This window comes from Xenopus laevis, chromosome 5S, assembly GCF_017654675.1.
Source record: "Xenopus laevis strain J_2021 chromosome 5S, Xenopus_laevis_v10.1, whole genome shotgun sequence".
NCBI lineage: Eukaryota > Metazoa > Chordata > Amphibia > Anura > Pipidae > Xenopus > Xenopus laevis.
The window spans coordinates 53859346-53931434 of NC_054380.1; the positions used below are offsets into that span (position 1 = coordinate 53859346).

Here is a 72089-nt window from a genome sequence, read left to right on the forward strand (position 1 = left end):
ACTGCCATTCCAGAATGGAAGGTTCCAGCTAACCTCCTCATAAAAGGCAATTCAATTATTCTGGCAAGGTCTGTTAAATGCCATGTTGGCACAAATTCATAGTATTGTGATTTGCAATTAATTTTAGTATCTTAATACATAATACTCCTCAAAAAGTTTTCCTACCACTGACATCAAACTAACTGGCCTATAGTTTTGAATCTGAGAATGGGATCCCTTTTTGAACAGCAGCACCCATCATCAATTTGCCAGTCTCTCTGCACCATGCCAGACCTCAATGAATCGTGAAAAATTAAACAAAGAGTTTTATCAATTTTAAGCTAAGCTCTTTAGAATCCTGGAATGCATACCATCTGGTCCTGGACCTTTGTTTATGTTTAGATGTTCTAGTCTCTTTTGAATTTCCTCTTGTGTGAACCATGGATCAGTAGTTGTATTACTAGAATTGGGAAGAAAACCTTCATTAGTTGGTTCCTCAGTTGTGTCGACAGATATTAGTTCAGAATCTATGCTTTTTCTCTGTTCTCATTGACCAACTGACACCCCTATGATATTAAGGGTCCCAGCACTTCCTTCATTTTTTTTACTATTAACATATTTAAAACATAATTTTGGATTCTTTTACTTCTCACTGCAATATCATTTTCCATCTCAATTTTAGCTTGTGTGATCGCTTTTTTTTTTTTTTTGCATGATTTATTGGCGCCTTATACCTGGTAAACATTTAAGCTGTCCCAGCTAACTTGAATTGATTAAAAGAATGTCTTTTACACAAAGGTTTTTGCTTTGTGACAACGTTCCTTGCTTACAATAAGAATATAATGACGTGTATCTATTAAGCAGCATTTAAAGGTATCCCATTTTTCTTCTGTGTTTAACCCTGTGAAAATCCTTTCCCAGTTAATATTGCTCAGAGATGCTTGGACTTATACTGGCAGACTTTGCATATCTAAAATATAGAGTTTTAGTTGCTTCTTTATAGTTGCCTCTGTAACATAATCTCAAACCATGTTAAGATGACGATTTCCCACACCCACCCAAATGCTAGAGATGAGTTTGGGATTATTAGTTATTACAAGGTCCAAGAGAGTAATTCCTAGTAGGTTCTTGAATGACCTTAAATAAAAAGTTGCCATTAAGCATATTTACAAGCCTGCTATCTATTTCTGACTTGGCAACCCCATTACCCCAGTCAATCTCTGAATAATTGAAGTCACCTCTATTTGTAAAAGTAGCCGTGCTTCATTCTCGTAATTTATATGAGGTGGTTTGTAGTATACATCACTAGAAATATACACCAATGATCATTTTCTTGATCGCCTTTTGCCAAGTTGAAATATCTACCCAAAGGGATTCTAGATCCTCCCCAGTGCCATCCATTATTATTTCTTTAAAGCATGGCTTTAATTGCAGCTTTACATACAGACATAGTCCTCCACCCTTTTTAATCATTGTGTCCCTCCTAAAAAGGGTGTAACCATTTAAGTGCACAGCCGAATCACAGGTTTCACCTCACCAGGTATCATTTATACCAATTACATCATAATGTTTGCTCATGCAATTAATTCTAGCCCATTTTTACCTGACATTCGCCAACATACAGTGAAGGTTACTACTTCTTTCTCTGATATTCACTGTAATTGATTTCTATTAACCCAGACCTCGAGGGTTCAAAATCTGCTTCTAGTTACTCATGTTTTCAGTTCAAGAAAACCCTCCAAAAAAAAAAACAACAACTGTAGTTTATAATTAAAAAAGGAAATAATGCAAAATTTTTAAAAGTGTAGACTAACTACTATGCAGAAATGCATGTAAAAATGTATTTAATTAAGTGCCACTAAAAGAAACCTATATGCTGCCAGCTCCCACTATTTCATCAGTTACTTGATTTGAACCGCTTTCCCCACATTCTTCTGGGATTTTACAGTATCTCTGCGAACTTCAGTGTACATGCGCTGAATGCACTCAGTGATGTCAGTGGAGAATTTTCACATGTTTGTCGAGCAATCAGTGTCTTTAGGCAAACAAATGCACATGTGCAGTCATGTCACTTCCAGCAGGGAGTGGGCAAAATTATATCAATTCCCGAGAAGTCACTGGCTCAAAAGACATATTTTTGTTCCCCCTTGGTCTGCCTCCCTCTTGTCAGGCTCTGCTGGAATTCAAGCCAGGGACCTTTGGGTTTCTGGCTTGGTGCCATGACCATTGGGCCAGATGAGCAGTTGGTAGGCTGGCTCATTATCTATTAAAATAGTAAGTAAGTTGAAAAAAGACACACGTCCATCAAGTTCAACCTTTTAACTTTTTTTAACCTGCCTAAATGCAAGTTGATCCAGAGGAAGGCAAAAAAAACCCATATGATTCCAAAATGGCGAACGGACTAGTCCCTGGATCAACTTGAGCTATCTTCCATGAACCTGTATTCCCTCACTTGCTAAAAACCCATCCCACCCCTTCTTTAAGCTATCTAATGTATCAGCCAGTACAACTGATTCAGGGAGAGAATTCCACATCTTCATAGTTCTCACTGTAAAAAACCCCTTCCGAATATTTAGGTGGAACCTCTTTTCTTCTAAATGGAATGGGTGACCTTGTGTCAGCTGGAAAGACCTACTGGTAAATAAAGCATTTGAGAGATCATTATATGATCCCCTTACATATTTATGCATAGTTATCATATTAAACGACTCTTCTCCAGTGTGAACATCCCCAATTTGGCCAGTCTTTCTTCATAGCTAAGATTTTTCATACCTTTTACCAGCTTAGTTGCCCGTCTCTGCACCCTCTCTAATACAATAATGTCCTGTTTCAGTGCTGGAGACCAAAACTGTATGGCATATTCTAGATGACCTTATTTGCCCTTGATGCTGCTGACTGGCATTGGTTGCTACAGCCAAGTTTATCATCTACAAGCACTCCAAGGTCCTTTTCCATAATGGATTTGCCTAGTGCAGTCCCATTAAGGGTATAAGTGGCTTGGAAATGTTTACATCCCAGGTGCATGACTTTACATTCATCAACATTGAATCTCATTTGCCACTTAGCTGCCCAGATTGCCAGTTTGTCAAGATTCTGTTGCAAGGATGCACATCCTGGATGGAATTTATTGGGCTGGATAGTTTTGTGTCATCTGCAAACAATGATACATTACTTACAATACTTCCCCTAAGTCATTAAAGAACAAGTTAATACCGAGCCCTAAGAGACCCCACTGAGAATCTTACCCAAAATAGAGAACGTACCATTAACAAACACCCTCTGTACCCGAATATTCGGAAGGGTTTTTTTTTTTTGTTGTTGTTTTTTACAGTGAGAGCTGTGAAGATGTGGAATTCTCTTCCAGAATCAGTCGTACAGGCTGAAACTTTAGATAGCTTGGGAATACAGGGTTATGGAAGATAGCCCATAGTACAAGCTGATCCAGGGACTAGTCCGATTGCCGTTTTGGAGTAAGGAAGGAAGGGTTTTTTGCCTTCCTTTGCATCAACTAGCAGTTAAAATAGAGTTAAAAGGTTGATGGACATGTGTCTTTTTTCAACCTAACTTACTATGTTGACACAAAAATATAAACACATTTTTTTGTGGTTCCCATAATTCAGCACCATTAAACATTTTGAAGGCCAAAATTGTCAGAGTTATTAATTGTAAAAACCATGAAAATCTCTAGTGTAACACTTTGCCAAGTAAAAGTTGTCAAGGTCCTATAGAAATCAATAGGAGCTGCCCTGACTGATTTTAATCAATTTGGACTTTGATAGATTTTTTGAAAAAACCTCAAATTTTTAGAGGTTTTCAAAGAATAAGTATTTAAAGCGCAGTGTCAATTATTTGCTGCATCTTCTTAATTTACTGTATTTACTGAGATTTTCGGAATGCTACATATAGGGGCACATTTACTATGGGTCGAATATCGAGGGTTAATTAACCCTCGATATTCGACCATCGAAGTTAAATCCTTCGACTTCAAATATCGCAGTCGAAGGATTTACCGCAATTCGTTCAATCAAATGATTGAAGGAAAAATTGATCGAACAATTTTTTTTCGATCAAAAATTGCTAGGAAAGCCTATGGGGACCTTCCCCATAGGCTAACATTGGTGCTCGGTAGGTTTTAGGTGGCGAAGTAGGTGGTCGAAGTTTTTTTTAAATAGACAGTACTTCTCTTTAAAAAAAACTTCGACTGCGACTATTGAATGGTCGAATAGTCGAACAATTTTTAGTTTGAATCGTTCGAATCGAAGTCGTAGGTCGAAGTAGCCAAAAAAATACTTCGAAATTTGAAGTATTTTTCATTCTAATCCTTCACTCGAGCTAAGTAAATGTGCCCCATAATGTTTTGTTATTATAATGTGTGGAATGTGTTATAATATACCATTATATACAAAAATGTTTGGAATAAGTGAGAAATTAATTACATGACTGTGGACCATTATCAGAAATAAGATTATTGCTTAAACATTCAATATTATGTAAAGAACTTCTGAAACTTCTTTAGGGGCACATTTACTATGGGTCGAATATCGAGGGTTAATTAACTCTCGATATTTGACCATTGAAGTTAAATCGTTCGACTTCGCATATCGAAGTTAAAAGATTCACCGCAATTCGTTCAATCGAACGATTGAAGGAAAAATCGTTCGATCGAATAGAACAATTCGAAGGATTTTAAACCATCGATCGAACGATTTTTCTTCGATCAGAAATTGCTAGGAAAGTCTATGGGGACCTTCCCCATAGGCTAACATTGGTGCTCGGTAGGTTTTAGGTGGCGAAGTAGGTGGTTGAAGTTTTTTTTAAAGAGACAGTACTTCGACTATCGAATGGTTGAACAGTCGAATGATTTTTAGTTCGAATCGAAGTCGAAGTAGCCAAATCGATGGTCGAAGTAGCCAAAAAAATACTTCGAAATACAAAGTGTTTTTCATTCTAATCCTTCACTCGAGCTAAGTAAATGTGCCCCTTAGTCAACATTTAGTGGTGGATTTCTGAAAAGTTTGTTTTAGTATCCTGGTCTTACCCACAGCACTTCCCTCATAAGATTTTTCACTGGAAAGTGTTTGACTAGGTGAAAATCATTCTATTGTATGGGCCAAAAAACTGGCAAGTTGAGGTGAAAAGATGTAGAAATGTGTGAAATGTACAATGTAAAGCTATGGGAAATGCTGCAACTTGAAAAAATAAGCTTTACTTTAGTACATATTGGGACTCATTTATCAACACTTGACAAATTTGCCCATGGGCAGTTACCTAAAGCAACCAATCATTTGTTAGCTTTTTGAAACCAGCTGCAAGTAGAACAATGAATGCAGCAATCTGATTGGTTGCCATTGATTACTGCCCATGGGCAAATTTGCCCAGTGTTGATAAATAACCCCCACTGTCTTGTAAAGGGTTCACAAATAAAACATCTAAAAAATTAACATCATTCACTTAAGAGAGAATGAGTGACAACTTTTTTCACTTGGTGATGATAAAGTGAAACAAATGTTTTTTGTCCCTTAAAGGGCAAGTCAACAGTAAAATTTGCCTAATAAAATAAAACAATGCTGGGGACCTTTCCAATATACTTTTGATAAACATTTTCAGTGCTTTTAAAGTTATTTGTAAAAACAATTGCTATTGAAAGCATTTGCTTAACTCCTGGTTGTTACTTTTTAAACAATGTTGCAAAAGTCTTAGTTCCCCAGCAAAGACAGATCTGTTAATCAGATGCCTTGTCTTACATTGTTTAAACTGTCTGAGCCACAGTTACAGCCGCTGCCTATGACATCTTGGTGGAGCTGGGAGAGGAGGGTAGCTGGCTAGCTTAGTAGTGCGTCTGGGCTAAAATTATGTCACACACATGCAGTTCACAAACAGACTGGCACACTTAGGTCTGGTGCCTTGTTGAGACCAATGGAAAATGTGCACTAGGCCCTAATATGGACACAAATAAGGCAAGTTGCTTTGGATGATAATTTCCTCTCTGTTGGTGATAGAATGGAGTCATCATGTTCTAAAGGCAATAGCATACAGTTTTCTTGATGCACCTCACCAGTGAAACCCTGGAACTGCCACCATGGCCAAGCTAGCAGAAATTCCAGGGTATCCTTGCTTCAATACATGTACTTGTGTAAGTACTTTTGTAAATTGAATAAATGCATATTCAACATCCAACACTGAAAATAATTGACAATATATGTTTATGCATTTAGATTAAGATTAGTATGACCCCCGAGTTCTAGGTGCAAATTCCAAAAAGATAATGTTCAACCTCTCTGTTATGATAGGTATCCCAATCCCAGAACAATCCCCAAGGTCCTGGTCTCCGCTCAGTCTTCTACCTCTAACAACCACCTTTTCCTTCGGGAGGACCCCTCCGCTACTCGGGTGCCACCAGGTCTTATCGTGAGAGGACAAGGGAGAGAATTCTGGGCAGGCAAGGGAACTGCACCTAGTACAGAATGGACGGGGATCAAGGAGCATGGTCAAGGGACAAACTGGGTCAATACCAAACTGATGATACGGTAATAATTCAGGAGCAGAAGCATAGTCGAAGTCACAAGTCAGGTAAAACCAAACAGGAAAGCAGTACACAATCATAATCCGAAGAGTAGTCAAATAACAGGCAAGGATCAAGAACAACGATCAGACGTTATGTAAGTGCACCCGGGAACTATGAAGATAGACCTATATTGGCCAATGATTCAGTGCAGAGTAGGGGTCTTTAAAGGGATCCTGTCACCGGAAAACATGTTTTTTTCAAAACTCATCAGTTAATAGTGCTACTCCAGCAGAATTCTGCACTGAAATCCATTTCTCAAAAGAGCAAACAGATTTTTTTATATTCAATTTTGAAATCTGACATGGCAACTAAATGCAGTTTAAAACAGATGTTATATGTGTGCAGATATGCCCTGTATAAAGCATTGTCTTAAAAGATCCTGGTATGCTTACACTTTTTTAGAACAGAAAATAAAGTATATGCTTGGGTTCTAGCAAGCTGATGACATCATCCTGTGTCTGCAACCAAAAGATCATCCTAGAATAACAATAGAAGTGCAGATTTCACTATGAAAAAAACCCTTTTTACTACATACATACTATATAAAGAGTGGATGTATTTACAGTGTGTTTCTTTAAAACTACTACTACTTAAAATCAACATAAATATGCATGGTGGTATGGAACATACTTGCCTTATAATGTGGCAATAAAGAGCCCTCACAACTAAGGCTATGGCCAGAAGGAGCTGACATCAGCCTGCTGAAGTCCGCAGGCCGATTTCAGCCCCCAATCGCTGGCAGAATATAATTCTCTCTTTGCACCCAAAAGCTCTGGTGCGGTCACACGGATTTTGACTCAAAATGTATCAAGTTAAATAGTTTTTGAAAGTATACAAGTAAATACAAATGCCTCCATATATTCAAAGTCTGTCTGCTGCTATGCCTTCCCTCATATTCAGACTTTGGTGTCAAATATGTCCTGAACCTTCTGCAAAGAGGTGAATTATGTTGTAATGCTGCAACTCCAGACAGTTCAGCTAGCACATTCTGTATTAATTTCCTTGTTCAACATGTAACATTAGGAAGCTGTTTCCACAATATTTGGCTCTGGTGTTGCTGACATTTACAGTTCAAGAATACTCTTGGCAATTCAAGTTTCCAGCCCTGTCCTCTGAAAGACACTGTCTTTTGAAAGTCAAGGACATTATTAAAGTTGGTAAACACTGAATAACAAAGTAGGTGAACGCTGAATGCTCGTGATCCAGAGGTAACATTTGTGATTTGGTTACTATTTTTAGTCTATACCATAGTGTATACACTCTTTCAGGACATATTTATCCAAGGTTTACTGAGACTCCTCAAAAGAACAGCTCCAATGTAGAGTAGTGATTATCTGTTGAAAATAATGTATGGTTAAATGTTGCCAATAACAGTGCTGCTGAAAACATAATTAAATGTTCTATTGTCAGCTACAATTAAAAGAAGGTGCATTTGAATGTAAAGCACCAAATTGAGTGTATTGTATGTGTTTTTTAAACCTCACATTTTAGTGAGGTTAACATGCATTTTTCGTTTAATATAACTGTATAAAAAAACATAATGCAACATGTTGCATTAACAAGATTCAAATCTGAAGGATTATGTTTGAGAATGATATATGTCAAGTTAAAGGTGATGTTCACCTTCCAAGCACTTTTTCAGTTCAGTTGTTTTCAGATTGTTCCCCAGAAATAAAGACTTTTTTTCAATTACTTTCCATTATTTATTTTTAGTTAAGTTTAAAGTTTAATGTCCCGGTCTCTGGTGTTTGAGTCTGGCAGCTCAGTAATTCAGGTGCAGACTCTGAACTGTTACAATTTTGCAAAATGTAGTTAATACATTTCTCAGCAGCATTTCTGGTTGTATCAGTTCTAACAGCTGCCTGTAATGAAACTCAGGGATTCTGCTCAGCAGGGACAAAGATAACAAATGTATCAACTAAATGTATCAATTTAGAACAGTTTACAGGGTCGGCGGCCGCCCCCCTTAAGCTGCTTTAGAACGTGAAAAATGAGACTTTAATTTTAGAAAAACGGTCACACATAGAAAATGGAAAGTAATTGGAAAAGGTCTTTATTTCTGGTGATCTATCTGAAAACAACGAGTTGTTTGAAGGTGAACAACCCCTTTAATGGTGCCTCCTGACTAACATCTAGTATACCTAAGTGTGATGAACCAAGTATACAGAAAATAGTGATCTCATAATTTAGCATGTATGTAAAACAATATAAAGCAATACATAGGGGGTTATTTACGAAAACTAATTTTTTTCTCATATTTTACCAGAGACAAACTTGACTTAACGCCTCCGGTTGCTATATTTGGTTTGTTATAGACGTTGTTCAGTCATGGATATGTTACCCTAGGCTATGCTTTTCAAACAATCTCATACAGTTGTAAAAATGCATTCATTAACTGGGCCTGCCCAAGAAAAAAAAAAGTCTGCCTATGAGTACAAAGTGTACGTGACTAAACATTTAAACTTCCTCTTTTATAAGACATCACATGATGAAAAGCAATTACAATTCCTGCCTTGTGTGTTGCTTTTGCAAATTTCAGACACATTGCCTCACCCTACAGCTTTGCTCATAAAGGCAGCTCAGCAACCTCATTGGAAGTATTCCAATTTCTTCTTGCTGTGACTGTGGTAACACAATAACAAAGGTCCTGTTTGTTACCTTTATATGATTAAATATTGCAAACTAGGCAGGTATGGCAAGCTCTGGTAACTGAAATTAACCAACATGCTATGCTGTTCCAGGGAAGGAACTAGAAGGAAAAAATGAAAAACAGAACTTGCTAAAATGCAAACTTTCCATTTGCCAAACTGCATATACTGTTATACAAATATATTTTATGGTAAACCGTCAAAAGAATTAAGATTTAAGTTAGATCAGTCTGCAGCAAATTCAGGGAGACAAAGAACATTTTTAAGACACTCTCATCTCTTATGGCAAAATGACAGAAAGCAGTAAGGGGCCGTCAGGTGCTCCAGAACATTACTATCTGGAACACAAACTGTACCTTAAGACCATCAATAAACCTTGTCTGTCGGAGTGAGTCACAAAACACAGCATGGCCTTGCTCTGTTTGTATTGGAATGGTTACACTGCACACCTGGAACTTTACTCACTTTTTCTGCTTTAGTGGTGCTGGTTATCCTCCGGCCTGACGAGGCCCTCCAATAGTAGCAATTTCAATTATGGATCCGCACACACCAATTTTCTGCAGTTTTCAACGTTTCGGGGGGTACAACCTCCCTTCGTCAGGATATACATTTAAATGTGAAAAAACACCTTTATAGGCTTAGCTCCGCCTACATTGTTACATGTGATCTAAATTAACATCTTTCTATATTTCCCCATCTGGGTTTCAAAATTTTTAAAAATTCTCGTAGTGTATAAACAGTGATTAATAACTCGTGAGATTTTCTCTTATACAAAAAAGTAAAATATTAAATACTTTATAAGTTGTTGTGATATTCCCCTAGTAAAAACAGCCCTATACTTCCACCCATACCTTTTGTTTTCAAACAGTAAATCCATTTAGTCAGTGAATCATTTTCTACCTTTGTTGTAATATTATTTTCTCTCTATCCCCTGTTTTGCTAGTAGTGTTTCTTTCTTATATTTCTCTTTTTCTTTCCCTTTAACCTCACTTGTTTCTGGTTTAAAATTTCTTATGACACTTTTATGTTCATACATTCTTAGTTTGAAAGATCTAGATGTTTGGCCCACGTATCCTAATCCACAGGGGCATTTTAATAAATATACTACACCTTCCGTATCACATGTGGAAAAAGATTTGAGTTTTATATCATGTCCTGAGCTCGGGTGTTTGCATATATCTCCTTTAATCACCCCGCTACAATGTCCACAGCTATGGCAGGGAAAGGTTCCACTTTTGTTAGAAATGAACAGTCAGGGGATAGAGAGAAAATAATATTACAACAAAGGTAGAAAATGATTCACTGACTAAATGGATTTACTGTTTGAAAACAAAAGGTATGGGTGGAAGTATAGGGCTGTTTTTACTAGAAGTACTTGCTCTGTTTGTCTCAGCTATCACCCAATCTCCATTCACAGAATGAAGGTCAATGAGATTTACATGATCTGGTTCTTGCTGTAAGGAAGGAGCAGCAACAGTAAAGCAATATAGAAATGTTAATATTTAGAAAGCCAAGCATTATGCATAACTCTCTTTCAATAAAAGCATAAATAAATAAATAATTAAATGCTGATATATATTGTACCAACACCTGTAATGAACAAATGCTCATTTTAACAAATCTTGTAAAATACTGTATTCGTGTCAGGGAGGCTTAGTTTGCTGGCAATGTTAAATGCACATTTCTTTACAAGTGGTTTACAAGTGGCATCTCACACCAGTACGCATCACTCCTGAAAAAGACCCAAACTGCAGCAGGAGCAAGTGCAAGACATTTTCACATAAATAGGTGTTGTGCATTCCAAAAGCAGTGCAGATCTGCTGAACTATGGGCATGATTTTATGGATTGCTACTGGTACAGAAATAAAAAGTAGCACTACTAAAGTTAAAGAAATCAGTAGGAGTCCTAAAGCAGAAGATTCTGGATCCCCACCAGAGTGCTCTCTAATTCCTTCTTGGCTAAGTGCACAAAAAATTTATTTTGTGCATACATTTTAAACTTGTATGCATTGTACACATTTATAGAATACTTGTGTACATTTGAAAAAAAATGTGTGCTCAGTGAAGAATAAACACAAATTTTTGTTGTGTGCATCTGCACAGGTTCAGTGAACATTGATCCCCACTACACATGGAAGAAAAAATAGGAGATGCTACTAAACAATGGAACATAATGTTTAATTAAGGCCACGGCATGGAAAAAAAATCCAGTTAAGCATTCTTCCTGATGGCAAGGGGGAACTAAAAACCTAAAATAAGATCTTGTTTCCAGACCTGTGAAAAAGAAAACATTTGAGGTCCTTTTCCAAAATCCTCACAGAACTGTGCTTAAACTGTATTTTAATTTCCAGGCTAGCTGCAAGCATGGGCTGGATTGGTTAAGCATTGGTTAAACATCCACCAGAACTCTGGACGCTGCAATGTGTCAGTACTTGAAACCTGAGCCGAATAAGAGCAGGATATTTACTTAGCTTTTCTGGAAATCCCCAAGGACATATCCAGATGCAATGCTAGTCAGCAAAATGTCTACAGAAAGAACGGCAAATTAAACAAATCGCTTGTGTAACACGAGATATTGTTTTTCATACACAAAAATACCCTTTTCAAACAAGCATTTCATGTCGCTGATAGGTCAGCAGAAACGTCCTGCCTAGGCAGAGCTACCAATCCTGCTATCGCCCCTACAATACAATCGGCTCTTTGTAACACGCATCTTAGTTTTTTTTTCTTTCATTGATCCCAGACATGAGAAACATAACCTGGCACAGGTTCCAACTTCCTTCATATAAATATTGCTTTCTTATATAACAACAATCCACCCACAACATGTTGAAACTTCGGCTCCATTGAAAAGAAATATAGTAACTCTCCGGCGTGAAAAAAAAGCGTAGCACGCCCAAAGTATTCGAAGAGAACAGATGTAAGGCGCATATTCCTGGAATCCGGCGGCTAACCTTTCGCACGCTAGAACAGAAACGAGATTGCGCCAGTGCTGGAAAGCAGCGGTCCAACGGGAATTACTTGGAACTCAACTGTATTATGGTTTTTCCCCATTAACATTTTAGACTACTTTCGATAATGAACACAACAATTGGACAATCAATAACAATAGTGTTTTTAGTTCGTTTGCCACGTGATCCAAAGCAGTCCAGGTTATATAAAGCTCCCAACAGAGTGCATGCTATATTGGGATGGCTCCACACTACAGAAATTATAGCTGGTATTAGCAATGTGAGTGGTGACGCAGCACTGACATTCTCGCTCTCCTTGGAATGGTAGGCTCCCAGTGCCATAGGCACGTAGTCATAGTAGAACTGAGCATGCCCAGACCCAAACCCCAGCAGCACTGGCAATGAGCCAGCCACCTTCGCTAAACCCTGCTCCCCAACCCCATCATCTCTGGCTCGCGTGAACAAGCACTGCGTTATCATGCTGAGCATGGGAGACCTTGAGGGGGCGGGGGAAGCTTCCAGCGATCGATGGAATGTGGATTTAAGATTTTTTCCTGACTTCAGATGGTAGGTACCCGGCGGTAATGCACAGTGTGCGCGTACTGCGCGAATAAGTCTTACTTTAAGCAGAAAAAAAAATATGCTTTACATGCAGCCCATGAATCGTGGAACTGCAATGTTATTTGCACGACCAAGTACCCCGAGATACAATCTGGGTAATGTCCAAGGTGCTTGAAACCCGTTGAACTGTGACTGAAATGAATGAAAGCTGTATCTTGGATACAGGCATCTGAAACTGCGTTTACATCCGGGGTGGGCGAATTGTGCAACTGTAATAAAACCAATCCATATCTGACTGCACCAAGGCCGGTTTTTATATTTGGATCTACAGCACGTCAATGTGAAAGGGCTGCTGAGTAAAGCGAGCTGTTTTTACCATACATGCCAGATTTACTAAGCATCCACCGTCGGTACAACCTCTATCAGAGGGTTTTGATAGAAACTAGGCTGCCTCTACTCGCACTTAAACGCACATACTGGCAAGTACACTAACTAGACGGGGTGCTACAGTGTATTATAGCATACTGTTCTAGGGCGCTGTAATGTTTTCTGTAAGCGGGCATGTATAGATAATTTATGCTCCCTTTCTTTACGCTACTGTGCAAATTCAACTGCATAGGGGTTCAGTCCGCAAGGCCCCGCTTACTCCGGATCTATACTGGGACCCTTGGCGTGACGTTAAACATTTCAGTGACTCCAAGTCGTGTTTTACATTCCTCCATTAGGAGCTTTGAAGTTACGGGAGAGAGGGGGTTAAGAGACTAGCGCTCCCTCCCCCCAGGCCCAGCACACGCTACAATTGCAACGTGTTTTCTAAGCTCTGCTTTGACCTCGCTCTTTTCCTGCTAACTCAAGCACAATTGGTTAAGTGATTCAGCACCCAGGCAGGGGGAGGAAAATTTGATACTTTTTCAGTTTTAATTGCTGAAGCAATGGAAATAACAAAAATACAAAATTGTCTGGATAAAGCGTTTACAAAGCGAACAAGTAATAGTTAAAGAGCATCCTTTGCGAGAGGGTGGGTCTTCACTGAAAACTAACGCATAGAAGAGGGAGGGATAGGAGCAGGATATTTCTGGAAGGACTTTGGTTTCCCTCGACTCAGTCCACACTGGTTAATCATTATTCGCCTGTTTTTCTTTCCATTCACTTTGCGATTACACATGAGGGACAGACAGGGTCGCCCCTTGTCACTATTTGACAAGGGTCTGTTTGAAGAGAAAAGGCATTAAGATGCAATTTGGTTTCTCACCAAGTGTCCCTTTCAGTTGCCCGTGGTCAAACCGCACAATAAAGTGCCAAATACCAACTTTGCACATCAACCCCAACTACTATACCGTGCGGGAGGAAATACGTGTAGCTCTACCCAGTGGAACTCTGCGTTAAGTCCAGATCATAGGTTTCGGGCAAGTTGACAAAATTAATTATAAATCAATTTCTGTGAATTCAATTAAAGCCTACGTTTGCATCACGTGCATCCAAGTCTCTTCCACCTCTCCCTCCCCTCCTACCCTTTGCAACAGGGCATAGTAACTGAGTCAGTGTTTCTCGCCCTGTTGCAGCTCTTGTTGTCTTGACAGCAGTTCAAAGAAGGAGGGGGAAAGGGGTGAAGAAGCGTGGGCGGGCACGTCAGTGACACGCACAGCGCTTGCGCGGAGGGGGTGGTGGTTGGCCGGGGACTATCGAAGAATCAAGTAAACAGAGAACTTGGAATCACAACGGTTGGCTCGACCGTGACGTCACCTACCTTAGCAGAGCTACTAGCAGCAGCAGTAGCCAGTGAGGGAGTCGGGAAACTATACAGCAGTGGGTTCGATGATTGTTCTACTATACGTGAGAAATGTTTCCTATACGTGAGAAATGTTTCCCGTATCGGCAAAATATTTGTTACAGCAGTAGCTAATTGCAGGAAGGGGTTAAAGACCCGAGTTGTTGTGAGCTCTTGGCAGTTCAGATAAGGGGGGGCCGCTCTGGTGACTGAAGCAACAGCCTATCACCGGACCGGCTCCCCTCCCCCTACTCGCCCTCCCCTCCCTTGAGATGTGCAGCTGAGGAAAGCGAGAGAAGCACTTCAGAAAAAAAAATAATAATTGCTCCTCCTGTGGATCTAGTGCTGGGCGTTGTGTGTATGCTGTAAGCCGGAATCGCCAGCAGCAGCCGAGGCGGAGGGCGCCGCCGCCCCGCTCCTCAAGGCTGTACCCGATAATTTTCTTTCTAGCGCAAGGATTAGCATACGGTTTGCAGTAAATGTACTGGAAGGGGAATTGTGTCCGTTTCTAATTCTGGAATATATATTTACTGGACTGAAATACACAAATACTAAACGGTGGATTATACTTTTTTGTTATGTCGTCCGCAACGGTGGCCGCCTCCCGACGGCAGTCGTGTTACCTTTGCGACCTACCACGAATGCCATGGGCTATGATTTGGGACTTTACAGAGCCCGTGTGCCGGGGCTGCGTCAATTATGAAGGGGCCGATCGCATTGAGTTTGTCATCGAGACGGCCCGGCATCTGAAGCGGGCGCACGGGTTCCAGGAGGGCAGGTCCCCTGGGCCTTCACCATCCTCTTCAGTCAAGCCACAGCTGAGTGCAAAGGAGATGGCGCAGATCGGGCACACGATGGGTGGCCCCGAGGGGGTAATGCGGACCTCGCAGCAGCTCCCTCCTCCACAGTGCCTGGACCGGTACTCGCTGGAGAGACAACCACCCCCTCGTCTGGGATCCGAATATGGCGTAGGCAGGCAGGTGAACGGTATTCTCTTACCAAACGGCTTCCCGAAGCCCGAGGAGCCGCCGGAACTAAACCGACAGAGTCCGAACCCGCGCAGGACTAGCACGGCGCCTCAGTCCCTTGGCGCACTTATGAACGGCACCCCCATAAGCAGCGGTCGAGCACAAGTGGGACTCTCTGCGGCCTCTTTGGTGGCAGCTGCCACCACCTCGGCGGACCTGTCTGGAAAGCGGCCGGGTTCTGTGTCCAGCAGTGAACACGATGGCAAGGAGAAACACAGAGCCGACAGCTATTCCGACCTGGGCGAGAACCACAAGAGCAGGGCCGAGGAGTGGATCAGCAAACCCAAGACGGTCAGGGACACACTGATGGCCATGCAGCATAGCCACTCGCCTTTTGACTCCAAGTTCAAGAAAGATCCCGGGCCCGGAAGAGTGTTGAGCTTTGAAGCCAACAACCCCGCTTCCAAATCAGGTATGATTTTTTCCAATGCGTACATGGTTGGCACCTAACCTGTAGCGAGGGAAACATCGTATTTACTATAAAACTAAAAGGGCATTTTATATGGGCAGGGACGCAGGCCTGTCCTGATGCTGAGCGTTATTGCAAAATGGGTGGGATGACGAAGGGAGTGTAGACATTCCTGGGTATTAGCACATGTCTTGAATTATTGCAGAATTGTTGCCATGTGCGGGACATGTCTGCACGGAAAAGACACACCCTCTACGTTCTGTGCCCTGCCCAAAAATCGGACCCGCAGCATACATGCAACGTGTTTATCTGCTGACTTAGCGATTCACAAGGATCCTTGACTCAAAAAGTTTCCCATGTTCCATCAAGACCGGCTCCCTATCCTTAGTCTCCACTTAGTGATCTCTCGTTTAGGTTATACATTGTTTTGTACGACTCTGTGTCTTTTTTTTGGATGTGTCCAGCTTTCTAAACAGTAAAGGTTTAGGACTGAAGTCTCAGCCTCTATGTTTTTGTTTTAGATCTTCAGGCTTGGGACTGTTTTGGACACCATTAGATTCCATGTTATTTATCACATGTTAATTGATTACTTTTCACTTTGATTCATCTTTCTTTTTGGGAAAGCAATTTCAAACTTTTGCAAGGCAAATTCAGTCCTGTAATAATATTTTTTTGCTCAGTATTTGCCCTTCTATTTTTAGGGATTGAATTGCTTAAAGGGGTTGTTCACCTTTGACATGATGTAGAGAGTGATATTCTGAGCTAATGTGCAATGTGTTTTAATTTTTCATTATTGAAGGTTTTTGAGTTATTTATCTTTTTATTCAGCAGCCCTTTGCATCTTAAGCAATCTGGTAACTATGGCCCAAATTGCCCTAGCAACGATGCATTGATTTGAATAAGAGACAGGAATATGAATAGAAGAGGCCTGAATAGAAGGATCAGTAATAAAAAGTAACAATTTATTTGTAGCCTTACAGAGCATTTGTTTTTTTTTTTTATAAGGGGACAGTGACTCCCATTTAAAACCTGCAAAGAAACAGAAGAAAAAGACAAATAACTATAAAAAAATAAATAATGAAAACCATTTGAAAAGTTGTGTAGATACTAAAAGCTACTTTAAAGGTGAACCACCCCTTTAATGATAAATGGCATTCAGAATCAAAGAATATTTTTTTTACATAATAGTGGTTACAAATCAGAATAACAATCACTAGGGATGGGCGAATTTGACCCGTTTAGTTTTGCCAAAAATTCGCCGCTGGAGAATTTTCGCAGACGCCCATTAAAGTCTATGGGCGACAAATATAATTTGTCGCACGCTCGCCACCATACAAGTCTATGGGCGTCATTTTTTTCAGCGAAACAAGGTGAAAAAATTCGGCCATCCCTAACAATCACCTGTTCTTCAGTTTTTGTCAAGCAAGTGGTATTGATTTAGAATAAATGGAAATTTCCACATGTGTGTGTAAGATATTCTTTCATATTTCACCATCTTTCCTTTACTGTAGACCGAATTAGTACCAGCCATCTAGTGAATCTTTGGCATGTATGTATGTATATTTTTATTTGTAAAGCGCTCCTTGAGGGCAAAGCACTGTACAACAAAACAATAAATGAGTAGTAACAAACAAGGGGTCAGAATAAAAAGGAACAATAAGTGCATTATTAGAATACAATTCACATAAATATAAAATATAATTACAATGCAGATTACGTGCTCAGTGTCAAGGAAACAAAAGGCTAGAGGACCTCTACCCCGTAGGGCTTACAGTCTAAATGGGAGGGTAACATACAGACACAATTCAGAGGGGTATTAAGGTGCTGTGGGTTACAGTTTGTTACACTGTTATATAAGTGCCAGTTCAGGTGTTATCCAGGTGCACCCAGAGGTAGTCTTTGAGTTTTGTTTTAAAAACATTGAAGGAGGATTCTCTCCTGAGAGATTCAGGATGGCATTCCAAATATAAGGAGTCCCAAGAGAGAAGGGTTTGATACGGGAAACAGCAGTAGTAGTGGGGGGTACAACCAAGCGCTTGCTCTGAGAGGAGCGGAGGTTTCGGGCAGGAACATATTGAGAGACAAGAAGGGAGATGTAGTTAGGTGCAGAGGAATGAAGGGCATTGAAGGTTATAAGGAGGAGTTTATAAGTTATTCTTTGTTTTATAGGAAGCCATGATAAGGACTTCAGCAGCGGAGGGGCCTGTAACCTTTTGGATGAGAGGAGGATAATTCTTGCAGCAGTGTTTAATACAGACTGTAGAGGGGAGAGATGGGAGTTAGGCAGGCCAGTTAGAAAGTTACAGTAATCTAGTCTGGATAGGATGAGAGCATGCATGAGCGTCTTGGATGTATCGGGTGAAAGGAAGGGACGGATTTTGGCAATATTGCGTAAGAAAAAGTGACAGGTTTTGACAGTGGTGTTAATATGATCAGAGAAGGAGAGAGAGGAGTCAAAGATAACCCCCAGACAGCGAGCTGAGTATATTTCATGGATGGTTTTCTTGTATGGCCCTTGTTGCTGTTAAGAGATTTCAAGTTTGTCCCTTTGTACATACAGACTTACACATCGTACTCAAAGTCTAATTGCGGTGTGTGCATACATTCTGCATGTGATAGGGAATATTTTTTGTAGGGTAAACTTTCTGCAGATCATTGAGAGTCTGGCATTAATGCAAATATGAATGTCTTTTTGAGTTAAAATTTTTATTCAGCCATCTAAGACTAAGTGATTGTTGTGTTGAATTTTTCCCTCATCTTATTTCTATTATTATTATTATACATTCCTGAACTAATCTATATTGTTTATGTAGACTACTGCAAGCATGGCAACCATAGGCGGATGGGTAGGTTGTGGAGGTCAATCAGTGTATTTTTGGTGACATCCACCTGTCTGGTCTGATTTCAGTTGCATTTTTTTGTGGTATAAGTACAGATCATATGTTCCTGACTTTATTTGGGAAGGGGATATCTCTTGTTATGACTTTTGATTTGCAGCCTCTGCATTTTACCATGTGTAAGTACCTTTGCAGGCCTCCACAGTCTGTCATGAATGACTTTTCAGCATCACTCTTGACCTTTAACTGTTCATTTGCAGAATTAATACCAAATGAAATACCAATTTTTACATACTTTTCTTCAAATTGGTATTGTATAGATTTTTCTTTTATATCTCATTTTGTTTTCCAGTCTGCTTGCTAATGCAGTTGCTGAAAATAAAGGAAATCTATTTCTGATTTAAAGCAGAACAAAAGCTTTTAGATTTTTTTTTTTCAAAGTCGAATAATTTGGTGTGATTCGCTGATCATATAGAAGGACTTATTAGTGTTAATAGACTTTAAGATTGTGGACCAATTTTTAGAGTTAAAAAAACAGAACAGACCATAATAGAAAGCATGAGGTGGGGTGGTTTCTGTTAACAGCTGCAAACTGGGAATTTACAGTAAAGTCTTTTGGGGTCTTTGCTCTTTAATTAGAAACGGCAGCTGTAGGTTGCAAGGCACATGTAATAGTGTTTCATCTTGTTCTTGGCTAGTTTTAAGTTTTACTGTTTAAAATATTTTAGCTTTTTCACAGGTATTCTCAAACCGATTGCATTTATATTTGCATCTTTTGCTAAGGTTTATTTTTTGAAAAGGTCATTGTTAAAGGATTTAACTGGACTAGGCAAATACATTCATTGCATTGATATACTAGTTACGCCTGTCACTTTTTTGTCCAGAGCTAAATCCTGATCTTTATATTGTGTATCTGCATTTTAAAGGACCAGTAACATCAAAAAAAATGTAATATACCACAAAAAAAAAACACCAAGACTAATTAAACTTTAAAATTGCATGGCCTTTATTAAAGGACCAGTAACATCAAAAACATTTTTACAAAAAGGTGCGTGGCTGTATGGGAGCGGTCTCTCGGGCTGCTGGTCTCCTAGCCGCGCACACTCCCCCTCACATTGAACTCGGCCGGGCAGCCTTCCCGCAGCTGCCCTGGCTGTTCCCGTCAAATCCCACAGCCCATAGGAAGGGAGTCACTCTACAATGCCAGTGGCTGCCCAGCCATACACCTACAGGACCCAGAGCAGCTGATTATGGCTAAATGGCTGAATAAGTACTTCAACATGGGTAACAAGAGCAAGAGCCCCCCAGACCAGATTTCAAGAAGAATGGGGGGGGCCAAGCGCTCCTTCCACTTGCAGTACCGCAGGTAGCCGCAGCTGTCTATCTTGATAAGCCGGTGCTTGGGGGACACCATCTACTTGTGCTCCGACCCCTCTGTCAGTTGTTGCCTGGCCCCGGCTGGTCTCCTTTCGCTGTTGCTGCGGTACAGGAAGATAGACAGCTGCGGTACTAATGACACAAAAGAGGGGCCCCAGGCATAACTAACAAGGATCGCAGACACCTGTAGCGCAAAGTAATTGGGGCCACTGCCGCCGCTCCCTCTTAGGACCCCGCTTACCGGGAACACAGAGTATTATTAGCAAAGGGGGAGGCGGCCGACATTGATCCGCTGCTCCCTCCGCCGCCTCCACTACCATGGCTTCCTCCAGAAATCGCTGACAAGGGAGAGAGATTTCAATTGAGCGGCCTCGTTCCTCGCAGACTTGCAAGACTCTTCTTCCCGGACTTAGACCCCCTTGACCGATCGCCGGAGTCACACTTCCACTGGCCCAGCGCTGCCTGCTTCTTACCAAGGACCACGGCTCCTTCACATACGGTCAGAATATGGGATAGAGCCAGGGAGGAGAAATCGATCGCTGCAGTACGGATGGTCAACCTTTTGCCGTTTCTGAAGACGACAGGAAGTGGAGTTTCAGTAAGTTATTTCTTAATAAAGGATTTGCGATTTTAAACTTTAATTTGTGGTTTTTTTTTTTTTTTTTTTTTGCTGTATACTAACGATTTTTTTTTAAAAAAAAAAAATTGATGTTACTGGTCCTTTAAGAAATAACTTACTGAAAATCCACTTGTGCTCCTGTTCAGAAAAGGCGATCCGGCAATCCATTGTGCGATGCTCGATTTCTCCTCCCTGCCTTTCTTTTAGGAGATATCCATGCAGGAGTTATCTGGATCATCGCCTTTTCTGAAGAGGAGCGAAAGCGGAATTTCAGTAAGTTATTGCTCAATAAAGGCTGTGTGATTTTAAAGTTTAGTCTTGGTGGTTTTTTTCCGTGGTATACCAACACATTTTTTTTTTTTATTTATTTTTTTTATGTTACTGGTCCTTTAACTTCAGACAGTTGTTCTCTGGTGTCTACACATCCCACTGCTCCTACAGTTTTAGATTCCTTGCTTTCTCTTGACCTTGGCACACTGGACATAGTCATAGTCTGGACATAGTCTCTGTCAGCATTTTTCAGCTTGTGGAAATCCTGCCAATGAGCCCCCTATCATAAACATTTCTGGTCGCAGGAGGTTTCCTTTAGTACTACTGACATGCTCCTTCCCCAGGTTTGTATACCTGAAAATACATCTTATGTGCTATGATCCTTGGTGTTAAAGCACACAATGCATTTTGTTTGCTGGTTTCCTGTAAAATAAGCACCTCCTTAACTGTGAGGCAGGCGCTATTAGGCACATGACCAAAATTATCACCCGGGAACAAGCTGATGTAGTGATGCAAATTAATTTTTCCATTTTCTATGTGTGGTCCCTTACAGAACATGTGACTGCAAAGTAGAGAATGCAGCTTATTATTTTGGGATAATTCAATGGCATATGGTAGAACCATATATTTTCATAAAGGATTTTTGAAAGAGATTTTTAAATTACAGTATTTTTTTTCTCTTAAAGGAATTGTTAAGTGTAAAAATAAAAACTGGGTAAATAGGCTGTGCAAAATAAAAAATGTTTCTAATATAGTTAGTTAGCCAAAAATGTAAAGGCTGGAGTGATTTGACATATAACATGTCAGTCAGGACACTACTTGCTTTTCAGCTCTCTTGGTTTACACTGACTGGTTACCCTGGCTACCAGACAGTAACCAATCAGAGACTTGAGGGGGGGCCACATGGGTCAAATCTGTTGCTTTTGAATCTGAGCTGAATTCTGAGGATCAATTACAAACTCACTGAACAGAAATGTACCATGTGGCTCCCCTTCAAGTCGCTGACTAACTCAGAGTTATAGAGCTGAAAAGCAGGAAGTTGGATTCTGGCTGTTTTATTAGACATCTGTGCACTCCAGCCTTTATATATTACATTTTTGGCTAACTAACTATATTAGAAACATTTTTTATTTTGCACAGCCTATCCATTTACCCAGTTTTTATTTTCACACTGAACTATTCCTTTAAAGTTCAAATTCTCCTATAAGGAACAAGTGAGTGCAGACTGAAAGTAACATCAAACATTCCAGGGGAACCTTAGAGCTAACTTTGTTGCTAACGAGGTACTTGTGCAGAACCTGCCAGATTCTGTCAGATCAGGGAAAATGGCATTTGCCCATGATCACAAAAACGTAGTTCATCTGCCACCAGCCAAACACTAGTTTCATGTATAATTGCTTTAGTAAGTCACTTGTACAGTGGTTCACCATTCAGCCTTAAACTGTGACTACCTGGTATATGACCAAACTGCTCTGTGAATGTAACGTTTACCTTGGGTTTCCTGTAGAGCGGAAACAACCAGCTAGAGTAAATCCTCTTATTGAAGGTCAATTTAGTATATTCTGCTTACAGGGGGTAGTTCACCCCTCTAATTTTTTCTTTTTTCTGCTTAATGTTCAGTTAAGGAGAAAAGTAAGCTCCCCCCAATTTATGACCTAAAGAGGGCCTTTGACCAATGGTTCGGCCTTCAGTGGAGGATAGGACTAAAAGATGGACAGCCATGAAATGTACCGACTAATATATTATTTTAACAGAGCTGCTACTGGGATACAAAGTGGTAAATGAAATGTAATATTAGAAAAATAGTCCAAAATAAAAATTAAAGAAAAGTGCCATTACTACAAATATTAAGTGTACTTGAACTACACTTTTAAGAATTCTTTTTCACCTCCCTCCCCCTATCATTAACTATTACTTGGGTGTATTTTTGCCTGTTACTTATTGCTGGTCTTTTAAGGAACAGTAACACCAAAAAATGTAAGTGTTTTAAAGTAATGAAAATATCATGTAGTGTTTCTCTGCACTGGTAAAACTGATCTGTTTGCTTCAGAAACACTACTATAGTTCATATAAACAAGCTGCTGTGGAGCAATGGCGGAAATTGAAAAACGACTATATGGCACAGGTTAACTTATGGATAACAGATAACACATTTGCTATCTGCTGTGTAACTTGAGCTTTTTCTCCTTTAAATGGCTGCCCCCATTGCTACACAGCAGCTTATTTATATAAACAATAGTAGTGTTTCTTAAGCAAACACACCAGTTTTACCAGTGCAGGGCAACACTGCATTATATTTTCATTACTTTAAAACACTTTTATTTTTTGATGTTACTGTTCCTTTAAAGAGCTCAAGGGAGAAATGTTTATAATAGTCAGTGTCTTATCTGTAAAAAAAGGGCTTACAGGCACACCTCACTGGTAATGTGTGGAGGTTGGATCATAGATCTAAAACAAACTTATTCTTATGTCTGTATTAATTTTGTCCCCCTCTTGCCATATTTCAGGGGCCCGTGGTGGTAGAAAAAGGAAAACATCCCCAGAACCAGAAGGGGAAGGTGGCTCTGTTAAAATAAATGGAGAAGGACAACCATGGTTGCCAGCGGCAGAGAGCCTTAAAATTTCTACTATGCCTAGCCCATCTTTTATATCTCCACCTTCTACTGTTTCTCCTCATTCCAACCGTACAACACCACCAGAAGCTGCACAAAATGGGCAGTCTCCTATGGCTGCTCTGATATTAGTCGCTGATAATGCCGGTGGCAATCATACATCAAAGGATGCTAACCAAGTGCATTCTACAACAAGAAGAAACAGTAGCAGTCCACCATCCCCATCTTCTATGAACCAAAGAAGAATGGCTCCCCGGGATGTGCCAAGCCAAATTCCTAGTGGAGGAACATCATCCCATGGAGGAATGGAACAAGGGCATCCTCAAAGCATTCCAGACTCTTCTATACCAAACAGTATACCATTATGCTGCACTCTTTGCCACGAGCGTCTTGAAGACACACATTTTGTACAGTGCCCTTCTGTACCTTCTCATAAGTTTTGTTTCCCATGCTCAAGGCAAAGTATTAAACAACAAGGCTCATCTGGAGAAGTATATTGTCCAAGTGGTGAAAAATGCCCCTTGGTGGGATCAAATGTACCATGGGCCTTTATGCAGGGAGAAATTGCCACCATTCTTGCTGGGGATGTAAAAGTGAAAAAAGAAAGGGACTCTTGACTTTCTTTAACTTGGTAGGCACCATTATCAAATGTACCATGGGCCTTTATGCAGGGAGAAATTGCCACCATTCTTGTTGGGGATGTAAAAGTGAAAAAAGAAAGGGACTCTTGACTTTCTTTAACTTGGTAGGCACCATTATCTCTAACTAAAACTTCACAACTTAGAATTCTGTGTGTATGTATGCATATATGTATGTGTGTATGTGTGTATGTGTGTATGTGTGTATGTGTGTATGTGTGTATGTATATGTATATGTATATGTATATGTATATATATGTATATATGTATATGTGTGTGTATATATGTGTGTATATGTATATGTGTGTGTGTGTATATATATATATATATATATATATATATATATATATTATATATAATATATATATATATATATATATAATATATATATATATATATGTATATGTGTTGTATATGTATATGTGTGTGTATGTTGTATATATATATATATATAGTATATGGTGGTGTGCTGTGATGTGGTGTGTTTATATATGATATTATATATATATTATATATAATATATATATATACTCGTATGTGATGTGTATATATGTATAATGTGTGTTGTATGTGATATATATAACGTATATATGTGAGCTGGGTAATATACTATATGTATTTATGGTGTGTATGTATATACAGTTTACTACTTTGTCGTGTGCTGTATACTATATAGTACTGTGCTATAATTGTGTGTGTAATATATACTTACATGCGTGTAATTTATAATTAGGCCATCCACTAAAACTATATACACCTAATATAGTCATAACACGTGAGTAGATGTATATTATTGAATGTCGTGTAATGTATGTATGTGATAAGATGCTGCGCATCACGCTGTATGCTGAGCGGTACGTTGTGTAGGATTTATTATTGTAGGGGGTAAGAGTAATGCTACAATATACTAGCTATACGTACTATATAAATATAGCTTACCAGCACTCAGACAGATTGTGCCAGTGGCTGGCACGATCAATAAAGGTATATAGTCTTATGAAGGATCAGCACACCACTGTTCTGTAGTGAAAAGTAATAGTGTTTATTTTCAAACAAAACACATTTTATCCGACGTTTCGGTCCCACCTGGGGACCCTTTTCAAGGATATTGTAGTGCTAACAAACCATGGTTTAAATTACCCACCCCCTGAGTGAATTCTGGCGCCAACATGACGTCATACAGTGAGTACAAAGTGAAAAAAAAAGTATTTTTGTCCTTTTTAGTTCATTAAGAGAACTGGGGTGCAATAATTTGATTCACCACCGGGTGTCAGTGTCTGCACTTCCATTGCCCTCTCTCTAGATATTAGATATATATCTCTCTATACTCTATATCTCTTTGTGTGTGTGTGTGTATATATATATGTGTGTGTATGTATAGATATGTATATATATATAGCTATACTACTATATAACAGACAGGACTATCATAAAACGATAAATATCCTACTCATATACATCACCACCTATATTTGTAGTATACATACCACTCATAGGTCAGACTGATATATCATCTACGGATGTAAGTGTAGTATTATAATAGATAGATATAAATGTGTCTATAATGATCAGATGAATATCATGTGTAATATGTATAATATATATAATACAATATAGCACACCCTTTGCGTGCATATATACGCATGAGTACTGTACGGATAGGAAAGGAGTGCATAAGTTATAGATGTGAATCTAGTATATAAACGTTTTACTGTGTACTCTATGATTAAGGACAATCACACATCCAGACTAATGTGCTATATAGTGGAACTATAGTTATATATGCGGTCATAATAATATACCTATATATATACTCATAGCTATATATATAGACGTATAACCTAGTAACTAACATATTAGAGGAGTTATATACTATATATATAATAGAATATAGCATGTGACAGCAGGCACGCAGTCCTGGAGCGCTATATACCCGAGATCCAAAAGGTGCACTGCCGTTACACCTCAGTCGATCCTCCTTGGGCCTGCCAGCAAAAAGTGGGGTAAGTCATTTGCAGAAAGAAGCGCACGACTCACAGGTTGTTTTTCCAGTGGCAGCATACCAGATTGTGCTTTAGCGCACTCAACGTTTCGATCCCCCCTCACAGGGATCTTCTGTCCAGGAGATTAAAACAAGTTCGTTTGTTTCGTAATCTCCTGACGAAGATCACTGTGAGGGATCGAAAAGGTCTTCAAGTGGTATATAGCCACAATATTATCTTGCCACATGAAAATCGTCAACCTTGTGAGTTGTCGCTTCTGCTTGGCAAATATAAAATATGTAAGATCTATATAAGATAGCATATTCAATACTATATAATATACAATATAACCGAAGTATATATATATATCGTATATATATCTATACTATATATACTATATATCATATAGATATGTGCATATAACGCTAGATATATGTATATATCATACTGTATACCTGTTACTTCATATCAATACTATATATATATACCTGTGTATGTGTACTACTACTATATAATCCATATATACTACGCTATATATCATATATATATACTATACTATACGTGAGCGTCGAGGTGTGTGATATATAGATAGATATATATATATGGTATGGATTCTAGTATTATATATAGAAAGCCTGCCACATTACCTTGGTGCTATCCATTGCAGCTGTACTTTAGAAAAAAAATGAAGGAAGAGGATACACACAAGGACTTTATGAAGGGAAAAAATTAATGTCACTCTTATTAAATACATTTAAAAAGCAAGGTCGACCGCAGTTGTCTTTAATTCTCAAGAACCAGCTACATATACCATATCACATATATAATACCCATTAGTTATAATATATTATATTATAAATAGCGGTAGATAACACATGTGGTTATATATATAATTACTATACTATATGAGAAAGGTTTGATTTTTTATAATATATTTATATAGTATATATATATATATATTTATTAAATATATATATATATATATTATATATAATATATTAATCCAAGAAAAAACCGCGCCACTCCAAGGTCTTGAAATAGGGGAAAAAAAGGGAAAAATTCTATTTCCAACGTTTCGGGCAACGGACTGCCTGAGTCACAGTGTGCCGAAAACTTTGAAATGACAATTTTTCACTTTTTTCACTACTGGCAAGACCTGCGAGTGCGGGGTTTTTTTCTTGGATTGGTTTATGCTATGCTATAACCAGCACCCCAGGCCGGTTGCCTATATGCGAGTGCACCACTATAGACTGTGTGTGTGTGTGTATATATATTGTGTGTGTGTTGATATATATATATATATATATGTATGTATATAGTGTATGTATATGTGTATATGTATATACATACATACATACAGGTGCTGGAACATGGAACATATTCACAAACTACAAAAAAAAGTCTGCACTCATAGGTCTCATTGTGAAGCAAAAGAAAGTGGATTTATGCAACGTTTCGGCTCCTAAATGCGAGCCATCATCTTGCGTTTAGGAGTCGAAACGTTTAATAAAACCACTTTCTTTTTGCTTTCTGATATATATATATATATATATATATATATATATATATATATATACATACATACATACATACATACATACATACATACATACATACATACATACATACATACATACATACATACATACATACATATATACACACACACATACCGAAGACAAGGGAAATGTAGACTGCATAAACATGGCTGTATAATTTTTGAATATATTGTATCTATTTTTGAAGACAAAGGTATGTACTGATTCAAAAGGTATTTCCTCTTTGTTAATGTTATTTACAAGTATTTGTTCTTATCCAGCGACGGTTACTGTTCAGTGTAGGCTGTGACTTGAGATGCTATATAGAGCACTTGGAAAAACCGAAATGCTTTTAGCTGTATTTGTATGCACTTGTTAAAAATGCCAAATACATTTTATGACATTGTAAATTGTCTCTAGTTACTCTTTCATGCTCATTTTGAAGTCCTTTTCTTTGAGGTTACGCTTTTTAATTGTAGAATTTATTGCTGTAATTTGAACCACTGGGTAATGATTATTAAAAAAAAAAAAGTTTCTTGTTCACCAAAGCACTATTTTGAGTATGATGATTATTTACTGTTTTTATTTCTCCTTAATATAATGGGAGTGTCTCTGCAAGACTGCTCTTAAGTCACATGTGCTAATGAACATGTTTAAATCTTTAATGCATAATTTTAGAATGGTTTTTTTCTTAATGCAGTTTGTTCAGTGATGATCACCGTTAAATAAGTATTGTGAATATGGTAGTCTCGGTAGAACACACCAGTCACGTCTCCTTTTCAGTGTTCAGAAGATTAGGTTTTTGCAACGTTTCGAGTGGCACTCCACTCTTTATCAAGCATAAATGCTTGATAAAGAGTCGAGTGGCACTCGAAACGTTGCATGCTTATGCTGCCTCATGGTGGAATGAATAAAGGCGAATTTTAATCGTAAAAAGAATTGAGTGCTGTCATTGGTGAGAAAAGTGTTCAAGAGGGGACCTTGGTGAATAGGTTTTTATGATGTGCGGTTTACTTGGATTTTTCACATGAACTTATGCCCCATAAGGAAAGTTACACCATATTTCCTTGGTCTCTACCAAGCACCTGTTAAAACCTTATAGCAAATCAAAAATGTTCTGTAAAAAAAAACACCCAAAATAACCATTTCTTAGACGTACCCATTGTAATTAATGCGTTTGATGCCATTATAATTTTTTATATTTTTGCATGACCAGTTGCCTTTGTCCCTTTTACTTTCATATGATTTGGCAAATTGGTTTCTGCCACGTAAAATTATAGTGAAACCAGTTTCAACTAGGGATGCACCGAATCCAGGATTCGGTTCGGGATTCGGCCAGGATTCGGCCTTTTTTAGCAGGATTCGGATTCGGCCAAATCCTTCTGCCCGGCCGAACCGAATCCTAATTTGCATATGCAAATTAGGGGCAGGGAGGGCAATCGCGTGACTTTTTGTCACAAAACAAGGAAGTAAAAAATGTTTTCCCCTTCCAACCCCTAATTTGCATATGCAAATTAGGGTTTGGTATTCGGCCGAATCTTTCACGAAGGATTCGGGGGTTCAGCCGAATCCAAAATAGTGGATTCAGTGCATCCCTAGTTTCAACAAACCATCTTTAGTTTTTGTAATATATTTAATTATGTTTTGGACCACCTTGTTAAGTAAGAAGCCGTTTTAGGTTTTCTTTCACAAAATGTAACCATTTTGTTAATTACATTAATAGTAGTGCAGTATGGCAGTTTTGTATCCAAGTAGATGATTAAAACTTGGGCTTTGGGGGTGATGGTAACCTCATTATGAGTCCAGATTTCTACCATTGTATATACATGGTCTCATGTAATACATTAAATCCTGAAATATTCACCACAAATATTTAGGCAGATGCATTTATTTTTTAAATCTTTACTTTATAGTTAGTAGCTGTTGTTATAAAGCAAGTAATGAAGCTCAAAAAAGCAGAATATAACTGTATTATCTACCATCTTTGAATACCTGGCATAGTAAAGAGCAAATATCTTTTTTTTGATTTAATAAAATCTGATTGCTTTTGATATGTAATGTAACAATGGCAGTTTCTATTTTTTTTTTTGCATAATAAACCAATAAATGTTAAATTTCCAGGAATGTTTTGCTCCCTTTTGAAACTGAGCTGTTTTTATAGCATTTGTTCTGTTATAAATAATTAGCTGTGTCATATTCTGTGGGTGGGTAATGTATAGGGATGCACCGAATCCAGGATTCGGTTCGGGATTCGGCCAGGGAGGGCAATCGCGTGACTTTTTGTCACAAAACAAGGAAGTAAAAAATGTTTTCCCCTTCCAACCCCTAATTTGCATATGCAAATTAGGGTTCGGTTCGGTATTCGGCCGAATCTTTCACGAAGGATTCGGGGGTTCGGCCGAATCCAAAATAGTGGATTCGGTGCATCCCTAGTAATGTATTCCAGAAATTGCAGAGCCAGGGGGACATAATCCTAAAGGGAAAATCATAACCATATCCTAGTTATTGAAAAATGCTTTGGGGGGGTGGGAGATTGGTTTATATTAAATATGATACATTGGTGTTTAATCTAATTATCCTTTTGACTTGTTTTTAAAGGCTGTTTGACTGTATAGGTGTGTGGACGGGGTATAGGTAATGTAGACTACTGCTCAGTACCATCTGTTTTTTGCAAACTATTGCTTATTTTTCCAATCTTAGCACTGACTTATGACCAGTGATTCATGTAAGGAACTATTTTTTCCACAAAGAGAGACACTTCTTACAAACTGCTGGTCATGTGTGAAGCGCATACAGTTAGGCCCATAAATATTTGGTCAGAGATACATTTTTTTTCTAATTTTTTTTTCTGTACATTACCATAATGAATTTTAAATGAAACAACTCGGATGCAGTTGGAACTGCAGACTTTCAGCTTTAATTCAGTGGGCTGAACAAATAGATTGCGTAAAATATAAGGAACTAAACCCCTTTTTTAACACAATCACTTCATTTCAGGGGCTCACAACAATTGGACAAATTAAATGTTAATTTCTAATACTTGGTTGAAAACCCTTTGCTGGCAATTATAGCCTGGAGTCTTGAACTCATGGACATCACCAGATTCTGGGTTTCCTCCTTTTTAATGCTCTCCAGGCCTTTACTGCAGCGGCTTTCAGTTGCTGTTTGTGGGCCTTTCTGTCAGAAGTTTAGTCTTCAACAAGTGAAATGCATGCTCAATTGGGTTTAGATCAGATGACCAACTTGGCCATTCCAGAATATTCCACTTCTTTGCTTTGTTAAACTTCTGGGTTGCTTTGGCTGTATGTTTTGGGTCATTGTCCATCTGTATTATGAAACACCTACCAATCAATTTGAATGCATTTAACTGGATTTGAGCAGACAGTATGTTTCCGACATCTCCGAATTATTTGGCTGCTTCTGTCCTTTGTCACATCATGGATAAACACTAGTGTCCCAGTTCCACTGACAGCCATGCATGCCCAAGCCATCACACTGCCTCCACCATGTTTTACAGATGATCTGGTATGCTTTGGATCATGAGCTGTTCCACCATGCCTTCTCCATACTTTTTTCTTGCCATGATTCTGGTACAGGTTGATCTTGGTTTCATCTGTCCAAAGAATGTTTTTCAAAACTGTGCTGGCTTTTTTAGATGTCTTTTGGCAAAGTCCAATCTTTCTATTCTTGTTGCTTATGAGTGGCTTGCACCTTGCAGTGCACCCTCTGTATTTACTTTTATGCAGTCTTCTCTTTATGGTAGACTTGGATATCGATACGCCTGCCTCCTGGAGAGTGTTGTTCACTTGTTTGGCTGTTGTGAAGGGGTTTCTCTTCACCTTGGAATGATTCTGCGATCATCCACCACTGTTGTCTTCCGTGGACATTCAAGGCTTTTTTTGCGTTGCTTAGTTCACCAGTGCTTTCTTTCTTTCTCAGGCTGTAACAAACTGTAGATTTTGCCACTCCTAATATTGTAGGAAGCTTAAGGATGGCTTGTTTCACCTGCATGGAGAGCTCTTTTGACCACATGTTTGTTCACAGCAAAATCTTCCACATACAAGCACCCCCCACCTCAAATCAACTCCAGGGTTTTTATCTGCTTCATTGATAATGACATAATGAAGGAATTGTCCACACCTGCCCATGAAACAGCCTTTGATTCCGTGTCCAAATACTTTTGAGCCCCTGGTCCAAGTACTTTTGAGCCCCTGAAATGAAGTGATTGTGTTAAAAAAAGGCTTTAGTTTCTCACATTTTTATGCAGTTGAAATGTATGTTTTGGTGTTTTTCTACCTGTGATTTGAAATCGGTGGCAAAATGCCATGTTGAGTCTATTCCTTGGGCTGGAAATTGAGTAATACAGCTGCATAGAAATTGTGGAAAAGTACTTCAGAAAATTAAATTAGTTTAAACTGGATATGCCTATTTGAATGCAGTTTGTATGGACATGTCTGTCTTTTGCACATCCTTGCAGAAGAATGGGAGTATGAATCATAAAAAAATGTATACTCAATTTAATTCATTAAGTGCAATGAAAATTATTTATAAGGCAAGTTCGGACTAGTTCAACCAACTAGTTTGACTAAAATTGTAGCCAAAAAATTGCAGATGTGCAAAAGCCTTTAAATCCATTTCCTTAAAGGAACAGTAACATCAAAAAATGAAAGTGTTTTGAAGTAATGGAAATATCATGTAGTGTTGCCTTGCACTGGTAAAACTGATCTGTTTACTTCAGTTTATATAAACAAGCTGCTGAGTAGCAATGGTGGAAATTGAAAAAAGGCTATATGGCACAGGATAAATAGCGGATAACAGCTCTGTAGAACATAATGTTATCTGTTGTGTAACTTGAGCCTTTTCTCCTTTGAATAGCTGTCCCCATGACTACACAGCAGCTTATTAACCCTTTCCCTGCCAAGAACGTAGCTCCTACGTTATTTTAAAAAAAGGCTGCAAGTGCCAAGAACGTAGGAGCTACGTTCTTTCTTTAATCAGCTGCCTCTCTGCACTCCTGCAAAAATCAAAGTGCAGAGAGGTTCTCCTGGCCCCTCCACCCCCAAAACAACTAGCCTAGGGGGCTGCCAGTCGGGTCCTGTGCTGCGATTGTCGCAGGACCCGACTTCTTACCTGATCCTGGCTGCTGTATGCTGCTCCCCATGTGCTGCTTCTTCCTGGACCGACCTCGTGTGAAGCTCCGCCCACGCACTTCCTGCTGTTGATCTCTGCGATCCTGGAGTCTGCAGATCTGCTTCTGATCCCTTCTTCTCCAAAAAACTATAAGTGCCCTTCTATTTACACAGTTACACACACACATACATGCAATCAAACATACATACATGCATTTACACATACACAGCACACATATAACTAAAGGTAGATTTTTTTTTTTTTAATTTACTGGCTTTTTATGTATTTTACAGAGTCACATACAGATATACACACACACTTATACACTTGTCAGAGCTGTACACACATGTATACACAAACACACACTTATAGGATCTTTGTTGTTTTTTTTGTTTTTTTTTTAGTTCTTCAGTTTACCAGTTTCCTTCTTGTAATTCCCTAAAAAACTGTTGCTTTACCAGTGTGACTAGTGGATCAAGCATTCTGACCACTAACCACACTGTTGGATCAGTTATTTTGTTATTTTATTGATTTGCCTAATTGTATTTGATTTTAGGGATTTTTATACTTTCATTGTTGTTCCTTAAATTTTTTTAGCGTCATTTGCTCTTTGATCATTTGGAGTACAAACACATTTTTAGCAAACTTGGGTTAGTCAGAACGTGTACTTTCCAAATATATATGGTTTTGGGGGTCCTTGTTCCGTTAGGAGGGTCTTGTGGCACACAATGCGCAGTCAAAGGTCTTTGTTCACAGAAGGCGAATCGGCAGCCGAGAAAATTCATATGCACTATTTGTATTTGGGGTCCGCACATGCCAGCTGCTTTGGTATATCTATGCATATTGGGCATCAAACTGTTCAGTAGACCCTTGGCATCAATATTTAGGGTGTTTTACAATTGTATGTAAGAAATTGGGTGAGAAAAATGCAGCCAATTACAATATTTTTAGGTGATTTTTTAGAAATGTCATAAAAACCACAGCATTTAGCGAATACACAATTTGTATTCAGGGGAATGTGTACTTTCCGAAAAATATATGGTGTTCTGGGGTGAAATTACTCTTTTCTAACTTTGCCCCTCTCAAAATGATGTAAATGGGTTGCTTTTGCGGTACCTGAAATGACAGACCATATGGGGGGGTCTTCGTTTTGGGGCCCCTGTATGCCACATGCTTGGGTACACCTATATATATTGGGCATCAAACTGTTCAGAGGACCCCATGCTTTCATATTCGGGGTGATTTCTCTTGATACCTAAAAGTATGTGGGTAATATGATGCTGCAAGGTAGAAATTTTGAGGTGATTTTTGGAAATGTCAGTAAAATTACCAAATTTAGGAATGGTTTGCGGCTTGGTACTTTGGAGTACAAAGACATGCATACCCAATTTAGATTCGTGGGAATGTGTACTTTCCGAAAATATATGGTTTTCTGGGATGAACCTACTTTTTTCTACTTTGGGCCCCCCGAAACAATATAAATGTGTTGATTTTGCAGTACCTGAAATGAAAGACCATATGGGGGTCTTCCTTTTGGGGCCCCTGTATGCCACGTGCTTGTGTACACCTATACATATTGGGCATCAAACTGTTCAGAGGACCCTAGGCTTTCATATTTGGGGTGATTTATCTTGATACCTAAAAGTATGTGGGTTATATGATGCTGCAGGTTAGAAATTTTGAGGTGATTTTTGGAAATGTCACCAAAATCACCAAATTTAGGAATGGTTTGCGGCTTGGTACTTTGGAGTACAAAGACATGCATACCCAATTTCGATTCGTGGGAATGTGTACTTTCCAAAAATATATGGCTTTCTGGGGTGAACTTACTTTTTTCTACCTTTGCCGCCCCCAAACCTAGGTAAATGTGTTGATTTTGCAGTACCTGAAATGACAGACCATATGAGGGGGGTCTTCATTTTAGGGCCCCCTATATGCCACATGCTTAGGTACACCTATACATATTTGGCATCAAACTGTTCAGAGGACCCTAAGCTTTCATATTTGGGGTGATTTTTCTTGATACCTAAAAATATGTGGGAAATATGATGCTGCAGGTTGGAAATTTTGAGGTCATTTTTGGAAATGTCACCAAAATCACCAAATTTAGAAATGGTTTGCAGCTTGGTACTTTGGAGGACAAAGACATGCATACCCAATTTAGATTTGTGGGAATGTGTACTTTCCGAAAATATATGGTTTTCTGGGGTGAACTTACTTTTTTCTACTTTTGACCCCCCCAAAACGATGCAAATGTGTTGATTTTGCAGTATCTGGAATTACAGAACTGATAGCTCAAATGAGGTGTCTACATTTTAGGGCCCCTATATGCCACATGCTTGGGTACACCTATACATATTGGGCATCAAACTGTTCAGTGGACCCCAGGCTTTCATATTTGGGGTGTTTTACATTGATACCTAATGATGTGTGGGAGATATGATTCTGTAGATTGGAAGCTTTGAGGTCATTTTTCAAAAAATTCACCAATTTCTATAAAACATAACTTTAGGAAACAATTGCAACTTGGTAGTTTGGAGTACAATGATATATTTACCCATTTTTGATTCACCAGAATCTGTTCTTTCTAATAATGGGTAGTTTTCTAGGGTAAACCTACTGTTAGTGGAATGTTTGGCCTTGAAATCAGAAGTATGCCGTTTGGAGAGCGGTGAAATTTGGTAGTGTACTGCTTGTAGATTTTGATCTATACAAGTGAGAAATCTCCATAAAACTATATATATTTGGTATTGCCGCGTTCAGGAGACATAGACCTTTCCAAATTGGCTGTGTTCTCATACATAAAATAAATGATGTTTCTGATATATGTGATTGTTCTTTGTGAAACATGAGTTTTTTTCATTTTATTGGACACTTAGAAGCCTATATTTTTTTACAGAAGTAGAATTACACCAAAATTCTTGCATATTATGAAAGTTCAGGTTGTCCTGAAAAAAACAATATATTGTTTTCCTGGGTAAACTTAAAGACCACCCCAGGAAAGGCCCTTAAAGTGAAAGAGTGCAAAATATCTAAAAACTGCTTGGCAGTAGATGTTCGCATCTAGGACAAAAGGCTGGCAGGGAAAGGGTTAAACAATACTAGTGCAGGTCAACACTGCATTATATTTGTATTACTTTAAAAATTTTCATTTTTTGATGTTACTGATCCTTCAATGTAATGCTTCTTCCTGTTTTACAATGAAAGTAAATAGTGTGTAAACAATAGTTGGATGTTCTATGCAGTGGAATTATTTGGCCAGTTTGGACCGATTTCTTCAATTTCACTTGTCTACGTAAATGACATATTTTATTATATAGGTAAAGGGTGGTCAAAATTCAGTGGAAGAGTTTTCATTGAGAAATTATTTGGGTTCATTTTTAAACACTGGTCAAATTTTGCCTGTGGGCAGTATCACATAGCAACCAATCAGTGAATGACTTATTTCAGCCACCTTCAGGTAGAACAATAAATGCAACAATTTGGTTGCCATGGGTTACCTCCCATGGTGTGGGAAGTTCTCCGCATATAAACTCTTCCACTAATCCAATCACAATGGCACATTGTAACTCTTCAAAGAGGTGACATCTGAAGAACTTCCCACACCAGTCAGTTGAATGAGAAGAGAGGGAAAAACACTAAGAGAGCAGTGAACAGAGTGAGACCATGGATGGGTGGGGAATTCAATGGAGCAAGTGCCCCAAGCTTAGGTGCCATATGTTAGGAAATATAGGGGGGAAGGAGGGTACCCCCAAAACCATTTACGGTCTTTTTCAGCCTATCACCCTTAAAAAAAGTAAGACGCCAGCGTTTTTTGGGACTTAGAAAAAATTTCAACTTTTTTTAACCAAGTCTATCTACTCTATTGCACTTCACCTGGTCTGAGGTGGCAAAGTAAAGTCTTGCGCAAGAGGTAACGTTCACGAAAATCCACAACTTAGTGAATTAGCTTAGTTGCGTCCCTTTGCCAGAGCGCAACTTCTCCTGACGTAAGGGTGCGAAGTAGCGATAGAGTAGGTCCACTTTGCTAGCGGTTAGTAAATCAGTGAAGTGGCAAAATGACGTAACGCTGGCGAATTTTCACTAGCGTTAAGCCACTTCACCCTTTAGTAAATTTACCCCATTATATTTAAAAAAATACCATCAAATCAACACCTTAATCAATTTTAAACCACCAATGAATTGTTTGTCTTCAATGAATTACCGTAATAGCAATTACTCAATCACATTAATAAATTAATTATAAAGTGGCAATTCTTTAAAAATGTAAATAGTAGTTTAGATATAATCACCCTCAATATCTTCCATTAATTCATTGTTTCAATTCATCCAAAATAAAGTGACTTGTGCAATATTTCTAGTGGATTAGTGAATTTTAAAAACTGTGTTCTTTGCCTAAATACCCCAAAATTCCTCCCAATATAAGGACAGTTAAATTTAAAGTTAAGAACCTGGGATGTAAAAATATCCAAGCCACTAGGCAAAGCCATTATGGAAAAGGACCTTGGAGTCCTTGTAGATGATAAACTTGGCTGTAGCAAGCAATGCCACTCAACAACATCAAGGGCAAATAAAATATTGAGCTGTACTAAAAGGGGCATAGATTCAAGGGAGGAGGGGGTCATTCTTCCACTTTATAGAGCACTGGTAAGACCCCATCTATAGAATATGCAATACAGTTTTGGTCTCCAGTGCTCAAACAGGACATTACTGAATTAGACGGTACAGAGAAGGGCAACTAACCTGGTAAAAGGTATGGAAAATCTTAGCTATGAGGAAAGACTGGCCAAATTGGGGATGTTCACGCTGGAGAAGAGGTGCTTAAGGGGTGATCATAAAAGCAATCAAATTTGTCTGACATGACCTATTTTTTTTTTTTTAAATGAATCAGTTAATAGTGCTGCTCCAGCAGAATTCTGCACTGAAATCCATTTCTCAAAAGAGCAAACAGATTTTTTTTATATTCAATTTTGAAATCAGACATGGGGCTAGACATTTTGTCAATTTCCCAGCTGCCCATGGTCATGTGACTTATGCCTGCACTTTAGGAAAAGAAATTGCTTTTGGCAGGCTGCTGTTTTTTCCTTCTCAATGTAATGAATGTGTCTCAGTGAGACATGGGTTTTTACTATTGAGTGCTGTTCTTAGATCTACCAGGCAGCTGTTATCTTGTGTTAGAGAGCTGCTATCTGGTTACCTTCCCATTGTTCTTTTGTTTGGCTGCTGGGGGAAAAGGGAGGGTGATATCACTCCAACTTGCAAGTACAGCAGTAAAGAGTGATTGAAGTTCATCAAGAGCACAAGTCACATGACTTGGGGCAGCTGGGAAATTGACAATATGTCTAGCCCCATGTCAGATTTCAAAATTGAATATAAAAAAATCTGTTTGCCCTTTTGAGAAATGGATTTCAGTGCAGTATTCTGCTGGAGCAGCACTATTAACGGATTCATTTTGAAAAAATGTTTTTTTCCCATGACAGTATCCCTTTAGCTCTCTTAAAACCTGGGGGAGTATGCCATAAGGCCCTGGAGCCTTGTTTACATACATTTTTATTAAAGCTTTATGAACCATATCCTGAGTCAGCCACTGACTAGATTAAGCTAAGCCATCAGTGCAGCTATGAAGTGAGCCTGGTAACTCAGACTCCCTGTATTGTATACACTATTGTAAATAAAGCATTCAAGAGATTATTATATGATTCCCTTATATATTTAAATATAGACTTTACTGCAAGTAAGATTTGTTAACCTTATGGTTGCTGACTAAAAGTTAAACCTCAACCCTGGTATTCTGACCCTCTAATATCTCAGAAACTGTTAAAAATAGAAAATGAATGTAAATTGCAAAAGTGCTCAAGGAAGCACCTTGAGTAAGTTTACATTATTTTTTGGATTTAGCCCTTAAAGGGGTTGTTCAACTTCAAACACTTTTTCCAGTCCAGTAGGTTTCAACAGAAATAAAGACATTTGTAGAGGTGAACTCAATGTGATTTTGTATGAACAAGCTGATCAGGCCATAAGATATACAAATAATACATTTTATGATAAGGCTAACAAAGCTGATACGCTGCTGGCACGTAATGCCCAAACCCTACATCCACTCAAAGAACACACTGGGTCGCTGACGTATGACTCGAAACGTATAGTGCAACTATTCCAAAATTATTACTCAGAATTATATTCAGGGCATACCACTAATCAAGCCACTAATACTCCTACCCGAATCACCTCCTTCCTAGATAAATTAGATATCCCTCAACTTCACGTACATGAGAAAGATGTGCTAAACAGCCCGATCACTATTGAGGAAACAGAGGAGGCAAATAAAGTCTTTGAATGCAGGTAAAGCTCCGGGGCCTGACGGCTTCTCCGCGGCAATTTTATAAAAAAGTAACCAAAAATATATCCCAACACCTAACGAACTTTTACAATGCTGTTCTAGATGGTGAAGCTTCATTCCCTGCTGAAATGCTCCAAGCCAATATAGTTGTGATCCCTAAGCCGGACAGAGACCTGACAAATGTAGGTAATTACAGGCCAATTTCGCTAATACAGACATTAAATTACTGGCCAAGATTTTAGCCAACAGACTGAATACAGTAATAGGTAGACTAATACATCCCGATCAAACTGGTTTCATACCGGGTAGGCAGTCCACGGACAATGTTAGGAGAATATTGGACATTATGGCCTTCACTAAAGCAAAGAAGGTGCCGTTGGTCACTCTGTCATAAGACGCTGAAAAAGCTTTTGACAGGGTCGACTGGCGGTACCTTCAATGTGTACTTATAAAATTTGGCCTCCCACTTAAATTTCTCAATGCGGTTACGAACCTGTATTCCAAACCTTTGGCCAAGGTGTGTAATCTAGGTATATCCTCAGATGATTTTCCCATACTCAACGGCACCCGCCAAGGATGCCCGCTTTCGCCACTACTCTTTAACCTTTGCATAGAGCCTTTAGCTATACTTGTCAGATCAGACCCCTCAATACAAGGGATAGATGTAGGTCGGGGAACTTACAAGGTCGCTTGATGATACTGTTTTCACCTTCTCACGCCCTTTCACATGGCTCCCGAATCTATTCAAATGCATTACGACCTTTTGCACAGTCTCAGGCTTTCGTATAAATCAATCTAAGACAGTAGCTACACCACATAACCTATCAAACGCCTCTCTCAAGCTTCTCAAATTGAACTTTAACTTCAAATGGTTAGAAAAAGGTATGAAGTATCTGGGGGTCAAACTGGCAGACGATCCCAACACACTCCACCACCTCAATTTCACGCCAATGTATGCCTACTTGAAAAACCTCATGCATAAATGGATGTCTTATCCAATATCCCTATTGGGTAGGGTCAATGCTATCAAAATGGTAATACTACCAAAACTATTATACCTGTTTAGGGCTTTGCCCATTACAATACCAGAGAAAGAAATAAAAGCCTTTCAATCTCATATAACATCTTTTATATGGCAAAACAAGAGAGCTAGAATCTCCACAGCTATATTGGCCAGGTCTAAAGGTAGGGGCGGGTGGGGACTGCCGGACGTTAAAAGCTACTATCTGGCAGCCTGATTAGCGCAGTTGGTCCAATGGAACTCGGCTATAGAGACTCATAGATGGGTTGAACTTGAGCATTATCTTACCTATCCTATCGGGGTCCAAGGGCTACCTTTGCTCACCAAAAAACATAGACCATCACACTCAGAATACTTATCTCCTTATATATATCATACACTATTAGTTTGGTATTCTTGCCGTTTAAGATACAATCTTCAAGGCTCACCAGGTCTGATTGTCCCAATCCATAATAATACGGATTTTGCCCCGGGCCTGGTGACCCTAGGCTACAAACGCTGGGCTACCAAAGAGCTATGGTTCTTACATCAATTCATTCAATGGGACAAACTGCTTTCATGGAGCACCTTTAAGGATAAATTTAGTATGACAGATCAGGATCAGTTCCAATATCTGCAAATATCCCATTTCATCTCTACTCAATTTCCTATAGCGCCTATAGCTAAACCGACTAGGTTTGAATGGTTATATTGTAACTTGTCCTTTCGTAAAGCTTTAATTTCAGAACTTTATAGACTGTTATGGCATGATAGACCACCAGCGAAAACTAAACACCAAATAAGGTGTGAGATGCACATAGACGAAAGCCTATCAGAAGAGCAGTGGACAGACATATTCATCGACATGGCGAAGATTTCTCTGAATGTTCTCATAAAGGAAAAACCATACAAAATACTGTACGATTGGTATGTCACCCACTTTGCTCCACAAATGGGACTCTACTGAACCCAAGACGTGTTTTAGAGGTTGTGGTCAGGAAGCTCACAACTGGCACAACTGGTGGACTTGCTCAATAGTTCAACAAATATGGACTGATACGTACAACATAATTTCCTCGATTCTCCAAACTACTGTGGCTCCAGACCCATGGGCGGCGCTATTTGGCAGATGCTTGCAGCTCTCCAGAAATCGCAATAAATTAGCTACACAAATCTGCTCCGCCACAAGATGTGTTTTAGCTTCAATGTGGAAGGGCTCTGGCCCTCACCGATCAACGCTGGAAAGGAAAATATGGTGGATTGCGGCCAATGAAAAAATTACATACCCGCTGAAAGATAAGCTGGACAAATATGATCTAATATGGAATCTCTCTGCTCATGTAGGAAACTTGACTTGATGACACGGTGACAACGGAAAATGTATGCAAAATGTATGTTTTTTATTTTCTTTTCCTTTTCCTTACTTTTATTTTATATTATTTTATTGTATGTTGTGATACAGATTTGCAAATTACAACTTTTCATTGGCATTTTGTATAAGATGTTAAATCTGAATTAAAAAAAAAGTTGAAAAAAAAAAGAAAGACATTTTCCAATTACTTTCCATTCTCTATTTGTGACTGTTTTTCTAATATTGTGTAACGTTTAATTTTCCACCTTCTAAACCAGCTGTGAGAGGGGGGGTCACCAACTCTTGAACTGTTCTGAACAGTTTCGTTGATACATGTGTTATCTTTGTCCCTGGTGAGTTTACTTTGGCAACTCAGTCATCCAGGTGGATTATGCTCACCAGGGATGCAATGCAGTGTCGGACTGGGATGCCAGGGGCCCACCAGAAAACCCTAGACTGTGGGCCCACTTTTCACACTATTATTCCTCCTTTTCTCACTCAACCTCTTTACTCTCCTTGTCTTTTATATCTACTTACTATATTCTTGAATTAAGCTTTTTTTCTCCATAAAGAAATAGGGAATGACCATGAGTAGCGATACGTCTACACGTCTCGTCAAACCGCCCACTTCTGGCAAAGTGACAGGTGCCCCACCCCCTTATTGAAATGAGTGAAGTCTATTAACCCTCCCCTTCCGATTGTAATTGCCCGCCCCCTCCCTTTGTGTTATTGCAGGACTGTTGACGTGTATAATAACAGTAAAGCAATGAAGCGTAAGACTGGCATTGACCGTTTATTACAAAATCAATATTTTTCTGCTAAAGAACCGGGATCATTTGGTGGAACTGAGAAATTTTACAAAGAAGTAAAGAAACGTGATAAAAAGACTATATGCAACAACATGGTTAAACAATCAAGATGCATACATTCTGCATAAACCTGTATGGAAGAATTTGTTAAAAAAAACATGGTGGTTGTTTCAGACATAGAGGCGCAATGGCAAGCTGATCTTGTATCTATGATAGATTTTCAGAAATATAATGAGGGTATCAAGTATATTTTGAGGATTATAGATGTTTTGTCGAAGTACGCCTGGAGTGTGTGTCTCGGTAACAAATCGGCCCAATCTGTGAGAAAAGCATTTGAATTGTTAATGAAAGAAGATGGTCGAACACCACAAAAAATACAAACCGTTTCTAAATAAAACATTAAAACAACTTTTTGAAAAATACATCATTTTGTAACTAACAACAATGTTAAAGGATCAATTGTGGAAGGTTTTAACAGAACGCTAAATTCGAAAATGTGGCGTTATTTTACATACTATAATACATACCGGTATATTGAAATTTTACCAGATCTACTTTATAGTTACAATCATACTTACTATAATACTATCAGGTGTTTGCCTGCTGCAGTGACTAAACATAATTCATTAAAGATATGGCGTAATGTTAATGGAGATTATGCAAGATCACAGAAAATTAAACCGACTCTAAAACCTGGTGACTACATCAGAATAGAACTGAGAAATTTTACAAAGAAGTAAAGAAACGTGATAAAAAGACTATATGCAACAACATGGTTAAACAATCAAGATGCATACATTCTGCATAAACCTGTATGGAAGAATTTGTTAAAAAAAACATGGTGGTTGTTTCAGACATAGATGCGCAATGGCAAGCTGATCTTGTATCTATGATAGATTTTCAGAAATATAATGATGGTATCAAGTATATTTTGACGATTATAGATGTTTTGTCGAAGTACGCCTGGAGTGTGTGTCTCCGTAACAAATCGGCACAATCTGTGAGAAAAGCATTTGAATTGATAATGAAAGAAGATGGTCGAATACCACAAAAAATACAAACAGTTTCTAAATAAAACATTAAAACAACTTTTTGAAAAATACATCATTTTGTAACTAACAACAATGTTAAAGGATCAATTGTGGAAGGTTTTAACAGAACTCTAAAGTTGAAAATGTGGCGTTATTTTACATACTATAATACATGCCGGTATATTGAAATTTTACCAGATCTACTTTATAGTTACAATCATACTTACCATAATACTATCAGGTGTTTGCCTGCTGCAGTGACTAAACATAATTCATTAAAGATATGGCATAATGTTTATGGAGATTATGCAAGATCACAGAAAATTAAACCGACTCTAAAACCTGGTGACCACATCAGAATAGCTGCATATAAAAATATATTCAGCAAAGGTTATGAGCAGACATACACAGATGAAATTTTTATAATTACCAACATTAATACTAAGGGTGTTAAACCACTTTATAAATTGAGAGATCTGACGGGGGAAGTCATTGAGGGCTCTTTCTATGCTGAAGAAATAGTCAAAGTTCATGAGGACAAAGATCGTGTTTATAGAATCGAAAAAATATTAAAAAAGAAACAAAAAGGTAAACTACTATACTGCGTCAAGTGGTGTGGCTACCCAAACAAATTCAACACCTGGGTTGAAGAAAATCAACTAACATTTAAATTATGGAGGAAAAACCTTTCTACATTACATTACCCAGTAATGCATCTTCTAAGATTTACCCGTACAATAAATTTCAAGTTTCACTACAAAATTGGCTAAACTGGTATCTTTTCGTGGTCTCTGGGAAGTTGCACTTACAGAGATACAGTACCCCCACACATGGAATTCTTAAGAGGAATTGGAAGGTAATTTTTTCATCGGAAAACATGGTGCACCACTGAAAGAAATGTACGTAAAGTCTGGCTACTATAGTACAGTTGAATGAGCTTGTAAAAGCTATTAATGCAAGAACTGACAGTGTAAAATCACCACCTATGGATATCAAACTTAGATATGATGATATCTGGGGAACTGTTTCAATCACTGATTCTGTTGCCTACACTTTTACAACTAGTAATAAATTGGCTCGTATCTTAGGACTTGACTCAAACAGTATGGCTGAATCTACTAGCGGTCAACTACCAGCTGATATTAGACTAGGTCTATACAACTTTTATGTTTATACAGACATAGTACAACATCAAAGACTTGGTGACTCATATGTGCAACTCCTTAGAAGTGTTGAATTGAGTGGAAAGAACAATGAAATCATCACACAACTTTATATTAAACCTGATTACATAACTGTATGTAAGCAAAATTTTGACACTATAACTATATATATGACTATGAAGATTTTCATTCATCCAGGTCATGGTATATCTAGATATAACTATAGATATAAAAACCAACCAGAACCGCAATGTGTCATTTAAATACGGGTGCATTTCAGACGGATTAAATTAAAATGTATACAGAAAGACTTTACGGAGACCCTGTGCTCTATACAAATTATTATAAATTACAAGCGGGGCATGGTCTAGATGGCTTCCACAGTACTGAACTGATGTATGGAAGAAGGATTGGTGGCATGCTTTCTGCGATTTTGCACCGTGCTGTTCAGATCTAGAGGCTTGGTTTTAAGCCAGTAAAGCCACATTTTAAGACAGCGGCTCGAAACATTGCAAAGGATGTTGTGGGCCGCGTATCTACAGCTGTTGTTGATAAAATATCCCGTTCAGAACAAGAGGGATCAGGAGTTGTGTATGTGAGTAAATGCAGGAGGCGTGGCAAACATAACTTTAGGAGTGCATTCCCACCAATGTTTCCACCTTTTAAGAACAAAAACCCACCACGTAAAAGAAGAAGAAACCATAAAGGCAAGGCACGATCTTCTAGATACTCATGGATATACAATGTCGTTTATTCATGATTGTTCTGCAGAATGTACAAAATCTGAACTGGATATTTTTCAGATTCCACCGACACAGACTAGCATTGAAAAATCTCTTTATGTGGAGGTTCAACCTTTGGCTGCCATTACAGATAATTCACCACTCAAATTTTTTATATCCAGAAGTGGTGAATACTACTATGACCTAAACAACACACTTTTGTACCAAATGATCCCGGTTCTTTAGCAGAAAAATATTGATTATGTAATATACGGTCAATGCCAGTCTTACGCTTCATTGCTTTACTGTTATCATACACGTCAACAGTCCTGCAATAACACAAAGGGAGGGGGCGGGCAATCACAATCGAAAGGGGAGGGTTAATAGACTTCACTCATTTCAATAAGGGGGCGGGTCACCTGTCACTTTGTCGGAAGTGGGCGGTTTGACAAGAGGTGTAGACGCATCACTACTACCATGAAATAGGCTAAATGGTTAGAATCAAGAGGGTCCACTGACACCCAGGTCCACGGGAATTTACCTGGTATCCCAGTGGGCCAGTCTGACACAGTTGAGTTAAATAGGGACCGAAGGATGCCTTCCAGGCAGCTTTATATACCAGGCAGATAACAAACCAGCCAGACAGGAACATTAAACTTTAAACTTCAAAGATGGAAAACAATTGAGAAAAAGTCTTAGTTTATGGTAAACAATCTTAAAACAACTGAACTGAAAAAAGTGTTTGGAAGGTGAACAACCACTATAACCCTTTAACTGCCAGCCAAATTGGTATTTTTATTGCCAGAAAGTTTTGAACATTTTGCACTCAACACATTTACAGCATTTTTTGAGGGGCTTTGGTAGACAAAAAGTACATTCACCCCAGAAAACCATATAGTTTCTGAAAGTACACATTCCCCCAAATTGGGTATGCATGTCTTTCTACTTCAAAACATCAAACCGCAAACCTTTCCTAAATTTGGCAATTTTTGTTACATTTCTGAAAATCACCTCGATGCTTCAAGCTTGCAACATCCCACATACTATTAGGTACCAAGATCGGATCGGATTATAAAGCTGCACTGATTGCATCAGACCTCTCTATCTACCGAAGCGATAAATTAGTATTAAGAGCATCTTCTCTTTCAATCAACCCCAATTTGAGCCAGTCTTTCCTCATAGCTAACATTTTCCATACCTTTTACCAGCTTAGTTGCCCTTCTCTGTACCCCCTCTAATTCAATAATGTCCTGTTTGGGGCCTTACCAGTGATCTATACAGTGGAAGATTGACCCCCTTTTAATACAGCTCAAGACCTTATTTGCCCTTGATGCTGCTGACTGGCATTGCTTGTTACAACCAAGTTTATTATCTACAAGGACTCCAATTCCTTTTCCATTATGGTTTTGCCTAGTGCAGTCCCATTAAGGATATAAGTGGCTTGGATATTTTTACATCCCAGGTGCATGACTTTACACTTATCAACATTGAATCTCATTTCCCACTTAGCTGCCCAGATTGCCAGTTTGTAAAGATCCTGTTGCATGGATGCTGCACAAATTTGTCTGACATAACCTATCCTTCATAAAGCCATGCTGATTGCTGCCAATAATGCCATTCTCTAGGACAAATGTGATCTCTTAACAAGCCTTCAAATAATTTGCCCATCACAGATGTCAAATTTACTGGCCTATAATTGCCAGGCTGTCCGATCAACCAAACGTCCGATCTCCGCCGGATGAAATATGTCGGCACTCTCCACACACGATCCGAAAATCGTACTAATCCTCGATTATGTCCCAACAGACTTGTAGTTTTTAAAAGCCTTTCTCTTCTTTCCTATTAACTTCCTACTTCTATATTAAGACACAAAGGGTGATTCTTAATGTTTCTACATTTACTCCTTAAGGGAATAAATTGAGAACAGTAACGATCAGACCTGGACTGACAATCTGTCCATTCGGGCAAATGCCTGAGGGGCCGCTTTATATTTCATTCAAGTGGGCCGTTCCTGATCCTAATTAGAAACTGTGCTACGTCTCTCCCACACTATTCACTCCAGCGGGCAAAAGAGGCATCTGCCCAGGGCCCACCGCTGACTGTTCCTTGTTTTGCCATTTTTTTTAAAGTAGCTGCTTCTACTATCTGTTTAAACCACATCGCTACCCCCCCCCATTCGGAAGTGCCCAGCCATGTTGAGCCGGAAACTTTCCAAATATGTATATAGGAGTCTTCACTGAGTGAGCAGCAGATCAGCCACGTATTGCATTGCACGTCACAGAGTGCGCCAATGCCAGGCCTGGTCTCCCGTAGTAGCCGTCCGCTTTGCCTCAGCTGCCTCACCGATGGGTCACCGCCTCTCAGTGTCTCGCTTGGCCTTGTGCCTGTTTAATTGTGGACAGCTGCTCCGTTAGTCAGGGATTTCTTCCTGTGGGTTCTTCAGACCTGCAATTTAGGGGTGCCAAATTGCCAGTTGCTATTGTTATGGCAGCTTGACGATGCCCCAGATGCAAGTTAGCAACTTACTGTTCATTCACTTACAACTTGCATCTGCAGCATCGTCAAGCTGCATGTCAGTAAGTGACACTGTTTTGAGTCTTCTTGGTGATATTATTGTATATTGGGCATTGGTAAATCTTGATGCCTTTTACTTGCTGTACATATATTCATATGCGTCCCTTGCTTTGTTGCCCAGTCACTCTTACCAGACCCCCTAAAGGAAGCTCAGATTTATCATCAGGGCAGAGGTAATTTGTTATGCCATAGCTAAGGTTGCAAAAACACACACCAGCATCACACTGAGCTTCTTGCTGAGCTAGAAGAAGGCAAGGCAAAAAAAACCCTACCTTCGATTTGCCACACGATTACACTGACTGTCCTGATCTACTGTGAGTCACCCCCCAGACTCTCTCTATCTCTGTGTCTGTCACTTTCTCCCTCTCTCTGACTTCCCTTTCTCTCTCTTATCCCTCTGCCTTAGTAGGAAGGCAAGGTCCCCTGTTAGAAATAATCTCTGTGCCATCCTGCTATGAGTTATAGGGTATTTATACAAATAATTGCCACGGTTCCATCTTGCTATGAGTTCTGGGAGTATTTATACAAGTAATTGCCACTGTACCATCTTGCTATGAGTTCTGGGGTATTTACTGTATACCAGGAATTGCCACTGTACCATCTTGCTATGAGTTCCTATACCAGGAATTGTCACTGTACCATCTTTCTGTGAGTTTTCTGTTCATTTATACATTATATATTTCTATATATGATAGTGTATCAGTAACATGGATAGTGGTTTAATAGCAGGAGTGTCTCCCAAAGTGATCTTACTGGCATGGTTGGAGTTAATGGAGTGATTATTGGACATTGGCAATTTCCATCTGGAATTGAGTGCTCATTTTACTTAGGGATTTCCATCTGGGTTGTGTTTAGGTAAAATTGGTGTGTTTGGGGGTGTGGTGACCATATAAAGGCACAAGGCTGCAGGCTGAGTTATACAGGGAACTCTGAGTATCACTCATATTATAAGGGATAATGTACCCCCTATTGTAAATGATAAAGATATTAGAAGTCCCTGAAGGGTTCTGTGACCATATAAAGGCACAAGGCTGAATCATCTTTAACATATTGAAAGGCGGCTCTTTATGCACATAATTTTTGCAGTTTTACCCCAATTTATGAGTGGATGAGTACAAGACAGTTGCGTGTTTACAGGTGGGCTGCTTTGATTTTTTTGCCCGGGCTGCTTTTTACTCCAAGTCCGGCCCTGGTAATGATTTAATATCATTTTAAATGTCAACCATTTCTGTTCTGTGTTTTTAGCTGAAAACATAAGGCCCCAATTAATGCTCTGAAGGGAAGTCCTCAAGAAACCTATGCCCCTGAAGAAGCCGTTTTCACGGCGAAATGCGTCGGGCAGCATAGGTGGACGGTGAGAGATAAGCTCCCATCCGTTCCCAACGTAGGTAGGCAGAATTGGCTTCTGGGGAACGAAAAATTGAGGGGAGGGTGAAATGGTTGCTATTAGGCCTCCTTCAAAACTTCTATAGATCGCCTTAAGGATTGGCGTTTTTGTCACTCCACCGTATACCACCTAATGCAGCTTTTAATTGTTGTTTTTTAAGGCTAATGTCCTGCACTGCCTATACTTTTTTGAAGCAGTGGGTCTACACGCTTTGTAGTGGTGTTGTTGTCACTGAGGGCATGGCCCTTTATATTGCTTGGCCATGTGGTTTTAATGATATTTATTAAAGGTTACGTTTTAAGCGTTTATTTATTTATTTGTAGTTACTTTACTATAACACCCGAACTGGTTTGCATGGTGGTTTGAGACTTAGTGCCCCACACTTAAGGCTCTAATTATCTCAAACTTTCCAATATATTTTCTTGTCTTTTGGTAATTATTTTTCAAACCTGCGGGTGCATATAGTATCTTCCTACTGACCTGGCTCACTCTTTTTTGTTTGAAGTCCTCAAGAAACTAAAATAAGCTTTTCTGAAATTAATGTATTTATGTTGTCCCAGTGTATATTAGTTTTTCGCAGCAGACATTTAATGATAACATTATGGTCACTATTACCCAGGGGTTCAATACCTTGCACATTTGCTTTACGTTCTGGGTCATTAGAGATTACTAGTATAGCATTTTTTCTTGTGCCATAAAATTGTCATGCAACAAGTTTATAAACTTGTTCCCATTAACTGACCTGGCAGTACTGTTGCCCCGGTCAATATCTGGGTAATTAAAATCCCCCATTATCATTACTTACCCCAAACTAGCAACCTTTTCTATTTGCTTCAGGAGCTTAGCCTCCTAAGTACATACATACATACATGCATGTAACGACCCCAGATTCTGCCTTGTGCATACTTATTTGATGGCTTACATTTACACTCATTTATAAACGCTGCCAGTTTTATGTGGGATAAAAGGTACAAAAAATGATTGTGACCCTGAAAACCATATATTTTTGGAAAGTACACATTCTGACAAATCCAAAATAATTAATTATGTCTTTCTACTCCAAACAACCCAACTGCAAAGCTATGCTAAAGGCAGCGTTTTTATATTTCTGAAAATCGCCTAAAAAATTGCAATTGACCATATTTATCTCGCCCAATTTCTTACATAGAATTGGAAAACACCCTAAATATTGACACCAAGGGTCTATGGAACAGTTTTATGCCCAATATGTATAGTTAAACCAAAACAGCTGGCATGTGCGGACCCCAAATAAAAATAGTGCTAATTAATTTTTCTCGGCTGCCGATTGCCTTCTGTGAACAAGAACCCCTGACTGAGTATTATGTGCCACAAGACCTTCCTAACAGCAAAAAAGATCCCCCAAAAACATATTTTTGGAAAGTACACATTCTGATGAATCCAAGATAAAGATGTCTTTCTACAACAAACTGCAAAGCTTTTCTAATTGTAGAGGTTTTTACAACATTTCTGAAAATTGCAGTTTTCCCGCATTTATCTCACACAATGTTTTACGTACAAAGAAAAATCACCCTAAATATGGACGTCAGAGGTCTACTGAATAGTTTGATGCCCAATATGCATAGGTTTACCAAAGTATGTGGTATGTACTGACCCCAAATGAAAAATGTGCATATGAATTTTCAAGCTGGACAACTCAGCTACTGAAAACAGAGCCCAGAGATCTACTGAATAGTTGGATGCCCAATATGCATTGGTTTACCAAAGTATGTGGTATGTTTGACCCCAAATGAAAAATGTGCATATGAATTTTCAAGCTGGCCAACTCAGCTACTGAAAACAGAGCCCTGACTGCATTATGTACCGTAAGACCCCCAAACTGTAAAAAGACCCCCGGTAAACCATATATTTTTTGTGAAGTAAATATTCTGATGGTGAATTATGTGCCGTAAGACCCCCAAACTGTAAAAAGACCACCAGTAAACCATATATTTTTTGTGAAGTAAATATTCTGATTCAAACAAGGTAAAATACACCTTTCTATACTAAAGCACCAAACAGCAAAACTATACTAAAAATACATAAGTAACAATAATGCAGGGATAAAAATCGCAATAAAACCACAACAATTGTGTAAATTAATGAAATAACAAAATAAGCATGATCCAACAGCATAATTAGTGGCCAAAATAGATTTAGCAGTCACGCTGCCAAAATAAACTGTTTTTAGGGGAAAAAAAACACAAATTGGTGAAATTAAAAAGTAAAAAAATAAAAACCCTCTTTGTGAATTTATTGTGTATATATGTGTGTACACTTATAAAAGTTGTGTGACAGCGTATAAGTGTGTATATAGAGTAAGTGTATATGTATGTAAGTGTGTGTAAATAAATGCCACTTACCATTCCTGGATGATCTGATGGCTGGAGGGGTCCTGGAGCAGCGTGTCTGCAGAGTCTCAGCAAGCAGGAAGTGCATGGGCATCTCAGATTGAAGGAGGTAAGCAGGAGGAATCAGGGCAGCGCAGCAAACATGCAATCCGCTGTGTCTGCTGCTTTAGGTCGGCCCTGCGACAATCATAGTTACATAGTTGGATAGTTAAATTGGGTTGAAAAAAGACCAAGTCCATCAAGTTTAACCCCTCCAAACGAAAACCCAGCATCCATACACACACCCCTCTCTACTTTTAATTAAATTCTTTATACCCATATCTATACTTACTATAGAGCTTAGTATCACAATAGCCTTTGATATTATGTCTGTCCAAAAAAATCATCCAAGCCATTCTTAAAGGCATTAACTGAATCAGCCATCACAACATCACCCAGCAATGCATTCCACAACCTCACTGTCCTTGACTGTGAAGAACCCCCTACGTTGCTTCAAATGAAAGTTCTTTTCTTCTAGTCTAAAGGGGTGGCCTCTGGTACGGTGATCCAATTTATGGGTAAAAAGGTCCCCTGCTATTTGTCTACAATGTCCTCTAATGTACTTGTAAAGTGTAATCATGTCCCCTCGCAAGTGCCTTTTTTCCAGAGAAAACAACCCCAACCTTGACAGTCTACCCTCATAATTTAAGTCTTTCATCCCTCTAACCAATTTAGTTGCACGTCTCTGCACTCTATCCAGCTCATTCATATCCCCAAGGACCAGTAACATCAAAAAAAAAAATGTTTAAAAATAAACACCAAGACAAATGAACCTTTAAAAAGCAAAGCCTTTATTAAGAAATAACTTACAGAAAATCCACTTCCTGTCCTCTTTAGAAACGGCGAAAAGGCGACCATCCACACTGCAGCAATCGATTTCTCCTCCCTGGCTATTCACTGACAGGCATCCTCCTCTGTTGCATCCACTGCCTTCAGTCCGGCGCCGGGAGAGCCCAGGGGAAGGCAGGAGTTCCACAGCAGATTACACGCTCCTATGAAACGAGCAAGTGAGAAGCGCCCTTCTGTTCTGCCTGGGTTGTAATCAGGTGCCGCATCTCTCTCTCTGAGAGTAGGGGAGGAGGGAAGACAGAGAGGGAGGTGAGCGGAGGAGGGAAGCAGATGCACGGGGAAGGAGAGAAGAGCCTGAGACACTGCTGCTGCTGGACGTCGGGAGGAGGATGCCTGTCAGTGAATAGCCAGGGAGGAGAAATCGATTGCTGCAGTATGGATGGTCGCCTTTTCGCCGTTTCTGAAGAGGACAGGAAGTGGATTTTCTGTAAGTTATTTCTTAATAAAGGCTTTGCTTTTTAAAAGTTTAATTTGTCTTGGTGTTTATTTTTCGTTGTGCACGAATTTTTAAACATTTTTTTTTATGTTACTGGTCCTTTAAGGACTGGAGTCCAAAACTGCACTGCATACTCCAGATGAGGCCTTACCAGGGACCTATAAAGAGGCATAATTATGATTTCATCCCTTGAGTTAATGCCCTTTTTTATGCAAGACTTTATTTGCTTTAGTAGCCACAGAATGACACTGCCCAGAAATTAGACAACTTGTTATCTACAAAAAACCCTAGATCCTTCTCATTTAAGGAAACTCCCAACACACTGCCATTTAGTGTATAACTTGCATTTATATTATTTTTGCCAAAGTGCATAACCTTGCATTTATCAACATTGAACCTCATTTTCCAGTTTGCTGCCCAGTTTTCCAAATTAGAGAAATCACTCTGCAAAATGGCAGCATCCTGCATGGAACCTATAGTTCTGCACAATTTAGTATCATCTGCAAAAATAGAAACAGTACTTTCAATGCCCACCTCCAGGTCATTAATAAACAAGTTGAAAAGCAAGGGACCTAGTACAGAGCCCTGCGGTACTCCACTAACAACACTGGTCCTATTAGAAAATGTTCCATTTACCACCACTCTTTGTAGTCTATCTTTTAGCCAGTTCTCTATCCAGGTACAAATACTATGTTCCAGGCCAACATTTCCTAATTTAACCAGTAACCTTTTGTGTGGCACTGTATCAAATGCTTTAGCAAAGTCTAAGTAAATCACATCCACTGCCATCCCAGAATCGAGGTCTCTACTTACCTTCTCATAAAAAGAAATTAAGTTAGTCTGGCAAGATCTATTACGCATAAAACCATGCTGGCACAACATCATAGTATTATGATTTGCTATGAAGTCCAGTATCTTATCCTTTATTAACCCTTCGAAAAGCTTTCCTACCACTGACGTCAGACTAACTGGCCTATAGTTTTGAGGCTGAGAACGGGATCCTTTTTTGAATAGAGGCACCACATTAGCAATTCGCCAGTCTCTCTGCACTATGCCAGATCTCATGTATGGCGTATGTGCTTGGTAGGCAAAGTGTTAAACTGAGGAGGCTTCTGACAGACGAACATTTGATTTAAAGGAGAACTAAAGTCTAAAATACAATAATGCTAGAAATGCTGTATTTTGATTGATAAATATAAACATGTACTTACTGCACCAGAAGCATAATAAAACAAATGATCTATGCCAGGGCTGCCCCCCCCCCTTATGTGGCCCTCCACATCAAAGTCTGCCTGCTGTGTCTGCTTACCATATGTAATCTTTAAAAGGTATCACTACAGAGATTAACTGGCCCCTGCATAGTTTAAACCTCAAATTCACACTGTAGTCCCCTGTAGTGTTCACACCTGTGATCCTCCTGCATTGTTCACACGTGTGACACCTCTATTGTTCACATCCTAAAGCCCTGTACTGTTTACACCTGAGACCCAGACTGCAACTGCCTACATTGTTCACACTACAAAATGCAAATGGGGCACCAGCACTGTGTCACTGTATGTAGTACATATTAGAGTGGTCCTGATTTTCCTGTCTCCTGCTCTGTTCTGCCTTCTCTATGCTTCCTGTGTGTGTCATACTATGAAAGTATGATCAGTTTCCCTGCAGAGCAGTTAACTACCGTCTGAAGTTTCCTATCCACAGCAGCCAGAGCAAGTAAAATGAAGTGGGATTTCACTGCATACAATCAGGTTTGAAGTATATTGGAGATAGATTTCTTTTTCATTAAAGAAAGTAAAAATTGGGACTTCCGGTGATGGTGTCTGAGGGAGCGAGAGGGTGGGAGTGAAGGTCTGCACGTTGCAACTAAAACCAGCTATCCAAGTCTGCAAATTACTTCAAATACTTACCTGAAGGTTCTTGGAGTCTTCTTCTTCGGTGGATCTCCTGCAGAGATTTGAGTGGAGAGGGAGTGCTTGAGAAGGGAGAGGGAATCGAGGTTTGCAGTCTGACGGAATTTAGGATAGTGCCTGAAACTCTGTGAAGCAGGATGAATTTGGACTTTGAGCAGGATACACGTAAATATACATTTTTGACAGCACTTGAAAATATTCTTGGCAAAATAAGAAGGTGAGTGACGCAGTTGTGTGAGAGAAAGGTTGTTGACATGTTTTCAAGAGAAATGCTTACCTCAGGATAAACTCACATAACAAGTCTCAATATACTAGCTATACAAGGGCTAGGAAATATGCATAAGATACCTTTTTGCATTTATGCCTCTGGAAATAACTGGCTTATAGCATGAGGATCGGGCGCCATTTTGTGTTGTTGGTAACATTTGCTGTGTGAACATAGTTCTTTGAATAGCATTTGAATATACTTTTGGTAAGATTGGAGGGAAGATTACACAGTTGTGAGGAAGAGAGGTTGCGCACTGTTTTCCTCATATAAATTCAATATTTATTTACCTCATATTAAGCAAACATAACAAGTCTCAAGACACAAGCTAAACAAGCAACAAGTATTGGGCGCTATTTTATATCTTTAACGTTATATGGTTAAAATGCTATTTTTATGTGTTCCAACTAGGGAAACTAGGATGTTATCTATTGTCATTCTGGACTGAGTTTTTTTTTTTTCATATGAAAATCACCAATTAGCCAAGTTACTTAAAAACTATTTACTAAGTGAATGCTGAGACCTTTCTGCCTTCTTTAACCTTAAGCAATATTTTAAGGATTTATTCCTAAACTGACTTTTTGTCACCACTGCTAGCAACTGCGTCTGGTACTACTGGGAGTTTGTTACCTACATTAACATAAAATAAAAATAGAGATAAACAAAAAAGAAAAAAATCCACAAAAAATACAAAATATAAAAGAAGAAAAGAAAGAAAGAAAGGAAGGAAAAAGAGGAATGGATACCTCTCCTGCTGCCTCACTTTTCTCCACAAATAGTAATGGGAAAACATATGAGTGGAACCAACTAAAAAATCCAAAAAATACTGAAAATGACAATAGATCCATGAGAAATACACAACAAAAACCCACTGAACATTACTTCTTGCTGCTGAGGTTGCAAAACTTATTAATCCAATGATTGAATATGCCATCCAATCTGCTATTGAAAAAGCACTTGAACTTTTACAAGGCACTATTAATAGTTTGACAAAATCTTACCTCACAAATCGACAGATGCAGGAATTACAAAATTTGGTTTCTGATATTCAAGATGACATGATATCCACTTCTATGAGATTGGAAGACCTAGAGAAGAAAAACATAAGATTTGCAATCTAAAATAGATGACCTCGAAAATAGGACAAGAAGAAACAATTTAAGATTTATAGGAATTCCAAAATCTTACAAAATAAATGATGTCATCACACTTATTACTACAATAATCACAAAAAAATTGGCGATTCACCAAAACTTAGCAAATGTGAGGCTGGAAAGAGTTCATCGCATTGGCCCTTTAAAGGAACAAGTACCTATCAAACCAAGAGCAGTTATTGCTAAGTTCTTGAACTATTCTGAAAAAGCCTTGTTGCTCCAGGCTTACAAAAAGAATCATACACTTGATATTGAAAGATTTTGAGATTCCAGGACTACTAATTTTTGCTGTCTCAAAAACTAAAGGAGTTCATTACAATTTGTCAATCTTTATTTAAAATGAAGCGATGAAAACTCACGGCCTTTACAGAAGATCCAGGACAAGACACCAACTACAAAACCTAGATCCAGATACCCTATTCTACAGGAACAACTAGATCTTGAGAATATGATAAATTAAATTAGGTTGAAATAATAATTTGAAGGTTATGTGTTATGAATAGATGAAAAGTGGTGCAGACTTTACCCTGTCACTTTTCTTGGTAAGAAGGTTTAAATTCTGGGCTCTCCGGCGGTCTACAGCCTACAGCTGAAAATACAGGCACTTTTTATATTCTAAAGTGACCAGAGTGAGCTGGGTGGCTCGGTACCTGGCGGAGTAATGATCATTCGGCCAAGGCAGAAAGAGACGCTTAGCCGCAGCTGAGGAGACAGGACAGGGGCCTAGCAGCATGCCAAGCCCCGGGCTAAATTTTGGGAGGCACTGCACACCAAACCTCCCAACTGTCCCTTTTTCGGAGGGACAGTCCCTCTTTTGACAGCTCAACCCGCAGTCCCTCATTTGTACTGGAAAGTCCCTCTTTTCTCTGCACTGAACAGCCAGAAAAAGAAACAAAGTTTCTCACTTAATTAACTTTTAGCAGAGAGCCCAGAACACCTAACAGGTGCAAATAAGATACTTTGTAACAATTTTGAGACACAAAAACACAGTTTAGATAATATTTTCAAACTTTCATAACCTGCCAAATTTTGTAAAACATGGTAATTAGGGGGTGTGGCCACATAAAGGGGTGTGGTCAAAAAATTGCTGCGCTACGTGTGGAAAAAAATTTTTTGTCCCTCTTTTTACTTCCAAAATGTTGGGAGGTATGCACACCGAGGAAGGACTCCGAGATAGTGCCCTTAAAAAAACTGGCGGAGATCATAGGGAGGGTAAGCAGAACCTAGAGGCGCCCCTCATTTGCAATATATATATATCACAGTCTGAGTCCATAGAAACAGCTGTGAATCACCATACCAGTGATACAGTGCAGAGAGCTTCTTCCAGCCCAGCTCAGCTAGGAACATAGGAAGCACACATGGCTGAGTAAATATTTAGCTTGGCACCCACAGTCTGATCCCAGCCCAGTTATATTGAACAAGAGATGGGGGGGGGGAGATAAAAACATAGACAGGAGAAAGCTGCAAAATACCGGCAATAGGAGTCCGTAAGCCTCACAAAGGGATATTGCACCGTTGTTCCATAAGAAAAGTAAAGTCCACGAGGGAGTGGTAAAAATGGCACCGACACATCAAGGAAGAGAGGGTGGAGAGCCCCACTAGAGAATCCTCTGAGTCGGATAGCGAACATGAAGGAGAGAATGATTTATAAGCACAAATCGCAAAGCTACCATCTAAAGCAGATATTAAAAAAATGTTGCGGGAAGTAAAGGTGTCTATTAAAGAAGATATACAGGATATTAAAAACGATATGGTCGCAATGGCTCAATGCACGGAAGAGATCGAAGGTACTATAAGTAAATTACATACCAACCGGAAGGCTATGGATCTAAAAATACAACAGCAGGGCATTACTATCATAGATCTCCAAAGACAGCTGGGGGACCATGAAAACAGTAATAGGAAAAAATAATATCAGGGTAAGGGGAGTACCGGAGAAAATACAAATGGAAGAAATAAAGGCTTTCTTGCAGCAATTCTTCAATAATATATTGAGCATAGAAAAGTCTATGGACATACAAATAAAGAGAGCCCACCGAGTTCAGAAACCGAAAACGGTACCCCTAAATGCCCCAACTGTGTTGTTTGCAAAGTTTCACAATAAATTCTACAAAAAAGCAAAAGAGGTAGACAATATCAAATATGAAGAGAATACATTCAAACTGTTCCAAGACCCATCAAGGATTACGCTACTCAAAAGAAAAGCATTGAAAGCTCTTACAGATTTATTGAGAGAAAGGAAGATCCTATATAGATGGGGATTCCCCTTTTCATTGACTGTAAATAAAGAGGGGACAACCACTACAGACGCAGCTGAAGACTGACACAACTCTCGATGGCAAAGGCAAAAAGAATTGCGGACAGGTGAGCCACAATGGGCCAGATCTCTTGCATGCTGGTTCCCAAGATGGCCCTCGCAACTCCGCAGGACCCATTAATACTGCACACCAGCCCCATAGTGCATCTGAAAGCGCTGGCCGCAGAAATATCGCAGCATCCACAGCTAAGAAATTGGGGAAATATGCCAGGGACCAGATGGAGACCAACACAGCTCAAGACAGTGGTGATGCTACCTCTCCTCCGGCTTCTCCATATAACTCCCCCGCACTCTCCCCATATCATGACCAAAGTGAGGACTCTCAGCAAGCTACACCAGGCCAGCCCACGCTAGCAGAGGTAATGGCACTTATTCCTACTAAACATGCAGTCACAATTAGCAAGTTTGACGACCTCAAAGCAGATCTCGCCTTACTTAAACATGATGTGCAGAAAATGCACCACGGAAGCAGAAAGAATCATCAGCACTCTGGAAGACACCATAGTTCCCATACCTGACAACATTCATAATATGACGCAGCAAATAAGAGACCTCACAGCTAAAACAGACAACATGGAGAATCGCTTGTGCAGGATAATATCAGGCTGGTGGGCCTTCCTGAAAGGGCAGAGGGGGGCAATCCTGAACTGTTTGTTGAGAATTGGCTCAAGGAAAAGAGCTGAGTCTTTCTCCTCATCCTTCATAGTTGAGAGGGGACATAGAATTCCTGCCCACCCCCTCCGCCAGGTGCACCTCCAAGGCCTCTCATTGCCCGTCTTCTAAATTACAAAGACCGCGACCGAGCACTCTCCGAAGCCAGGAAATCATACATGACAACACAAAAGTACCCATTTACCCAGATTTTTCCATTGAAGTACGTAAACAATTCCTGAAATTTACCGAAGCCAAGAGAAGATTACGTCAGCACAATTTGCCCTACGCCATGCTCTTCCCTGCCAGATTAAGGGTTCAAGAGGATGACCAAACACATTTTTTCACAAGACCAGAGGATGCAATTCATTGGCTCGAGTCAAAAGCCAATAGATCACTACGACGTTAAAGCATTAATTTGTGCAGTACCTACAACCTTCAGTTTGCTCGCTCCGTTGGGAATGTTTATTCTACCTGTGAGCACAGGACACAATGTTCAATAGACTCCTAGGGGGGAATTCACAAAAGTGTCGGTAAAAAAAGTAACCCAGAAGTGGCGGTCGACAAATTTGTAAAATGTCGTATGTACGTCAAATTCACAAAGGGAGATGTCACTGTCTTTGAATCTCTCGTAAGTCCGGCATTTTTATAAAATGTCGTATATATTTTGTCGGTGGAACGACGGTTTAGTTAAATTGTCGTAGTTACGTCAAATTCAAGAAAAAAGGCGCAATCACTGTACAACTGATTAAAATAATGTCGTTAGAACGAATAAATATGTCGTGTACCCGAAAGAACATTTCCTAGCACGACAACTGCAGAATAGCTTCACGTCACGTTGTAGATGAGTTCTGTCACTCAGAGGAAGCTGCTTAATCCTGAGGAGATTTCGTTTTTCCGAAGATATTGTTCCTGAGGTTATTCTATATATATTTAAAGTAAGTTTTATCATTTGTTTTCTATTACATTTCTTTTTTAAATACATATATATATTTCTAAATCTTTCTTCTTTTGTTTTATTTATATGTATATTTCTAATTGTATTGCACTCCTTCAGTAAAAAGCTCAGTACAGCAAACCAATACATTTATAAGTAATAAAGAAAAGGACACTGTAATAAGTAACATTAAAAAGTAAATAGTTACACTGATATATATATATATATATATATATATATATAAATATATATATATATAAAAAGCAACAATAGTAAGTAACTAATAAGTAACTAAAAAAGTATCATTCATAAGTAACAATAAGTGCACTTTAGAAAAACAAGTGAGATAAATATAATATATAATTACAATATAGATTAAGTGCTCAGTGTCAATCAGACAAAATGCTTGAGGACATTACCCCATAGAGCTTACAGTTTAAATTGTATGATAATATACAGACATAATTTGAGGCTATTAAAGATGTAGTTTACATTTTGTTACACTGTTATATACAGTAATTACTAGTTCCAAGTCCAGTTTTTATCCTTGTGTTAAAAATGTATTTATGTTGGAAATACTAGCTTCTTTAATATGCATAGAGCATCATTTAAACAATACTTACATTTATAAAGATATAATTTTTCAGAAATCTCACTATCAGAGAGGGCACAGGGAGAGGCTTAGCTGATCTGTACTTGTCAAAATAGCTGGTCCGCCAATGAGAACACCAAAGCCGTGCCATATCTACTATAGTCCCCAACTTCTGAATTTAAGTTTAGTTCTACTGTACATCAATCAGTGTATTTTTTTAATTTATTAAACCTCTTGTCACTAATGTATTTTTTTAAATAATTCTCTGGCCAATATCCTTTTTAACTTGTAAGAGGGAATGTCTGGCACATTTTTTTTTCACAAATCAATTTTTATGGGAGTTTGTGAAATAAACATTTTATTTTACTTATGGGTGCCATAACCATCAATGAACAGGGCCAGATCTTGGGTGGGGCTTTAGTGGTTAGGCCCAGGGATCCCCAACCTTTTGAAGCTGAGAGCAACATTCAGAAGTAAAAATTAAAATCAAAATCAAAAATCATTAAAATCAGCATTAAACATGTTCTCAGGGTGCCAAATAAGGGCTGTGATTGGCCATTTGGAAGGCCCTATGTGGATTGTCAACCTACATTGAGACTCTGTTTGGCAGGACACATGGTTTTTAAACAACCAAAACTTGCCACCAAGCCTGGAATTCAAAAATAATCGCCTGCTTTGAGGCCACTGGGAGCAACATCCAAGGGGTTGGAGAGCAACATGTTGTTCATGAGCTACTGGTTGGGGATCACTGGATTAGGGAATGGAGCCAATATGAGTTGGGGGCCTAGGGGGGGCTATAAAAATGTTGTTATACTGTCAGGATCATGTGGGATTAGAATGCTTTGGTGTGCATTTCTAAAATTGTGCACTCTCCAGTTTAGCCACTGTAGAATGCTTGCAATTGACTTACATTCCTATGTATGTATTCACTGTTTCTTTGTGCTCCTGTCTATTCTAGATTTTCTATTTAGATTTCCTGGTTTTGACCTTGGCTTGTTTCTGGACACTGTTGCCTGCTGCCTGACCCGACCTTTGGCCTGTTTACTGGACTCTGTTTTTGCCTGCAGATTCTTTTCATCACAGGCTAGTATATTTATATTTTCTAGAAGCACCTGTTGTGTTGTTTTCATTAAATATGGCATTACTTCATTCTCACTTTAAGACAGGGTTCTGTTATTTACAGGTTTACCCTAAGTTCCTCAATATAAAGTCTCCCATCTGATTGCTTTAGTTCTCTGTCTGTTCTTTACATTTATTCACTTAGGAGTTATGTGACCATATAAAATCACAAAACACGGTTTCTTCCACACTTGACTTACTTCACTCTGGGTGCATCCAATCCTCAGCTGCCCTCAAGTCAGCCAAATTGTTCAGTCTTTGAAAAGCAGGGTATGAAGCACACCGATGGTAAGTGGGTGTGTGGAAGAAACCGTGTTTTGACCTGAGGAAGGGGTTGTTCCCCTGAAAGCTTGTGTAATAATTTTCTGCTGAATGAAATGTTTTAAGGCAATGCCAATGGATGTTGTGCTTCATACCCTGTTTTTCAAATACATATAAAATCACAAGCCAGTGGGCCAAGTGCTATTATACAGGTCACTTAACTCTTAATTTTTATTGTGATTGCTACTGGTGGGGGTAATTAGAGCATGATCTGACACTGAGGTCAAAGATGAGAGACAGCTACACAGGAGGCTGAGCATGGGAATTTGAAGTTGGCCACTGATGTAGGAATGCCCTGTTTATAACAAAAGTAACAGTTAGATCCCATGGCAAAATTACCAAACTAAATATGTTTTGTATGCATTTATATGCACTTTGAATTATGGCAGATATATAGCTGCAGATATTTAGCTGCCTAGGACACAGATATAGGATGGTGCTGAGGAGGAACCTGTTATGCCAACCCTAGACTGGACATTGCACTAGGCTTTCATGTGAATGCTATTATTGCACATGTAATTCACTACCATGTATGTATGTGCAGTAATGAATGTGTTAAGGATGGATGGGTTGGCTAGGGTGTCTAGGTGGCCTGGCCTACCACTGTTTTGAATGTTTCATTGTTGTAATAAAAGTTTTTCTTTTCTTTTTAGATTATGGAAATTATATTTCCCTCACTGTTTTTCTTCCATTTAAGAAAGAAAAGAATGGAAAAAGTCGATAAGCCTTTTAATAATGGAAAGCAAGTTAAAAGGCGCAAATGCCAGAAGATAAAAATGTTTCGTGACCGAGTGACGCTGGTGGACCTAACGGACACTGAGATTAAGGATCGATACAGGCTAAACACTGTGGAGATTCTATCGCTGTATGATGTGCTGAAAGTGAATTTGTGCAAGCCAACTAAAAGATCTCACGCCATCCCTGGCCTTGTACGTTTGCTGTTGGCATTAAATTTTTTTGCAAAAGGTGACTTTCAAAGTTGCATAGCAGTGATTGGCGGTGTGTCTCAAAGCTCTTGCAGCCGCTCATTGGATGAAGTTTTGAAAGCAATTATGTTAGTTTATAAATCGTATGTCTACTTTCCTTCTGACAGCAGTTATTTGAATACAGTTAAAGGAAAATTTTATGAGATTGGCGGATTTCCTAACATTGTGGGAATTATAGATTGTACACACATTACACTATGCCCACCTGCTGACCTGGAGCACATTTACAGAAATCGGAAGAGCTCCCACAGCATTAATGTCCAGCTTGTGTGTTCCTTTAATCTAAAATTTGTGGATATAGTTGCTAAATTCCCAGGCTCTTCTCACGATTCGTATATCTTGTCAAATTCATCTTTGTCTGAACGTTTTCAACAGGGCGAATTCAAAGATTCGTGGCTATTAGGTAAAAAAAATTTAATTTCTTTAACACATGAAACTGATCACTGTTTAAACATTTGTGAAAAATTTCATTTATGGTTAAAATGTTTAAAATATCAGTATTAGCATTGTCTTCAAAAACATATATGTAAACTATTACTTAACGTGTGTCATTGAAATTTTAATTGTAGCATTCTGTTTCACAGGTTTTCTCTGTAACTGTATGCTTTATATATGTAAATATAATAATTTAAAATAAATTTAACAGATAAAGCCAAACTAAAGAAGTAGGTACCAACACTGTACACAACCACAGCCCTTTAGCAGTGAAGATCTGTGTCTCCAAAGATGCCCCAGTAGCTCCCCATCTTCTTTTCTGCTGATTCACTGCACATGCTCTGTGCTGCTGTCACTTACTGAGCTTCGGGACCCACTCAAAATATACAGTACACATAAATAGAAATGTCAAAATATAAGGCTGATTAGTAATTAATACACATAATTACTACAGGGCAGCACAGAAACAAGTGTAACTAGTATAATTTTTTAACAAAGTGCCCTGTAGCATTAGCTTATATTATAGACCAACCTCATTTTCTGGTGAATAATTAGTGATGAGCCTTAAGCTTAGCTGCTTTGTACTGTGGCTCATTTGATAGCCTTGCAATATGTAATTTATTTCTTCATTTACCTTACTATTTTTTATGCAGTAGCTACTTGAATTTGATTATTTTGTTTGTGTTCTTTACAGGAGATTGTGGATATCCGTTAAAAACTTGGCTGATGACGCCAGTGTGGCGGCCTAAGAATGCAAAAGAAAAAAACTACAACCGAGTCCATGCTACAACAAGATGTATAATTGAAAGAGCATTTGGAATCTTAAAGAGCAAATTCCGTTGTTTGGACATCACTGGGGGGTCACTACTGTACTCGCCTGAAAAGGTGTGCTACATTGTTGTAGCGTGTGTTGTTTTACATAATATCATTATACAAAGGGTCCAAAATGATGTATGTGAAATCCAACCAGCATGTGAAGAAAACACTGACCTTCAAATGCATGTTGACCAGAATGAAGCAATTATCACAAGGAACGATTTGATTCAACGATTTTTTTGATTGATTCACTTGACTTTGGGAGGTTACATTTTTTTTTGTAAAACTTGTTTATATTCTTATTGTTGATATCTTGTTAAATGTATTCATATGAAAAGCTTACAAAACAATCTTAAAAGGGTGGTTCTCCTTTACAGTAAATTTACTTATGTTATAGAAAGGCTAATTGAAAGGAACTTTTCAATTGTTTTTCATTATTTAATTTAATTTAGAGTTATATGTCATTTATATGCCATTTTCTTCTAACTCTTCTTTTGACAGCATTCCAATGGGCGTCACTGTCCCCCTTCTAAAAAACAAATGCTCTGTAAAGCTACAAATTTATTGTTAATGCTTCTTTGTTTTGTGAATGTTGCTATTCAGGCCTCTCCTGTTTAGATTCCAGTTTCTTATTCAAATCAATGCATGATTGCTAGACAAATGTTGGCCCTAGTTTGCAGATTGGTTCAGATGCAAATTGAAGAAGCGCTGAATAGAACTGAAATAGTTGAGCTCCTGTTTGAAATGTAACAGCCTATACACACCTCATATAGCCTGTATGGCGGTATTCTTTATTCATTTGTCCATACAAAATCTCTTCTGTTCAGTAAAATTTTGTCGGCTGGCGAGCCGTGTACAGCCTCCTTCAAATCATTTCTAAGATTTATTACGATATTCAGGTGGGGTAGCGTGATGGACATTTGCAAAAAATTTAATTTTCCACAAATGTTTGCACAACCAGATTTACACATTTGTTTTAATTTCATGCAACAGAATATTGTGTCACTAAAATTCTTTGTTTATAAAACATCCCACTATTCAGATTTGTATTGAAATTAAAAGACATACCACTGTTATTTTTCACATTGAAATTGGAGTAAATAGTAATGCATATTAAAATGATATTTAACTTATTGAGCATGGTGGTATATTTTTTATATTCTTTTATGTTAATTACATGGTCTTCAATTGTAAATATATATAGTTAAATTGACATTAAAAATGTAACTTTTACATTAGCCATGTAAGTATATTTTTTTTACATTTGGTTTATGTGAACACACTCACTGTATACTCTATTTATAATATATGATATAAACCAAATGCTGCATGTAACAATAAGCACTTAGGAACATGGAGGCTAATTTAATTACCTCTGACGATCCGCCTGTGCTGGACTCGCTCACATCCGTAACACTTTGCCATACTTATATTCGCTGCGACAACATAAATTTCTGAAGATTCCTGCGCACAGGTTACTAAATGCTTGTGAAGTTGCACTAATGATTTTACGATAAGCAGTCCAACGTTAAGCCAGCAATGTTGAATTAATATACGTTGTACAGTCAAAACTACAAAGGAAATATATGCTGCAGCAATTACATTACACTACACAAAGCCAGGGAAAGTTAATTAAATAAAATAGAGGTCTTATATTGTCGTACACAAGTACCAACTTTATAGTATTGTTTATGTTATAAATTTTATGGGGAATGAGGGTACCCTAGAGAATATTTTTTATCATTTTAACATATCACCCATGAAAATTTAAAACATGCAAGTTTTTTTGGGACGTACAAAAATGTCCAACTTTATTTTCACTAACTCTTATTTTCACTTTCAATTTTTCAAACTCCTATCAACTGTATTGCACTTCTGCAGATCTGAGCTAGCAAACTAAAGTCTGGTACAACAGGTATTGCAAAAGATAACATTATTAGTCCAGTTATGGCTGGCATTGGGTAGTGCCTACTTTGCTACAGATTTACGCCAGCAACTATTACTAAATACACACTTGGGAATTTTCACTAGTGTTACCCACGTTGCCATTTACCAATTTTGCCCTGTGGAATCATGGAGACATAATATATGTCTGTGAAAAGGCTCTGTCCATAAAATGTTACATCTGACTAAAGAAAGATAAGGGGCTTCTGCCCACTTTAAAGTACCATCTATGTACTTACTAATTATTGTTTGTGACTCCCCTGATGAAAGGCATAGTATGAGCATGGCAGACGGAACTATAATTTATCCAAATTTGCAACATTACTGTTCTGGCTTTACCCGACTGTGCTGTTGCTCCTGTATGTCCAACATTGATGGATTGCCAAATCTACACTAATTTGTACTTTAAGATGTAAAGCAGGCATGTCCAAAGTGCAGCCCAGGGCCAATTTTTCCCCTTTATCAAATTTACTCTGGCCCTCAGCCTCCATCATGGAATTAAGAATAATGTGGCCCCCCAGTACAGTTCAATCAGGAATCACGTAGAGGTAGCAGGGTCTATACTGCTGCCTGTGTGCTGAAGGTGTTAGCAATAGTCACCTACTGGAACGTAGAGATGCACTGCTCTAGCACACTTCTTTACTTTACTGTACTGGCATTTCTGTACTTCTATTGACACCTTCAGTGCTAAAGAAGTATGCAAGATCAGTGCGTCACTCCATGCCAGTACGTGTCTATTGCTAACACCTTCAGCACACAGGTAGCAGTATAGATCCAAGTGGCACATCATTTCACTAATGTGCCCAATTATTTCGGCTATGCTATTTCTTAATTAAACAAGTTAAATGATGTAAATGGTTCAAAGAATGCCGGGCTAAATGGTTGACCCCCACACATTTCCACAATATCAAATCTGGCCCTCGTTGCAAAAAGTTTAGACACCTCTGATCAGGGCCGGAACTAGGGGTAGGCAGAGTAGGCGGCCGCCTAGGGCGCAATCATGGGGGGGGGCGCTCTTTTAAGGGGATTTTTTTTTAATCCTTGGTTTACTTGGCCTTTTATAGTTTTTCAATTTCATAAACCTCCTTTTCAACCCCCTCTTCCCCGTGATTCCTACTGCAGGCCTAAGCACCCCCCACCTCCCTCTTGGCTGCTGAGGGCACAGGTACATATTTGGGGGCAAAATTTTGGGATTTGGGAAATGGCGGCGGCCATGGCCACCATGTGGGTAGCGGCGCCGGCACAAAGACGCCTGGGCGCAGGCGCAAAGACGCCAACACAGCGCGACGGACGCAGATGTAGCGCGACGGTCGTGGACGTGATGACGGCGGTGCAAGGGCACCAAAAATCCCCTTTAAAAGGACGTCTGAGGCGCCTAGATGGCGCCCGAAAATAGGATCACATTGCCTGTATCCTGGGTTCCTGTTCCTGATCTCCTGTGTTTTTCCCTGTCTATATCCTGCTTGATTCCCTGATTATTGACTATTGGCTGGACTTAGCACTTTGCTATTATTCTGCCTGCCTATTTGACCTGTGCCTGGACTTTGATATGCTCTGCTTATTCCCTGGAAACCGCGATCCTGATCCCTCCAGAGGGCTTCCTCCTAGTTCCCGACAAACTCCCCAGAGGGAGCTCCTGGCTCCCTGACACATAGCATGTACAGTAGGCCAACCTGAATGGTTATACAAAATGTATTAGCCCTTTCTGCCCCAGATGTAAATACAATCCAGCTGAGTTATTGCATATGGTATGGGAGTGTCCTGTAATACACTTGTTCTGGAAAGTGCTCACACAGCTAATTTGTGTGAAAAGTGTTATTCTTACACCAATGGAACATAAGTGTATATTAATGAACCATGCAGAAGATTTATCTTAGAGGTGAGCACATGTATACCACAAAAATCCAAAAGAAATGCACTTTGGACGTCAAAAGGGAAGGAGCTATAGGCTAGAGCAGGGGTCTCCAACCTTTTTTTTTTTACCCGTGAGCCACATTCAAATGTAAAATTAGTTGTGGAGCAACACAAGCATAAAAAAGTCTATTGGGGTGCCAAATAAGGGCTGTGATTGGCAATTTGGTAGCCGCTATGTGGACTGCCAGCCTACAAGAGGCTCTACCTGACACTATACTTAGTTTTTATGCAATTAAAACATGCTTGCAAGTCTAAAATTCAAAAATAAGCACCATCTATGAGGCCACTGAGAGCAACATCCAAGGGGTTGGAGAGCAACATGTTGCTCACAAGCTACTGGTTGGGGATCACTGGCCTACAGCAATGATCACCAACCAGAAGCTTGTAAGCAAAATGTTGCTCTGCAACCCCTTGGATGTTGCTCTCAGTGGCCTCATAGAAGGTGCTTATTTTTGATATCCAGGCTTGGAGGCACTTTTTAGTTTCATTAAAACTAGGTGTACTGCCAAACTTAGCCTCAATTTTTGCTCACAGTCCACTTAGTGCCCAATCATAGCACTTACCCCAATAACATTTTGCATGCATTTGTTGCACCACAACTCCTTTTACTTCAGAATATTGCTTAGTCACGGGTTCAATAGGATGGGGATCCATCGGCAAGATCTAAGAACATTTAATAGATAAATATATAATTTTATATGGTAAGGGACGTATAGATGGATGAGGACCTAGAGGTCCTTAGATAAAGTTAAAAAAAAATTATCCTAAAATAATAATTAAAAACACACCATCATAAGGGAAAAAACTGTTGACAGATACACTGCTGCTGCAATGTAAACGTTAGTGTATACTCAAAGAAGTACTAAATGCTGTGGGTATGACATGTAAATGAATACACTGCTCTTTAGGGACAAATATAGAAAAACTGATACACCAATATGTTTTGTTGTTGAATATGTTTAAGTAACATGAAATATGTTTTTATAGTCATCTAAATAACTGTTTACTCAATAAGCATTTTCAAAAATAAACAAATATTGTATAATATTGCATATCTCCACTACTGTTTGAAGAGATGCACCGGTGCTTTAAATTTTAATCCAACTCATTTAGAAATTCTTGCTTAATCTCAAGAATTGATTTTGGAAATTGAATCGATGCAGTAGTTTTGGTGCAAGTGATGTCATCATGATGGGCATGTCTCACTGAATCTGTTGCTAACATTTCAAATGTTTCTTGTGCTTCATTTTTTGTGGGTTGTTTTTTTGAAGGGGGGACATATATTTTTTTGGAAGTTTTTGACATATTACTAGTGTGTGGAAAAGTCTGTAAAGTGTGTGTTGCATCTGAAATGTTTGAGGATGAACTCTGTTTTGAATTTGCATTAATTATTTGTTGCTCTAACAATTGCTCAATGTTGCTTAGTCTGGTATCTAATGTGTTGTGCAATTGTTGTACTGCTTTTGTGAGAGTAGAAATACTCTGCTCAATAGTGTTTGCAATGTTTAATGTGAATGGAAAATATTCTTGTTGGAATTTTTCCATATTTTGAAGGAAATTGACTTCCAACTGTTCAAAGTTTGGTGACTTGTTTTGAGAAGTAGGCTCGTCTTCTTCATATTCAGATTCAGATATTGGTAAATTCATTTCATGAGGTTCTGGAGATGGCATATTCTGTTCCAATAATGTGCTCTCTTGATCGGAATCTTGTAGATCTATGTTATATGTATCTGAAGGAGATTAAAAAAGGTTTGTCAATCATAGAATAAGAATTACCCATATTAAGAAAATAATGTACATAACCTATGCAATGGACACATTTTTGTGGCAAAATAAATACTCTATGCTATGTTATTTAATTCATGTTTCCTGGGCTTGTGTAGTGTAATGTATTTGCTGCTACAAATACATCTATTCTACTTTACGTTGCTACTGTATGCTAATTTGCAGTTGCTAGCATAACTTCTGACCACTGATTGGATTTTTGGATTTTCATAAATTTCTGCAGCCCTACTGAATTTAAGCTTGACGAAGTGTAGAGAAGCCAACGCTAGTGCAACTTGAAAGGTAAGTAAATTAGCTTAGAAGGTAAGTGTCGCTCCCGCCGCCGCCGGCGAATCCAAGATGGCGGCGCCCATGGCCGCCACGTGTCTACAGACGCCATATTCAAGCTTAAAAGGACGCCTGAGGCGCAAAGATGGCGCCTGAAAATAGGAATCGTTTGCCATTGTTTCCTTGGTTTCTGAATCATCTCCTGTTTGTAATTTTGCCTGTTTCCCTTGCCTTTGACCCCTTTGCCTGGACTTTTGGACTTTGCTAGTAATCTGCCTGCCTATTGACCTGTGCCTGGACTTGGATATTCTTTGCCTGACCCCCTGGATACCGCGACCCTGATCCCTCCAGAGGGGCTTCCTCCTAGATCCGGACTACTCCCCAGAGGGGCTCCCGGCTCCCTGACAGTACGTAAGGTAAGTAAATTAGCACGTTGGTGTTTATTACAACATTTTGAACAGAAGAGTCTAAAGATTAATAGAGTTGTTGCAGAGCTAAAGGTGATGAGCTACTGAAAAAAACATGTGGGGCAGAGATTCTTCAATTCATCTTCTATGATAGTCTAGTTAAAATAAAGGTGATAGAGAATAATTCTATACACACGTGAGGAAAATTCTGGCAACGTGAAGCACCACGTGTGCCTTCCCCCATGCTATTATTCTTTTTGCAAGAGGAAGGCAGTGGGAAGGCAGTTCAGGGGAAATTGTCCCCCCAAACAAGAGGTGATAATTTGCTGGTCCGACTAATCTCCCCGAATTTGATTGTGTCACCATACTGTAATGGGCCTAAATCCCAATGGAGTAATGCATGTAGCTTGTTTCTCTATACACAAGATGCTTTGAAACGATCATTTCTAACTAAGTAATTTTTTAATTGTTAAATGCATTTTACTTAATTTAAAAATAGATATTTCCTGTGTTATTCCACTTGATGTCACAGGACTTTAATTACAGACAAGTTTGATTGGACTATTCTGTATGTGTTGGTGACTTAGGTTGTTACAGATATGTGTTGTTAATTTCATGTGTCTATCCACATTTTTTTCATATTAAGCTATCGTTACAACTTCAAGCAAAAGAACACACAAATGAAAATTTTATAATACCTTTGGATGTGCTTGGTTTTGAATGACCACTGTCTACATCGACTATTCCATGTAGAAGATGTGGATGAAAAGTATCTTTCACATTTCTTTCAAATCTATTAAGTTCAGGTTCTGTTTCATTCAACTGATTTGTGTTTGTTTTGGCATTTAATTTTGTTTTCAGATTCCTGCGGAGGTCATACCAGCGTTTCTTCAGATCTTTTAAATTTCTTTCGCTAATGCCTACAGCATTAATTTTAGTTAGTATAGATTTCCATATGTTAGTTTTCATATTGAGAGATGTTCTTTTTGATTTTTCCCCAAAAAGAAATTTGTAATTTTTTTTAACCTAGAAGATAGAAAACAAGGAATAATTTTTGTAGTATGTAGGAAGCTGTATTATTTTAGGATTTCTTGCATACTTAAAAACTGTATAAAGTAAACAGATATACATTCTGATGCTCTTAGCCCTTTATGGTTGCTTATTTATAAACTATTATTTTTTATTATTTCGAGCTCACTTTGTTTCCCTTTTCCCCATAGGTTAGTAGGAAGTTAAGCATCTAATAACTTGAGAGGGTCTATATGGTTCATACATTTTGAATCATAC

The 72089-nt window shown here is 38.8% G+C and overlaps 2 protein-coding genes across 4 annotated transcripts; both read left to right on the forward strand.

Moving 5' to 3' along the window:
- The first annotated feature begins 14356 nt into the window (after positions 1-14356).
- On the forward strand, positions 14357-24499 carry irf2bp2.S (interferon regulatory factor 2 binding protein 2 S homeolog). The gene is made up of 2 exons (XM_018241602.2): positions 14357-15912; positions 23520-24499. Exons 1-2 carry the CDS (start codon positions 15051-15053, stop codon positions 24239-24241), a joined length of 1584 nt encoding a protein of 527 aa, XP_018097091.1. The 5' UTR covers positions 14357-15050; the 3' UTR covers positions 24242-24499.
- Positions 24500-57385: 32886 nt separating this feature from the next.
- Positions 57386-65650, forward strand: LOC121394218 (putative nuclease HARBI1). 3 transcript variants are annotated; one of them, XM_041564570.1, is made up of 4 exons: positions 57386-60217; positions 61767-61891; positions 62902-63637; positions 64364-65649. In XM_041564570.1, exons 3-4 carry the CDS (start codon positions 62905-62907, stop codon positions 64726-64728), a joined length of 1098 nt encoding a protein of 365 aa, XP_041420504.1. In that variant the 5' UTR covers positions 57386-60217; positions 61767-61891; positions 62902-62904; the 3' UTR covers positions 64729-65649. The 3 variants fall into 3 exon arrangements, with proteins under 3 accessions (XP_041420504.1, XP_041420503.1, XP_041420505.1); XM_041564569.1 differs by lacking the exon at positions 57386-60217 and having other exon boundaries at positions 61491-61891; positions 64364-65650; XM_041564571.1 differs by lacking the exon at positions 57386-60217 and having other exon boundaries at positions 61491-61891; positions 62902-63177; positions 64364-64428.
- The last annotated feature ends 6439 nt before the right edge of the window (positions 65651-72089 follow it).

Excerpts from the sequence above, each read along its gene's own strand:
- irf2bp2.S (XM_018241602.2), top strand. The coding sequence starts at position 15,051 with ATGTCGTCCGCAACGGTGGCCGCCTCCCGACGGCAGTCGTGTTACCTT. Across the intron at positions 15,913-23,519 it reads CAACCCCGCTTCCAAATCAG|GGGCCCGTGGTGGTAGAAAA; the intron begins GTATGATTTTTT and ends GCCATATTTCAG.
- LOC121394218 (XM_041564569.1), top strand. The coding sequence starts at position 61,526 with ATGTTGTTCATGAGCTACTGGTTGGGGATCACTGGATTAGGGAATGGA. Across the intron at positions 61,892-62,901 it reads GCAGATTCTTTTCATCACAG|ATTATGGAAATTATATTTCC; the intron begins GCTAGTATATTT and ends TTTTCTTTTTAG. Across the intron at positions 63,638-64,363 it reads CAAAGATTCGTGGCTATTAG|GAGATTGTGGATATCCGTTA; the intron begins GTAAAAAAAATT and ends TGTTCTTTACAG.